We start from the raw sequence: 72,089 nt of genomic DNA on the forward strand, positions 1-72,089 counted from the left end.
CCTGTATTTAAATGAGGTAATGTGAATACATGCGGTGCAAAATTGGCCCATTTCTATGCAAATGAGCCTCATTGCAAAAAAACATTTGTATTCAGACAACAGCCGCACAGTTATACTCAAATTCTGTGAATCGTCTCATCTTTGTAGTTTAAAGGTGTGAAAACACCAACAGCTCTTACAGGAAATTAAATCACATCCATATTTACAGGAAATTTTACATGTTCAATAAAATACAAATATCCAAAAACGACAAAAACGCTTAAATAGTTATTTTGTTTTTCTTTGCAGAAGTCTTAAAAAGGACGTTTATCCAAGTTACAACATCCTGTTCCGTTCTGTTTGTACTCACAACACTCAACTAAGGGCGCCCTCCCACTGTTCCTCCGTCCCGCGCCCCGTGCTTTAGGGTCCTTGTCCCCCCCTCCAGGCCCGTTTGTACTCACACTACCTGGGCCTCGGAGAATGCTTCTTGCTGCCTAAACGTCATCACGCCGTAACACGTCACACGCATTGATGACGTCATGGCGATGCGTGGCTTTGTTTCCAGATCTTTCCGTAGACCTCGGAGTTTTTGTGCGTCTTGTCGACTGTTTTTGAATCTTTTCATCGACCAAATCTGCAGTAAACACTCCACCTCCGCATCACACCAACGTGAACCTTTCGCCGCCATTGTTTGAAATGTCCGCGCATGGTCCCTCCTTCTTTTTTCTACGTCCCAACAGGCGCACAGGAAATGACCTCAGAACCGCCGTAGGCCTCGTGCTCGTACACGTGCGCACGCTCGTGCTCGTACACGTGCAAACGTGCTTTACTAAAGCCCACCTCTCCCAAACGGGCCGTGGACGGCAAGCGTGCCGCTCCTAGACGCGGTACGGTTGCACTCACACTGGTCAAAGGAACCAGACTTTAGCCGTGACACGTGCTGGAGCACGGAACGGAGGCACAGTGGTAAATGGATTCATAAAGCGCCTTTCTAGTCTTCTGACTACTCAAGGTGCTTTCACAGTGTTTGTCACGTTCACACTGATGCAGTGGACGTCTACACACCATCTAATCTGACCATTCACACACATTCACACACCCATGTGCAGCACAGGGAGCAATTCAGGGTTCAGTGTCTCGCCCAAGGACACTTCGACATGTGGACTGGGGGAGGTGGGGATCGAACCGCCAATCTCTCGAATGGAGGACGACCCACTCTATCACTGACCCACAGTCGCCCGAGGTGTGTTTTTGATTGGTTGGGATGAAAACCTGCAGCCACTGGATCAGCTTGACACCCCTGCGCTCTAAAAACAGGGATGAGACGTGATGTTTACGTGGCATTCATTATTTTTAATAACTGACAGAGAACAAAGACACACGCTCTGCTCATGCACCCTGATGGACACATGCTGTGCGTCATGCCCGACACGAGCGAGCCCAGATTGGTCCTGATCTCCGTCCCGTGCTGCATGTTTTCCAAACATCTGATGATTGGAACTGTTGATGACTTCGACATATCGGAGGCTTTTTAATCCCTGGTAAGAAGATGAGCATGCTGGGTACCGAGCAGCACAGCGGGGCGCCGGGCAGGGCTAAAAATGGCAAACTAAGGAGCTTTGTGATCTGAATGGAAAAAAAGAGAATGAGGCTTTAAATCTGTGTTCAACACTTCACAGTTTATTCTGTGTTAAGTATCTGGAATCTGGTATTAAGTCATATAAAGATGATAAAGTCCGGCCTTCGGTTGGTGGGAGCAGCCTGGACTTTACAAACCCCATGGTAGCAGCGTGTAGCGTTGGGCGCTGCTGGTTGCCAGGGTTGCCTGTTGTTGGGTGCAGCTACTGTAGGCTGGCACTGGGTGAAATGGAGTTAGCCGATCCTGCAGCTGCTTGGGAGCCTCAGTGAAGGGGGCGTTCTTTGTCCCAGCAGCTGAGTGAGCGGAGACGGGCAACAACCAGAGTCACTATAGGCCGAGCATTCACTCCATGGACTGAGAGAAAGGAGAGGAACGCCATTCAAACGCACGCCCACATGGCTACGCTGCTCCTGGATGCTAACATCACTTTCATCTGCACTTAGCTGCAGCGGCTAACGCTAACGGCTAATGCTAACTGTCAGTCAAACTCCTCTAATCTTTGTTTTGATGCTGTGGTTTTCTGGAGGGGACGGGTTCAAACAGGCTCAAACAGACTCCGGTCTCTTGGAGCTACTGGGCCGGGTCTGACCACCCTGGCAACCCCACTGCTGGACTTCTTTTTTGTTGTTGAGACGACGATCTGGAGACACTAGATGGAGCTGTTCTGCTCATTCTACACATTCAACCTTTGAGACTATCGCTGCTGGACGCAGTCGAGCATTTAGCACGGCCACACCTTTCCCCCAGGGTTTGGAACCAAAACCAGAGCAGACAGAGACACAAACACAAACGCCACTTCAAATGGTTAATAACGTCTTCTCGGCTGATACGGTTGTAACGGTTTACCATATCAGCCAAGAAGGTTTCTTCTGCTGCTCCAAAAACCAGTTTAACTTTTCATATAATTAAAAACAAACGCAAAGCACGTGTTGGATTCATTGTTAGTGCATCTCATCATAACACTGTGTTTGTATTCTCTGTGTCTTTTGATGTTCACACATAACTACCAGTTCGGTTCCGGGTCGCTGCTCGTGTGGTCGACCGGACGGAGCACAGAGCAACTTTTAGCGTTATTTAGCATTTATTACGTTTTTTCTACTATTTTATTTATACGTACTGTCACTTTTTAGTTTACCCTCTGCATGCCACACACGCCGAGTGTGTTTTTCCAACTTTTTAACTACGTTACAAAGACGTAGCGGACTTTTCCTTCCTGCCCGTCCCCTCGTGACGCTCTCTTTGTTTACCTTCCTGTTAACCCCGTGACTGCCGGACAACGCGGAAGTTATTCTCCTGTTTTTCTTTCCTTTTCACCCGGGACTTATTCTCCGCTCGGCATGGATATACCCGTGTTTCTCATGGCCATTCTTCACGTGTGGTTTCTCCTGGAGTTTGTGACGGCGAGCAGAAACAACGACCAGAAGAACACGTACTCCAGAGAGACCCTACTACAGCTCGGACTCCATCCTCTACACGCCTTCGCCGTAGACTCGCTACCGAAGGAATTACTGCGGAGTAACTCAACCAGCCATGACAAGTCCACACACAAGAACAATAAGGTAACCAGAAGGGGGAAGAGAAAGAGCGGAATAAGAGCCAGGCTCAAACGGGAGACTTGTAAACAACGGCCGCTTCCATCTATCGTCCTAGCTAATGTTAGATCCCTCCGGAACAAAACGGACGAGCTACAAGCTAACGTTAACCACATGCATGAGTACAGGACTGCCTCGGTTCTTGCTTTCACTGAGACGTGGTTAAATAAGAACGACGATGACCATGCCCTGCACGTTGATGGCTTCGGCCCCCCTCTAAGACTTGATCGAGACAGTGAGCTCACCGGTAAACAACATGGCGGCGGCGTGTGTCTGTATGTAAACACACGCTGGTGCTCAACGATCGTCGTGAGGGAGAAACTGTGCACCCCGGACATTGAGCTTCTGGCTGTCTCCCTTCGCCCTTTCTACCTACCCAGAGAGTTTCCTCAGCTCTTTGTCATCCTGGTTTACATCCACCCCAGAGCCAACGCAGTCACAGCCACTGAACACATCACAGACTCCTTAAACAAACTGGACCACATTTCACCGGACTCTCCCAAATTCATCTTGGGTGATTTCAACCACTGCTCCCTGGACAAATCATTAAAAGGTTATCAACAGTATATCACATGCCACACACGCCAGGAGAAGACACTGGACAAGTGCTATGGTTCAGTACCCGACGCATACAGATCTGTCGCCCTCCCCCCTCTGGGCTCTGCTGATCACCATGCCATCCTGCTTGCTCCGGCTTACATCTCTGTCATGAGAAGGGTGAAAAAAGTTGTCAAGAACATCAAGCAGTGGACCAACGAAAGCATCATCACACTCCAAGGATGCTTTGAATCCACTGACTGGGACAACCTCCTGGCCCCCTCTGATGACATTAATGAACATGTGGACACTGTGTCATCGTACATTTCCTTCTGTGTGGACAACATCATCCCCTCCAAAACGGTCACTATCTACCCCAACAACAAACCCTGGATCACCAAAGAGCTCAAGGAGATCCTCAACAAGAAGAAAAGGGTCTTCTTCACTGGCTCTGAAACGGAGAAAAAGGAGGTCAACAGAGAGGTCAAGCATGCCATAAAAACTGCCAAGCTGGAGTACAAGAACAAAGTGGAGGAGTGCTTCGCGCAGGGTAACCTCCGCTCAGCCTGGCAGGGACTTAAGAACATGGCTGCTGTGAACACTGCTGCCAGCAACACAAAAACCATCCAGGTTTCAGGCAGCAGCTCTTCATCTCTCCCCAATGACCTTAACTCTTTCTACACAAGGTTCGAGCAGGACAACACCACCCAGCTGGAAGAAGTGATGTCCAAGCTCAAGCCCAGTGACTCAGCAGCCTTCACCTTCAGTGAAGAGGACGTGGTGAAAGCCCTCAGGAAGACAAGGGAGAACAGCTCACCTGGCCCAGACAACATCAGCGGCCGCGTCCTGATGCACTGTGCTGAGCAGCTAGGGGGCGTGTTTCAGACCCTGTTCCAAAGATCCATGGACAGCAGCATAGTCCCCCAGCAATGGAAACACTCAACAGTTATCCCCATCCCCAAGAAAAGCGCTGTTAAATGTCTGAATGACCTCCGGCCGGTGGCCCTCACCTCTCTTGTGATGAAGGCCATGGAGAGGATCATAAAACAACGCATCATCAGGGAAACCCACTCCCAGATGGACCCGCTCCAATTCGCCTATCGAGCTGGCAGGGGCGTCGATGATGCAAAAACATTCATTATAGACACTGTTCACAAACACCTGGAGCGCCCCAACACCGCAGCCAGACTCCTGTTTGCAGACTTCTCCTCTGCATTTAACACCATGCAGCCCCACATCCTGGCTGACAAACTCTCAGCCCTCTTTCACCTGGACCAACTGCTAATCCTGTGGATACTGGACTTCCTGACCAACCGTTCACAGAGAGTCCTGGTCAACAGCACCTTCTCCGACCTCCAACACACCTCAACCGGCTCCCCTCAGGGCTGTGTGCTCTCACCTCTGCTCTTCATCCTCTACACCGATGACTGCAGAACCACACAGCCTAACTGTCACCTGGTGAAGTACGCTGACGACACCGTCCTCCTGTCTCTGCTGTCAGGCCCATCTCTGCACCACGGACCAGCTCTTCAGGAGTTTGTGGAGTGGTGTGACAGCTCCTGCCTGGAACTGAATGTCAACAAAACCAAAGACATGGTGGTGACCTTCTCCAACAAGCAGAGGGAACTGGCTGCATCAGCAAACACTGTGATCCACGGGAAGCCTGTCGAAGCAGTTGAGGAGTACAGGTACCTGGGCACCATCTTCGACAGCCTGCTGAAATTCTCCTCCAACACAGAGGAGATTCTCAGGAAATGTCAGCAGCGGAAATACCTCCTTAGGAAGCTCAATTCCTTTGGAGTCAGCAAGAACATCCTCCTGACCTTTTACTACTCCTTCATCGAGAGCATCATCACGTTCTCCATCACATGCTGGTTCTACTCCACAAGCCTCCAGAACAGAAACCGCCTGCAGAGCGTCGCCACTGTCTGTTCTAAGATCATTGGACTTCCTGTTAGAACTCTGTCGACCATCCACGAGCAGCAGACACTCAGGTTAGCTGGTCAGATCATGCAGGACCCCTCTCACGCTCTCTTCTCAGCGTTTGAGTGGCTCCCCTCAGGACGCCGTCTTCGCTGTCCCTGCTGCAGGACACAGAGGAGAAGAGCAACCTTCATCCCCAGGGCTGTCCAGCTCCTCAACTCCTGACCCCTCTGACCATCCTCCTCCCCACTCCTGACACCCTCCCCTGGACACTTCACCCCCCCCCCCCCCCCCCACTCCAGACACCCTCCCTGGACACCGCACCCCCCTCTCCCCCCCGGACACCCCTCCCTTCACCCCTCCTCCTCCCCTCTCCAGACATCCTCCCTGGACACCATCACCATCACCCCCCCTCCCCACCCCTGACACCTTCCCTGGACACCTTCACCCCCTGGACACCCCCCCCCCCCCCCCGGACACTCACCGGACATGTGAACTGGCTATCTACCTCCACTCCTGTCCTCAAAGCTGTGAACTACTGGTTGATTCATAATTCCACTTATTCTGTTCACTCTGTTTATAATGATACTGGACTGTTGCACTACGCCACTTATTTATTCTGTTATTATGTTCACACTTATTCTGTTACTCTGTTCTTACTGGTCCACTTGATTGATTCTGTTAGTTATGTTAATTTATGGTATTAATGCACTGCTCCACTTTATTGTGTTATCAGGTCTTATATTGTATCCATGACAGCACTATGGTCACTTTATTTTTCAGTACTCATCTGTTACACAGAGCTAGCATATACTTAGACTGCTGTTTTCCTGCCATGCACCACCATCACTTTATTATTCACTTTATTATTTAGCTTATAGTTATATATTATATTTATACTCTATTACTGCACTATAGTTCTGTTACGTCTGCTCATTACACACATGTATCATGTCTGACCTCATCTGGATCTGATCACTGTCCACTTATATCTTTTCTGCACTACAGTTCTGTTTATACCTGTTTCAACAGTCTACTGCGTGTTTACATTGTTTACATCATATACACCTGTTCACATGTCTGCTTACATCTGATACACACATGTCTTTCTACATCTCACGCCGACGATGTTCTCTGTATCTAACCTGTACTAACACACTAACATCCTGACACTTATCCTACCTGTACTAACACACTAACATCCTGACACTTACTCTTCTTTTACACTTTATTCTTGTGTTAGGTTAAAATGTTTTTTGTATTATTGCACTGTCGTGATTTGCTGCTCTGTGTGCCTTGAATTGCCCCCCGGGGACAAATAAAGTTTTTTGAATTGAATTGAATTGAACTACGAGGGCTTGGACGTTCCTCTGATGCTCTGTTCATTTTCATTCCCGGGCTTCAAAACACAACCTGATTAAACTCCCTCCCAAGGTCCAACAGCAGCTGTTCTGAAGCTTTTCCTCGGCATCACGATGCTCCTCAGCCTGTGAAGTTCGCCCGCTCGATGTCCAAATTTCCATTTTATTTTTTAAGGCATGGTCCGTGCGTGACACGGGGCAGGGGGGCTCAGCAGGGGGTCATTAAAACGGCCCGGAGCATCATTGGTACCCAGCTACAGCATCAGTGATATCAGCGAGGCGCCGGCTCAGAGCCTGAAGAATACTAAAAGACAATATCCAGCCGGCACACGCAGCCTGTTCACCCTGCTGCTGTGTGCCGCACCAGCAGACTACAGAGCAGCTTCTCTCCTCAGGCCGCGGCTGTCGACTCGTTTACTTCACCATGGAAAAGGCTTTTTGTTTTTCTCGTGTGGCGGCTCAGATCGGATCATTTCATCGGACTAGAACCCTGAGTCGTACAATGATAGTAGACTGCTGCTAGCATACGTTAGCATAATCATATTTAGTATATTTAAAAATACTTTATAGGTCGGGAATGAGTCCTGACCCCAAGTGAAGGAGTTCAAGGACCTCGGGATCTTGTTCACGAGTGAGGGGACGATGGAGCGTGAGTTTGGCCGGAGAATCGGAGCAGCGGGGGCGGAGCTGCAGTCGCTCTACTGCACCGTTGTGATGAAAAGAGAGCTGAGGAAGGCAAAGCTCTGGATCTACCCTCAGTCCTGGTTCCTACCCTCACCTGTGGTCATGAAAGCTGGGTCAGGACCCAAAGAACCAGGTCCAGGTCAGGACCCAAAGAACCAGGTCCAGGTCCAAGCGTGTGAAATGTGTTTCCTCAGGAGGGGGTCTGGAGTCTCCCTTAGAGAGAGGGGGAGAAGTTCAGCATCCGTGAGGAACTCGGAGTAGAGCCGCTGCTCCTTTGCGTTGAAAGGAGCCAGTTGAGGTGGTTCAGGATCATCTGGTAAGGATGAACCCTGGGCGCCTCCCTAGGGAGGTGTTCCAGGCACGTCCAGCTGGGAGGAGGCCTCGGGGAAGACCCAGGACCAGGTGGAGAGATTGGATCTCCACACTGGCCTGGGAACGCCTCAGGATCCCCCAGTTAGAGCTGGTTAATGAGGCCCGGGAAAGGGAAGTTTGGGGTCCCCTGCTGGAGCTGCTGCGCCTGAGACCTGATCCAGGATCAGAGGCTGAAGATGAGCAAAATACTTTTTTTGGCTCGGATCCCCTGGCTACATAGTTAGGTAAGGTAATGTTAATCATAGGCTGTATGTCAGTTACGTAGGGTTAGTCGACACGACCTCGACTCCTAAATGTGTGCGTCAACAGGAAACCAGGTGCAGCGACTCCAAACGCTGTAGTACCCATGCCAGGCCTGGAGGTGGCGCTGTAACTGCCACAGAAACACACCAACAACGGAGAAGAAGGGACGGGGAGACGCTGTGGAGAATCCAAACACCGGAGAGTTCCTCTCCAAATCCTCCTCCATCCTAGAGACAAACGTGTCCCTGGTTCTGGTCTTAGTGGAGACTTTGGTGCTGTTCTGGACTCTGATGCACCCATCACTCTGCAGTTAGTGTCCTCACTGAGCAGAGGGGGCTGCTGGGAGCCCCTTGACTCTGCAGTTAGTGTCCTCACTGAGCAGAGGGGGCTGCTGGGAGCCCCTTCACTCTGCAGTTAGTGTCCTCACTGAGCAGAGGGTGCTGCTGGGAGCCCCTTCACTCTGCAGTTAGTGTCCTCACTGAGCAGAGGGGGCTGCTGGGAGCCCCTTCACTCTGCAGTTAGTGTCCTCACTGAGCAGAGGGTGCTGCTGGGAGCCCCTTCACTCTGCAGTTAGTGTCCTCACTGAGCAGAGGGTGCTGCTGGGAGCCCCTTCACTCTGCAGTTAGTGTCCTCACTGAGCAGAGGGGGCTGCTGGGAGCCCCTTGACTCTGCAGTTAGTGTCCTCACTGAGCAGAGGGGGCTGCTGGGAGCCACTTCACTCTGCAGTTAGTGTCCTCACTGAGCAGAGGGTGCTGCTGGGAGCCCCTTCACTCTGCAGTTAGTGTCCTCACTGAGCAGAGGGTGCTGCTGGGAGCCCCTTCCCCGTCCCAAAGCACTCCCAGGCGCCACTTTCTCACTACATTTAGAGACTTTTCACAGCTTCTTAGAACTGGATTTAGAAACAGAGCCTAGAGCAGTTTAGCTCCTTATTCAGAGCATCAGGGAAAAGGGAGAAATCTGTGCTGGGCCTCATTCAGTCCCATGCATGTGGCTCAGAGTCCAGTTCAGTCAACAGTCTCTGGGTCCGTCTCTGTCCTCTCACGCAGCAGCACTGTTGTTGTTATGTGACGCCGCGGGGTCAGAGGTCGGAGGTGGGGCCGTAACGCCGTCCTTTAACAGAGTCTGAGCTTTCACCGTCCAGACCACAACGCCATGGGGGGCGGTCCCTCCAGACCACGACGCCTCGCTCCTCTTTAGAAAGTAGAAAGTAGAGACGAGGAGCCTGTTAGTGTAAAATACATCCAATAAACACGACGCAGTGGGTTGTTTTTCCTCCTTTTATCCCTGATTTTGGAGTCAGCAGCTGCCACTTCTCTGCACATCTGATAGAGGCTGCGTAAACCTCTCCCTCCCGGACTATAATGCCAATTGTGTTCCTTAATTTATTGCTTCAAACTCGTCAAATCCTTTGTGTGCTTCATTTCTGAGTGCTTCCAGCATCATTTCCACAGCAGTAAGTGACATAATGAATCCCTTTAAAGTGGACGTGATGCTCATCCATCACTGAAGGAGAAGTTACACTAAAGTTTTGTAGCATAAAAGTAGAGTTTTATGAATTTCGAATGAGCCTGAACACACACGCAGGGACTTTGTTTATCCCCGGTGCTGCAGCCTGTGGCCTGGATAAAGGTCCCGCTCAACGTGCAGAGCTGCAAATATGTGTGTGTGTCTATATATGTGAGAGCTGGTGGAACACCCTGGTGAGTTCACACGGCTGCAAGTGACACACACACACACACACACACACACACACACACACACACACACACACACAGAGCTCCCAGGGGCGGCGGGCTGGTTGGTTTTGTCAGAAGCGATCTTCCTCTGCTGCTGGTGTGTATTCACAGTGACACACTCTTCATCTCTCAGATCACACACGCCCTCCCAGGAGGCACCCGCAGTTTATTCAGGTTTATTTTTATTGGACTCATTTTACCTGTTGGGACTCGTCACTCCAGCACGGCACGACGCTCTCACACTGACACTACTGTCAGGAGGAGTCGGAGCAGCCGGAGGAGCGTGTCTCTCATCTGAAAATGGAAACACCGCGCTGCATTCACCGAGGAGAAAATACGTCTTCCAACAAGGTGAAGGTGAAGGACACGCAGACACACGCAGACGCTGGCACACGCTGTTTAACCAAACAGATGCTGAAAACTCATCTGTTTACTAAAGACGCAGATATCAGTGTTCAATTTTACAGCAAAAATAAATCCATTCATCCGACGGAGGCTGAGACTTTTCACTCAGGGCACTCACTCTGTCCTTCTGCACCGGGCCAAAACAGGTTTTTGCGGGTAAAGCCTAGTGTGTTTGACCAGTGTGAGTGCAACCGCTCTGCGCATAGCTGCGGCCAGCTGGTCGTCCACGGCCCGTTTGGGAGAGTTTGGCTTTAGTAAAGCACGTTTGCACGTGTATGAGCATGAGCGTGCGCACGTGTACGAGCACGAGGCCTACGGCGGCTCTGAGGTCATTTCCTGTGCGCCTGTTGGGACGTAGAAAAAAGAAGGAGGGACCATGCGCGGACATTTCAAACAATGGCGGTGAAAGGTTGACGTTGGTGTGATGCGGAGGTGGAGTGTTTACTGCAGATTTGGTCGATGAAAAGATTCAAAAACAGTCGACAAGACGCACAAAAACTCCGAGGTCTACGGAAAGATCTGGAAACAAAGCCACGCATCGCCATGACGTCATCAATGTGTGTGACGTGTTACGGCGTGATGACGTATAGGCAGCAAGAAGCATTCTCCGAGGCCCAGGTAGTGTGAGTACAAACGGGCCTGGAGGGGGGGACAAGGACCCTAAAGCACGGGGCACGGGACGGAGGCACAGTGGGAGGGCGCCCTCAGAGCCACAAACGTGGACCTCAAGCACCTCTGCAATGGCGGTCTTAGGGGTCGGCCTGGGTGAAAGCTCATTGGGCAGCACAGATCTGATACGTTGTTGGTGAAGGTCACCAACACACGGTCGGGACAAACGCTTCTCAATCAATGATGACGGCTAACCTGCTGATACAGGACCAGTTTGAAATACCAACGACTACAGGACTGGTCGGACTCCGGCTGTAAGAACCGATCTCTCAAGTCAAGAGTCAAGAGGTCTTTATTGCCCCCTGAGGGCAATTTGCAGGACACATGTTCCCTGCATGTGTCTCCTCTGTCTCCCTCTGTCTGTTGTTCCCTGCATGTGTCTCCCCTCTTGGTGTGTGTCTGTCTGGAGCTGGTAGGCGTGGTCCCACCCAGCTGTATCCACGTCCACTGATGACCTGCTATGCTGCTTAAAAAGCCGGACGTGGGACACATTTGGCGCCAGATCGTTTCCTCATTTATGCGGTAACTTCTCGTCGGTCGGCTCCTGTACTTCGTCAGTTTGATCCTTTGCGTATTTGTTTGTTCGTTAACGATTGTTTCTTTGTTCCCTTTCGTAATAGTTTTCCCGTGAACCCGTTCCTGTCCATCCTTGACCGTCTCGTCACGTCTTGTTTTTGGATTCCCTTGTTTTCTGTGTTATTAAATATTCGTTTAAACCGTTCGTTGTGTCCTTGTCTGCATTTGGGTCCGATTCATCGTGTTATTCCCCGCACCGTCCGTGACATTCTCGATGACTGTCACGCCGTGGTGAGGTCTGTCCTGTCTTTGTGAATTTCCTGTTTTATTTTGAAAGGTAACTCTCCTCTGGTTCCAGGTCACTTGCTCTTCCTCTTGTGTCACCGGTCTGACGTCCTCCCCTGATCCTTGATTGTTCCCACCTGTGGTTCCCTTCATGTGTATAAAGTCTGTGTCTTCCCCTTTGTCCCGTTGCCAAATTATTTCGTCCCTTGCGTCGAATGTATCCGGCGTTGTTCCACAGTCTTGTTCGTGCTTTCGAGTTCTTTGTTTCCACGTTCAGGTGTTTGTATTCCTTGTTTGATCAAATCATGTTCACGAGTGAGGGGACGATGGAGCGTGAGTTTGGCCGGAGAATCGCAGCTGCAGTCGCTCTACCGCACCGTTGTGACCAAAAGAGAGCCGAGGAAGGCAAAGCTCTGGATCTACCGCTCAGTCCTGGTTCCTACCCTCACCTGTGGTCACTAAAGCTGGGTCAGGACCCAAAGAACCAGGTCCAGGTCCAAGCGTGTGAACTGTGTTTCCTCAGGAGGGGGTCTGGAGTCTCCCTTAGAGAGAGGGGGAGAAGTTCAGCATCCGTGAGGAACTCGGAGTAGAGCCGCTGCTCCTTTGCGTTGAAAGGAGCCAGTTGAGGTGGTTCAGGATCATCTGGTAAGGATGAACCCTGGGCGCCTCCCTAGGGAGGTGTTCCAGGCACGTCCAGCTGGGAGGAGGCCTCGGGGAAGACCCAGGACCAGGTGGAGAGATTAGATCTCCACACTGGCCTGGGAACGCCTCAGGATCCCCCAGTTAGAGCTGGTTAATGTGGCCCAGGAAAGGGAAGTTTGGGGTCCCCTGCTGGAGCTGCTGCCCCCGAGACCTGATCCAGGATCAGAGGCTGGAGATGAGAAGAGATGAAGTTTAACCTTTTGAATTCTCTTGTCTCCTTTGTTTGTTCCTCCTGTCGTCAAGTTAATAAATTCAGTGTTGATCCGCGAACCTCCGCAGCTGAGTCCCCCTTCCTGCCTGGGCCTCACAATGACTGTGTTCGGTTAAAGTGGGATAGTTTGGTAACTGCATGTTAGTGCTGTTGCAGGTTGAACACCATTTCACCCGTTCTTCTCTTCATAGAGCTTCACTCTCATTAAAGTTCGCCGTGGTCGTTAAAATAGAAACACTAAATCGTCCGCGGAGCATAAATGTGCTCAGGAGATTCATCCGCGAGACTTTAGGAAGGTTTGCGTTGCCACTGTCTGCACAAGATGTTGAATCAATACTGTATATAATTATTATTATGATTATGATTAAAGATGGGGCTTGTTGTTGCTCACGGGGAAGTGTTGGGTCTTGACCTCTATGTGCAAACTCTCTTTAGATTACTTTAGTTATAATTTAACTATCAATAAAACTGAATTGTGTGTCATGGATCGAAGTGTGTGTGTGTGTGTGTGTGTGTGTGTGTGTGTGTGTGGGGGGGGGGGGGGTCGAGTGCAGCGCTGCGGACGAGGACGGGCTGGAAATCCCAGATGGGAGCGCTCAGGCAGCAGCGGATTATAACTCTGAACATCAAATTGTCTTATGTAACACAATGTAGTGCAGACGACAGCCACCAGCAGCTGTTACGCAACACACACACACACACACACACACACACACACACACACACACACACACACACACACACACACACACACACACACACACACACACACACACACACACACACACACACACACACACACCCGCGCACACGCACACGCACACACACACACACACACACACACACACACACACACACACACACACACACACACACACACACACACACACACACACAGACACACACTGACACAGACACACACACACACACACAGAGACACACACACACACACACACACAGACACACAGACACACACACACACACACACACACACACATGCATTATGAGGACTCACTCCATAGGATTCCATATTGCTGCTTGTTATGTGTAAAATGTTTTTGTTTTCTAATTATTGAACTAAATTAACTCAAAAACTTCGAGGACACAAAACACGTTTATGCTCCTAGAGGACACTTTAGCACACATTTATGCTCCTAGAGGACACTTTAGCACACGTTTATGCTCCTAGAGGACACTTTAAGACACGTTTATGCTCCTAGAGGACACTTTAACACACGTTTATGCTCCTAGAGGACACTTTAACACACGTTTATGCTCCTAGAGGACACTTTAACACACGTTTATGCTCCTAGAGGACACTTTAACACACGTTTTGGCTCCTAGAGGACACTTTAACACACGTTTAGGCTCCTAGAGGACACTTTAACACACGTTTATGCTCCTAGAGGACACTTTAGCACACATTTATGCTCCTAGAGGACACTTTAGCACACGTTTATGCTCCTAGAGGACACTTTAGCACACATTTATGCTCCTAGAGGACACTTTAACACACGTTTATGCTCCTAGAGGACACTTTAACACACGTTTATGCTCCTAGAGGACACTTTAACACACGTTTATGCTCCTAGAGGACACTTTAACACACGTTTTGGCTCCTAGAGGACACTTTAACACACGTTTATGCTCCTAGAGGACACTTTAGCACACATTTATGCTCCTAGAGGACACTTTAACACACGTTTATGCTCCTAGAGGACACTTTAGCACACGTTTATGCTCCTAGAGGACACTTTAGTACACGTTTATGCTCCTAGAGGACACTTTAGCACACATTTATGCTCCTAGAGGACACTTTAGCACACATTTATGCTCCTAGAGGACACTTTAGCACACGTTTATGCTCCTAGAGGACACTTTAGCACACGTTTATGCTCCTAGAGGACACTTTAACACACGTTTATGCTCCTAGAGGACACTTTAACACACGTTTATGCTCCTAGAGGACCCTTTAACACACGTTTATGCTCCTAGAGGACACTTTAGCACACGTTTATGCTCCTAGAGAACACTTTAGCACACGTTTAGCCTCCTAGAGGACATTTTAGCACACGTTTTGGCTCCTAGAGGACACATTAACTCCCGTGCACGCCAGTGTAGTCGAGCACTTTTCAAAACAAAGTTACAAAGTGCTTAACAAGACAAACACTGATAAAAACCATTTTGTATTCAAACACGGAGCAGAATCAAGAGAAAAGGTCAAAATAAAAACAACATTAAATCATTAAAAGGATCCAAAGAATGAAAGATAAGAGAAAGCCTTTGTTTATAAAACGGGTTTTAACAGTTAAAGGTGAACTCAGGCCACAGACGCTGAGAAAACACAGTTGGAACGAAGTGTTTTTAAGAAGGATTTAAAGGAGGATAAGGAGCTCACCAGTCTGATCTCCCCGGGGAGGGGGGGGGGGGGGGGGGGGGGTCTCATCTCTGTAGTCAGGGAGCTTTTTATCTGCTGTCACAACAAGGCCGCCATCTTCTCCACCATTACAGCGGGGGGGGCACTGGGGTGGGGGGGTCCTTACCCAGAGAAAGAAAAGAAAATGATGCAATTTTCTGTTAAAAAGTACAATTTCTCCCTCAGAGACGCAACAAAGGGCGCCCTCCCACTGTGCCTCCGTCCCGTGCCCCGTGCTTTAGGGTCCTTGTCCCCCCCTCCAGGCCCGTTTGTACTCACACTACCTGGGCCTCGGAGAATGCTTCTTGCTGCCTATACGTCATCACGCCGTAACACGTCACACGCATTGATGACGTCATGGCGATGCGTGGCTTTGTTTCCAGATCTTTCCGTCGACCTCGGAGTTTTTGTGCGTCTTGTCGACTGTTTTTGAATCTTTTCATCGACCAAATCTGCAGTAAACACTCCACCTCCGCATCACACCAACGTGAACCTTTCACCGCCATTGTTTTAAATGTCCGCGCATGGTCCCTCCTTCTTTTTTCTACGTCCCAACAGGCGCACAGGAAATGACCTCAGAACCGCCGTAGGCCTCGTGCTCGTACACATGCGCACGCTCGTGCTCGTACACGTGCAAACGTGCTTTACTAAAGCCCACCTCTCCCAAATGGGCCGTGGACGGCAAGCGTGCCGCTCCTAGACGCGGCCTCTAGGAGCCAAAACGTGTGCTAATGTGTCCTCTAGGAGCATAAATGTGTGTTAAAGTGTCCTCTAGGAGCATAAACGTGTGTTAAAGTGTCCTCTAGGAGCATAAACGTGTGCTAAAGTGTCCTCTAGGAGCATAAACGTGTGCTAAAGTGTCCTCTAGGAGCATAAACGTGTGCTAAAGTGTCCTCTAGGAGCATAAACGTGTGTTAAAGTGTCCTCTAGGAGCATAAACGTGTGCTAAAGTGTCCTCTAGGAGCATAAACGTGTGTTAAAGTGTCCTCTAGGAGCATAAACGTGTGTTAAAGTGTCCTCTAGGAGCATAAACGTGTGTTAAAGTGTCCTCTAGGAGCCTAAACATGTGTTAAAGTGTCCTCTAGGTGCCTAAACGTGTGCTAAAGTGTCTGTTTTGATTGGATTCATGCCTAATGACCAACTTCGGGTGAGGATGTAGATTTATGTTCAGCGTATCATGCATATCCTCCCTCTCACTAAACACTTCCTGTTCCCACTTGATTCACGTGTCTGGGATGAATCTGTGCAGCCCCACTGCAGTTAAACGTGTCACCATCAGACATTTGAGCTGTAAATGCTGTGACCGTGTATTCACCGTCTGAGTAATGGCCTGTAGTCACACAGCACCCCCCCCCCCCCTCCTCCTATGAACAGAGCCCCAAACCAATCAGCTGCACAAAAGCAGACATTTGTCCTGCACTGTTCCAATAATTGGACATCGCTCCTTCTACAGGAGCCAGAGGGGTTTGTTAGCGTTTGGCTTTGGCTGCAGATCCTCTAATAATGGGAGCGGAGCGCTGTCTGGATCTTATGGCAGTGAGCGGTTTAATACCACCATCACAGGTTATAATTGGTTCTATTTATATATTTTATATATATATATTTATATATAAATATATATATATAAATACTTACTCTCATATATACTTTTACTCTCAGATCAGTCTGGTAATGTTTGAGCAGCGAACGAACCAATCAGAGTTGGTTTATAAGGTGGATTTAAGTTAGTACGTTTATGCTCCTAGAGGACACATTAACACACGTTTATGCTCCTAGAGGACACTTTAGCACACGTTTATGCTCCTAGAGGACACTTTAGCACACGTTTATGCTCCTAGAGGAAACTTTAACACACGTTTAGGCTCCTAGAGGACACTTTAACACACGTTTATGCTCCTAGAGGACACTTTAACACACATTTATGCTCCTAGAGGACACTTTAGCACACCTTTATGCTCCTAGAGGACACTTTAACACACGTTTATGCTCCTAGAGGACACTTTAACACACATTTATGCTCCTAGAGGACACTTTAGCACACGCTTTAGCTCCTGGAGGACACTTTAGCACACGTTTAGTCTCCTAGAGGACACTTTAGCACACGTTTATGCTCCTAGAGGACACTTTAGCACACGTTTAGGCTCCTAGAGGACACTTTAGCGCACATTTATGCTCCTAGAGGACACTTTAACACATTTATGCTCCTAGAGGGCACTTTAGCACACGTTTATGCTCCTAGAGGGCACTTTAGCACACGTTTTGGCACCTAGAGGAAACTTTAACACACGTTTTGGCTCCTAGAGGACACTTTAGCACACGTTTTGGCTCCTAGAGGACACTTTAGCGCACGTTTATGCTCCTAGAGAACACTTTAACACGTTTATGCTCCTAGAGGACACTTTAATACACGTTTATGCTCCTAGAGGACACTTTAACACACGTTTATGCTCCCAGAGGACACTTTAACACACGTTTATGCTCCTAGAGGACACTTTAACACACATTTATGCTCCTAGAGGACACTTTAGCACACGTTTATGCTCCTAGAGGACACTTTAACACACATTTATGCTCCTAGAGGACACTTTAACACACATTTATGCTCCTAGAGGACACTTTAGCACACGTTTATGCTCCTAGAGGACACTTTAACACACATTTATGCTCCTAGAGGACACTTTAGCACACGTTTATGCTCCTAGAGGACACTTTAGCACACGTTCTGGGTCCTAGAGGACACTTTAACACATGTTTTGGTTCCTAGAGGACACTTTAACACACGTTTATGCTCCTAGAGGACACTTTAGCACACGTTTATGCTCCTAGAGGACACTTTAACACACGTTTATGCTCCTAGAGGACACTTTAACACAACTTTATGCTCCTAGAGGACACTTTAACACACGTTTATGCTCCTAGAGGACACTTTATCACATGTTTATGCTCCTAGAGGAAACTTTAACACACGTTTTGGCTCCTTGAGGGCACCTTAGGGCGCATTTTTCAACAATTGGGGCCCGTGCACGCCACTGGGGTATTCAGTCCCTATCTATCTGCAACACAAGCGAGGTGGATGTGGAGGACCGGCTCAGTCAGAGAGAGATACTTTGTTCATATCATTTCAGTAACGAAGGCCACTGAGAAGAGGGGAAATCATGAAAGCGAGTACGTTGAAAGGCCATAAATAGCATCAAAATGGGGTTAAATACAAAAATCAGGGGGATTAAACCATAAAGCTTAAAGCTGGACGACAGTTGGCCCCTCGGAGCTGTAAAAGGTTTGTATATGTGACGACGACGGCGTTTCTTCAGTCAGACGTGATGTGACGCTCCTGCAGCTTCACTTCATTACCGTCAGATGAGCGAGACGTGAGGTGTTCAGGCGCCGGTCTCATTAAGCAGCGTAGCGTTGCTATGACGCTGTGTGTGGAAGCAGCTTAAAGCTAAATGACCCCGTCTTTATCTGCAGGAGGTGGTTCATGTCTCCCCGACGCCGGTCGCCACCCGTGAGCAGCGGATCACGGCGTTACTCCAGTATCCGCCTAATTCGTCTCCGTCCCCCGACCGAGTTTCTGCTTTTAATCAACGGCAGCGTCGTTTTAAACAGCTCCTCCTGACTGAACACGTTAGGGGTGTTGATGGACGCCATAGCGTGGGTGAAGGTGTTAGTGTTGCCGTAGAGATACAAATGTGTGTGTGGGCAATTTCACACAATAGACAGAGCCGGGGCATGAATGTGACCTTTGACCTTTAATAACTGGAGACACAACAAACTGCTCCACACTAGGAAACAGGCAACGGACGACAAACACACACAAGGTTCTGAGAACAGGAAGAAGCTGATGGTGAGATAACGAGTCAGCACAGAGCGCTGGAGACTCCACGCACGCACGCACACACGCACACACACACACACACACACACCTGGGCTTTATCAGTACCAATCAGTGCCACGCATGCACGCACGTGGGCACGCAAGCACAAACACACACGCAAGCACGCACATGCACACACACTAAAACACACACGCACACACACAAACACACGCACACCTGGGCACGCACACAAACGCACACAGGCTTCATCAACACACACGCATGCACGCACCCAGTCTCGCACACACACGCGCGCACACACTCGATTTATTGGGAATAAAATGAACGTACTTTTTTACACTACATGCCTCCTGGTAAATGTTCCTGTTCAGGGTCGTCCCAAGGTCTTTTTCTGCAAATACACTCATCAATAAGACATTTCTACATATTAAGGTAGAAATCCAGGAGAGATGCTAACAGCCGGACGTGGCTAACAGTGGTTAGCTCGGGGCAGTACGGTGAAGGCATTCAAAGGTCTTTTTTAACCACTAATGCTGCTGAAAATAACAGCAAACCTCTGCAGCAGCATGAGAAGAGTCCCTACACACAACAAAGCGTCATCAGCGTAGAGAGTGAGCCTGCTGGTGGTTTTGAGTGTTTTTGTGGTGGTTTTGAGTTTTTTTGTGGTGGTTTTGAGTCTTTTTGTGGTGGTTTTGAGTCTTTTTGTGGTGGTTTTGCATCTTTTTGTGGTGGTTTTGTGTCGTTTTGTGGTGGTTTTGTATCTTTTTGTGGTGGTTTTGAGTCTTTTTGTGGTGGTTTTGAGTCTTTGTGGTGGTTTTGAGTCTTTTTGTGGTGGTTTTGTATCTTTTTGTGGTGGTTTTGAGTCTTTTTGTGGTGGTTTTGTGTCTTTTTGTGGTGGTTTTGTATCTTTTTGTGGTGGTTTTGAGTCTTTTTGTGGTGGTTTTGAGTCTTTTTGTGGTGGTTTTGAGTCTTTTTGTGGTGATTTTGTATCTTTTTGTGGTGGTTTTGAGTCTTTTTGTGGTGGTTTTGTATCTTTTTGTGGTGGTTTTGAGTCTTTTTGTGGTGGTTTTGTATCTTTTTGTGGTGGTTTTGAGTCTTTTTGTGGTGGTTTTGTATCTTTTTGTGGTGGTTTTGTGTCGTTTTGTGGTGGTTTTGAGTCTTTTTGTGGTGGTTTTGAGTCTTTCTGTGGTGGTTTTGCATCTTTTTGTGGTGGTTTTGCATCTTTTTGTGGTGGTTTTGAGTCTTTTGTGGTGGTTTTGAGTCTTTTTGTGGTGGTTTTGCATCTTTTTGTGGTGGTTTTGCATCTTTTTGTGGTGGTTTTGAGTCTTTTTGTTGTGGTTTTGTATCTTTTTGTGGTGATTTTGTATCTTTTTGTGGTGGTTTTGAGTCTTTTTGTGGTGGTTTTGTATCTTTTTGTGGTGGTTTTGAGTCTTTTTGTGGTGGTTTTGCATCTTTTTGTGGTGGTTTTGAGTCTTTTTGTGGTGGTTTTGCATCTTTTTGTGGTGGTTTTGAGTCTTTTTGTGGTGGTTTTGTATCTTTTTGTGGTGGTTTTGTGTCGTTTTGTGGTGGTTTTGAGTCTTTTTGTGGTGGTTTTGAGTCTTTCTGTGGTGGTTTTGCATCTTTTTGTGGTGGTTTTGCATCTTTTTGTGGTGGTTTTGAGTCTTTTGTGGTGGTTTTGAGTCTTTTTGTGGTGGTTTTGCATCTTTTTGTGGTGGTTTTGCATCTTTTTGTGGTGGTTTTGAGTCTTTTTGTTGTGGTTTTGTATCTTTTTGTGGTGATTTTGTATCTTTTTGTGGTGGTTTTGAGTCTTTTTGTGGTGGTTTTGTATCTTTTTGTGGTGGTTTTGTATCTTTTTGTGGTGGTTTTGAGTCTTTTTGTGGTGGTTTTGTGTCTTTTTGTGGTGGTTTTGTATCTTTTTGTGGTGGTTTTGAGTCTTTTTGTGGTGGTTTTGTGTCTTTTTGTGGTGGTTGTGAGTCTTTTTGTGGTGGTTTTGTATCTTTTTGTGGTGGTTTTGAGTCTTTTTGTGGTGGTTTTGTGTCATTTGTGGTGGTTTTGTATCTTTTTGTGGTGGTTTTGAGTCTTTTTGTGGTGGTTTTGTGTCTTTTTGTGGTGGTTGTGAGTCTTTTTGTGGTGGTTTTGAGTCTTTTTGTGATGGTTTTGATTCTTTTTGTGGTGGTTTTGAGTCTTTTTGTGGTGGTTTTGAGTCTTTTTGTGGTGGTTTTGTGTCATTTGTGGTGGTTTTGTATCTTTTTGTGGTGGTTTTGTATCTTTTTGTGGTGGTTTTGTATCTTTTTGTGGTGGTTTTGAGTCTTTTTGTGGTGGTTTTGAGTCTTTTTGTGGTGGTTTTGTGTCGTTTTGTGGTGGTTTTGAGTCTTTTTGTGGTGGTTTTGAGTCTTTTTGTGGCGATTTTGTATCTTTTTGTGGTGGTTTTGCATCTTTTTGTGGTGGTTTTGAGTCTTTTTGTGGTGGTTTTGTATCTTTTTGTGGTGGTTTTGAGTCTTTTTGTGGTGGTTTTGTATCTTTTTGTGGTGGTTTTGAGTCTTTTTGTGGTGGTTTTGTATCTTTTTGTGGTGGTTTTGAGTCTTTTTGTGGTGGTTTTGTATCTTTTTGTGGTGGTTTTTGGTGGTTTTCCATCTGTTCTTGGTGGTTTTCCATCTGTTTGTGGTGGTTTTGTATCTTTTTGTGGCGGTTTTGAGTCTTTTTGTGGAGTTTATTAAAAGAGTGACAGGAAATGCTTGAATGTGACTTTAGTTAAAGCTGCAGAAACCCTGCGTACATTCAAGCACTTTCTCTGGTCACATTTGGATCCATTAACTGATTTAATATTGTTTATGTTTATATAATATCACATGAAATCATCCATGAAGTAGTTTTTTTTCTAGTTTTCATCAGAAATGGCTGTTTTCAGCCTCTGAAACCTGCAAATCTGTGATTTTCTCTGTTTGATTTCACATTAAACTGAATATTTTTAACATTTAAAGACATTTTTCACCATGTTTGGATATTTTATACAAGTATTGACTTTGTTAATCCACTGTAATGGACTTAACCATAGTTAGAGAACCCAGAGTTTATCCAAAGCGTGTCCGACTCTCCAGGATTTCTCCGTTAATCGTTCAGACACACACATTTTGTCTCGTTGGCTTATTTGCAGAAAAAGACCCTGGAATGATTTTACGCCGGAGTTGCACTTTAAGCAAATATGCACAAGAGCTTACTAAGCTAACTTACTGTTAAAAAGTAATAACGATGAAAAGATTATTAATAAATGACGTCAAAGAGCTGCTGACTTCATGAAAACACAGCAGAACATATTAACACGATGCATCACCGCACTGCATGAAGCCCACACAGGGTTTAGTTTCCTCTCAGAGCTTTGTGCAACAACATTCATTCATTCATCTTCAGCCTCTTGTCCCTGTCGGGGTCGTGGGCCCGAACCCAGCTGACATCGGGCGTGAGGCGGGGTCCACCCTGGACAGGACGCCAGTCTATCACAGGACACATAGAGACGAACAGAGACAGACAACCATTCACACCTACGGGTGATTTAGAGTCATCAATGAACCCAACACCTGCACGTCTTTGGACTGTGGGAGGAAACCGGAGAACCCGGAGAAAACCCACGCAGACACGGGGACAACATGCAAACTCCACACAGAAGGGACCCAGCTGGGATTCAAACCAGGAGCCCTCTCGCTGTGAGGCGACAGTGCTAACCAACACACGAGGAAATAAGGAAACATTTACGCATGAGGCCAAATGAATCGGCCTCTTTACTTCGAGTGAAGCCCTAAAAAAGGTTTGTGCAGTGACAGAGTCAGTCTGAGTGTTTCCTCCGCGGCTCCTGGGGACAGAGACGAAGGTCGGAGTCTCCGCGGACCGTCTGAGCGAATCCCAACAGGATGAAAGAACGCGAAGTGCCGCTCTGAATGAGAGTGGAGTCCGTGTGTCAGGCTGCAGCTCAGGTGTGACGGCGTCAGCCTCAGTGGGGCTGGACCGCTCCGTTGGTCAGAGTCAGTTTACTCCACCTCCTTTGACTGAGGAGCTTACGGTTCTGTTGGACCTGCACTCGGACGTCAAACACTTCCTGGATGGCTTTCTTGAAGCAGTGGAAATTGTAGTCGATGAGTCCTGTGAGGGACAGAGAGAAGTCCGTCACAGGTCAGATAATAATACAGTTACAGCGTACAGACGTGGACACGTGTCAGACTTTGGTTCTAACACCACTCAGGCTGAGACGGACACAACAGTGCTGCAGTTTTCAACCTGCGTGCACGTCTTTAAGAGCGCACTCCCACTGTCCCTCCGTCCCGTGCCCCAGGTGGTTTCACGGCTAAAGTCTGGTTCCTTTGACCAGTGTGAGTGCAACCGTACCACGTCTAGGAGCGGCACGCTTGCCGTCCACGGCCCGTTTGGGAGAGGTGGGCTTTAGTAAAGCACGTTTGCACGTGTACGAGCACGAGCGTGCGCACGTGTACGAGCTCGAGGCCTACGCCGGTTCTGAGGTCATTTCCTCTGCGCCTGTTTAGTCATTTTGCATCTTTTTGTGGTGGTTTTGCATCTATTTTTACTCATTTTGCATCTTTTTGTGGTGGTTTTGCATCTATTTTTACTCATTTTGCATCTTTTTATGGTGGTTTTGCATCTATTTTTAGTCATTTTGCATCTTTTTGTGGTGGTTTTGCATCTATTTTTAGTCATTTTGCATCTTTTTGTGGTGGTTTTGCATCTATTTTCAGTCAGTTTGTATCTTTTTGTGGTGGTTTTGTATTTTTTTATGGTGGTTTTGCATCTATTTTTTGTCATTTTGCATTTTTTGTGGTACTGAGGTTTATTCTGGATACAGATATGGAGTTCACCTCAGCTGTACGGTGCTAGAAAAGAAAGAAAAAGCACCTGTAAATGCTTGTAAAGTGCTTTGTTGTGTGTGTAGGGACTCTTCTCATGCTGCTGCAGAGGTTTGCTGTTATTTTCAGCAGCGTTAGTGGTTAAAAAAGACCTTTGAATGCCTTCACCATGCTGCCCCGAGCTAATCACTGTTTTGGGGAAGAACAAAAACAGACAAACTTGGACCGCATTAGCGCGATTTTACAGTTGTTATGGCAACCAGCAAGAGAGGAAAACGAGCTGTTGTGACGCTCGGGAAGGATCCTGCTTTACTTTCCTCCTTTTCCAAATCAAACCAACGGATCAAACCTGGATAAACACCGAAGCAAACGACCTGCAGCTCCATACTGAGAAACCATGAGACACAGAAGTCTGCTTTATTTTTGACAAAGCTCCACGAGTCTCCACTTTACATGGCAATAACTAAGATTAATCACAAAGCGTGCAGCTCATAAGCTTGTTCTTTAAAGCGTTTGTCAGCACTAATGATGACAGAGACAGAGACAGAAGCTAAAGGTAAAAGGAGGTTGTCAGGTTAAAACAACCTAAAACACCCGAAACTTAACAAAAGAGAGAAAGACAAGAGTTATTTTACTTGCAAGGAGAACGGACAGAGATGCGCTCAGTTACAAATCTCCTACCGCTCTGAAGCACACACTGCCGAGCGCATTCATTTTATTGGCTTTTGGTGTGGTTACAATGTTAACAATGAATTACCATTCTTAAGGTGAGGGTCACACAACTGCAACTCAAGACATATCCTGTCCTTAATCAGTTGAGCAGGGTCGGTGTTTTCACAGACCCCCCTTTTGGTGACTCATTAACAGTCACGCTTATCTGATTTCCTTGACCTGCATCCACTCAGCACGAATTGGCTACACACACACCAAGTAATGTTAGTTTAAATGTAAAGATAATTGGAGTAAATATGGGATTACTTTATGTACAATTATTCTAACAGAGGTACAATTAGAAAGGTCGGAGGCTTAGAAGCTGCGACGCACTCACAAACATTTCTCTTCAGACACGAGGCTGAGAAAGAGAGACGGTCTCCATGGTGACTTTTAATGTCAGAGGGGAGAAAACGCTCCCGTTGTCAGTCATCGAGCACAAAGTCGACTTTACAACCAAAGGGAAAATAAGGACAAAACGCAGCATGAAGGAACCGCATGAGCACTACTCAGTGTGCAAACAGAAAAGGATTGAATTGAATAACAGATGATGATGAGACGCAGCAATAACCAGCTTCTTTTCATATTTGAATGATTGCATTCATTCATGAACATCCAGCAGACGTTTACATAAACCATGTGAGCAAATAAGGACGCAAATCAAACTGAGACACAACTGAAACGTATTGTCACGTGTGATGACGGAGAATACACGGAGGAGGGGACCCAAATGCAGGAGACGCTATTAACAAATGTAATAAACCTTATTTACAAAAGGTGCTTTAAACACAAAGGTAACAACACGAAGAGAACTGATACAAAGTGACACGATGAACGGACACAAGAGGAACAGGTACGCAGGGAGATATCAGGGTATGTTGAGGGTATGATCCGGCACCGAGTGAGGCTCAGTACCGGGTTCATATACAGAGAGGCAGGTGATCAATGCTTACAAGGATCACCTGCCAGGAAAACGAGCTCACACCAGAAAGATTATTTACTGTAAATGTTCTGACCTTTTCTCTCAAAACTCTCCTTGCGGACGAAACAGACGATGGCGAGGAATTTGGTGACCTCCTTCAGGTACATGACCGTAGTGTTGTTAAGGTGGATGATGGCCATCGAGTCCTGGTCGTAGGGTAAACCGGCTTCGCTGTCTGTCAGACTGACGAGAGGAGACAGAAACACACGCAAACAATGAATCATCGGAAACAGGGACGGAGCTAAGGAGATGTTCCAGGAAACATTCATGGGCAAATAGACAAAGAATGGATTACAGACGCTGATAGCAGCATGAATGGCACGTTACTGTCAGACCTGGGCAGGATTGACGACTCAGATACGGAGGTACGCAGGTCAAGCTGGTGTTTATTCACTACGGTATTTTCTTCACTATAAGTTTCACCTAAAAACCTTCAAATGTCTCCAAAGCCGACAGTGCTCCTTATAACCCGGTGCTCCTTATATATGGACCAATATTGAGCCACAACAGGTCTCAACTACGGTGAGCAGCCGCCGACTCTATTTTCCCCGTAGAAGAAGTAACGTGCGGTACCGCTACCAGATCGAGGCCTCGGTCTCGGCGACAGCTAGCAGTCCCCAGATCGAGGCCTTGGTCTCGGCGACAGCTAGCAGTCCCCAGATGAAGCCTCGGTCTCGGCGACAGCTAGCAGTCCCCAGATCAAGCCCCAAGATGAAGCCTCGGACTCGGCGACAGCTAGCAGTCCCCAGATCAAGCCTCGGTCTCGCCGACAGCTAGCAGTCCCCAGATCGAGGCCTTGGTCTCGGCGACAGCTAGCAGTCCCGAGATCGAGGCCTCGGTCTCCCCAGATCGAGGCCCCGGTCTAGGCAACAGCTAGCAGTCCCCAGATCGAGGCCTCGATCTCGGGGACAGCTAGCTGTCGCCAGATCAAGCCTCGGTGACAGCTAGCAGTCCCCTGATCAAGCCTCGGACTCGGCTTCCTTAGATCGAGGACTGCTAGCTGTTGCCGAGACGGAGGCTTTGATGGAGGTTCTTCTCAAGGGAAGAAGAGTTGACTTCTCTTGTCCCACATCCGCCTCTTTAAGCTGCAGAAGGTGATTAGTGGAATCAGAACCACGCCTTCCAGCTCCAGACACACAAACACTGAGAGGGAAGACACATGCAGGGAAGAACAGACAGAGGGAGACAAACACAAGCGCCATTGGAGAAGGGCAGGACTGACAGGACAGGGATCCTGACAGAAAACGATTCTTAAAGGGTGCACTCCCACTGTGCCTCCGTACCGTGCCCCAGCACGTTTCACGGCTAAAGTCTGATTCCTTTGACCAGTGTGAGTGCAACCGTACCACGTCTAGGAGCGGCACGCTTGCCGTCCACGGCCCGTTTGGGAGAGGTGGGCTTTAGTAGAGCAAGTTTGCACTTCCAGGTTGCCGATTTTCCTGTGATGGACTATCGGCCCGTTACGACTTATTTCCCGATCCTAACCAAGTGTTTTCATACCTGACGCTAACCGTCACCTTTAAGTGGCTAAAATCACGTTACGTTGTTTTTTGTGCGTTTTGGCACTTCCACTTCAGCGTACTCCGTCCTTCGGTCCGTCATCTTGTTTATTTCATAGGAATTTCTACCTACGGATTTTGGTGCATAACTCCGAGGAGGAGCAGAGACATCCCTGACGGAGAGGAACCACCCTCAGGATACCTGGAATTTAAGATCCCAGCGTCTCAGTGCGGTCGGTGTTTCCAAACTCTCAACTGTAAAAGTAAATGGCACACTCTGATGCTGAGAACACTCTTCATAAACACACTTAATTACCACCATCAGCTCTGCCAAAAACGTCTCTGCGACTGTGTGCTGCTGCTACAGTTGTGCTGACCTTTGTGAATTTGACTGTTTTTGCATATTTGCTCATTCAAATACATGCAAATAGCACAGGAGCACTGAGACGCCGCTTGCTTGGCAGTGCAGCGGGGCATTTCACCCTCTGCGAGTGCTGTGAGAATCACAATGCCTGTTTCTTTGTTTGTCAGTGTGCTCGGCAGCACGCAGACCTCTGGTCTTAGTATTCAGCCGCGTGCATTTTGAGATGCTAAGAAGGAAAGTGGAAGGAGAAGAGACAGAGATGGGAACAGGAGCAGGACACAGAGTGATTTTGATTTCCTCTTGTAATGAATTTCACTAAAACGCCAAAAGAAACACAAGAAAACATTATTTTCTTCGTTCCACCTGATGAATACAAATGTCCTGGTTCATATTTTTGGGTTTCTTTCTCTTTTTGAGTCACAGGAGACTTCTTATTCTGCAGGATGCAAACGCAGACCCACTGCAACACCCAAAAGACGAATGAGGGCGCATTCCCACTGTTCCTCCGCACCGTGTCCCAGCACGCTCCACGGCTAAAGTCTGGTTCCTTTGACCAGTGTGAGTGCAACCGTACCACGTCTAGGAGCGGCACGCTTGCCGTCCACGGCCCGTTTGGGAGAGGTGGGCTTTAGTAGAGCAAGTTTGCACTTCCAGGTTGCCGATTTTCCTGTGATGGACTATCGGCCCGTTACGACTTATTTCCCGATCCTAACCAAGTGTTTTCATACCTGACGCTAACCGTCACCTTTAAGTGGCTAAAATCACGTTACGTTGTTTTTTGTGCGTTTTGGCACTTCCACTTCAGCGTACTCCGTCCTTCGGTCCGTCATCTTGTTTATTTCATAGGAATTTCTACCTACGGATTTTGGTGCATAACTCCGAGGAGGAGCAGAGACATCCCTGACGGAGAGGAACCACCCTCAGGATACCTGGAATTTAAGATCCCAGCGTCTCAGTGCGGTCGGTGTTTCCAAACTCTCAACTGTAAAAGTAAATGGCACACTCTGATGCTGAGAACACTCTTCATAAACACACTTAATTACCACCATCAGCTCTGCCAAAAACGTCTCTGCGACTGTGTGCTGCTGCTACAGTTGTGCTGACCTTTGTGAATTTGACTGTTTTTGCATATTTGCTCATTCAAATACATGCAAATAGCACAGGAGCACTGAGACGCCGCTTGCTTGGCAGTGCAGCGGGGCATTTCACCCTCTGCGAGTGCTGTGAGAATCACAATGCCTGTTTCTTTGTTTGTCAGTGTGCTCGGCAGCACGCAGACCTCTGGTCTTAGTATTCAGCCGCGTGCATTTTGAGATGCTAAGAAGGAAAGTGGAAGGAGAAGAGACAGAGATGGGAACAGGAGCAGGACACAGAGTGATTTTGATTTCCTCTTGTAATGAATTTCACTAAAACGCCAAAAGAAACACAAGAAAACATTATTTTCTTCGTTCCACCTGATGAATACAAATGTCCTGGTTCATATTTTTGGGTTTCTTTCTCTTTTTGAGTCACAGGAGACTTCTTATTCTGCAGGATGCAAACGCAGACCCACTGCAACACCCAAAAGACGAATGAGGGCGCATTCCCACTGTTCCTCCGCACCGTGTCCCAGCACGCTCCACGGCTAAAGTCTGGTTCCTTTGACCAGTGTGAGTGCAACCGTACCACGTCTAGGAGCGGCACGCTTGCCGTCCACGGCCCGTTTGGGAGAGGTGGGCTTTAGTAAAGCACGTTTGCACGTGTACGAGCACGAGCGTGCGCACGTGTACGAGCACGAGGCCTACGGTGGTTCTGAGGTCATTTCCTGTGCGCCTGTTGGGACGTAGAAAAAAGAAGGAGGGACCATGCGCATCGACGCTTCCCGTCGCTGAGTTTATCTAATTGTATTTGTTCTTTTTCTCCGTAGTTTCCCGTGTTCCTGTTTCCTCGACCGTCTCATTCTTTGTATTGCCTGTTTTTCCTTGTAGTGTTTTGCGTTTTGTTATTAGTTATCATTAAAAGTTTGTTTGTACTTTTACTCCGTGTCCGTGTCTGCATTGGGTCCACCCGTTTTTGTGTGTTATCTCTGAACCGTTCATGACAATTTGTTTCTGTCCGTAGTTTCCCCGTTCCTGTTTCCTTTGACCGTCTAGTCTTAGTATTTCTGTTTCCCTGTAGCTGTTTCAGGTTTGTTTGTCGTTTATATTAAACCTTTTACGCCGTGTCCGTGTCTGCATTTGGGTCCAGCTTCCCAGTGTTATATCCCCGCACCGTTCATGACAGAATGCCTTACAACTACTCATCTCATCTCATCTCATCTTTAGCCTCTGGTCCTGGATCAGGTCTCGGGGGCAGCAGCTCCAGCAGGGGACCCCAAACTTCCCTTTCCCGGGCCACATTAACCAGCTCTAACTGGGGGATCCTGAGGCGTTCCCAGGCCAGTGTGGAGATCTAATCTCTCCACCTGGTCCTGGGTCTTCCCCGAGGCCTCCTCCCAGCTGGACGTGCCTGGAACACCTCCCTAGGGAGGCGCCCAGGGTTCATCCTTACCAGATGATCCTGAACCACCTCAACTGGCTCCTTTCAATGCAAAGGAGCAGCGGCTCTACTCCGAGTTCCTCACGGATGCTGAACTTCTCCCCCTCTCTCTAAGGGAGACTCCAGACCCCCTCCTGAGGAAACACAGTTCACACGCTTGGACCTGGACCTGGTTCTTTGGGTCCTGACCTGGACCTGGTTCTTTGGGTCCTGACCTGGACCTGGTTCTTTGGGTCCTGACCTGGACCTGGTTCTTTGGGTCCTGACCTGGACCTGGTTCTTTGGGTCCTGACCTGGACCTGGTTCTTTGGGTCCTGACCCAGCTTTCAGGACCACAGGTGAGGGTAGGAACCAGGACTGAGGGTAGATCCAGAGCTTTGCCTTCCTCAGTTCTCTGTTCATCACAACGGTGCGGTAGAGCGACTGCAGCTCCGCCCCCGCTGCTCTATCGTCCCCTCACTCGTGAACCAGATCCCGAGGGACCTTAACTCCTTCACTTGGGGTAAGGACTCATTCCCTACCTGGAGTTACAATCCACCGGTTTCCTGCTGAGAGCCAACTTCTCTGTGTGGTTATTGTACTTATTGGAAGTCGCTTTGGACAAAAGCATCAGCTAAATTAAATGTAACGTAACGAGGGCTAAAAATTGTCTGAAGAGCTCCAACAGGCACCACTATTGGGAGTTTAATGAAATGTGAACTAATTCATGTCGTCAAAGAGAAAAAGAATAATTTAATTTCCCTGACAAAAGAATTGGCAAAGGGATATTTGAGCCGCATCGGAGCTTCCTAAGTGTGCAGCGTGCCAGGTCTCTCCCCAGAGCGGCGTCCATTAATGAAATGACTCCTTTAACCAAAGCCTCTAATGAAGGATCACACCCCAGCTGCTCTGTCATGATAACGATGGCAGCCACCGCCACCTCTACATCTATCTGTGGGTTCAGATGAGCACCTCCACACACATCATTGGGGCTACTTAGTGAGCTAAATGGTTTGTTTTATACAACGACATAAAATCAATATGATCTGCAAACATCTGGCGTCCACAGCAGAATCAGCCGGGTCCTGTTTGTGCCCTCGGGTCTACATTCGCCAACGCAGCTGTGACGGGTTAAAGATTCACACACCTCGGGCAAAGTGTGGCCTAGTTCAGTTTAAACCCCGGGCAGTGATGAGACACACACACACACACACACACACACACACACACGCACGCTTCACCCTATTACCTCGACAACAAACACGGGTCAAACGTGGATCACCTGGCTCAGGGGAGGAATCGTGACCATTAATAATTCAGCTTGTGTGGTTCTGTGTGTGTCCCGACCAATGTCACCGAAAATGTCCAGGCTTCTTTATTAGATTCTGTCTAAAAATGTGTGAAAAATCCATTTTTCTGTGTTATTCTCAAACATGTGCATTTGAGAAATGTCCAGTTCAGTGGCGTGGACACTTAAGCACACGTTTAGGCTCCAAGATGACACTTAAGTACATGTCTTGGCTCCTAGAGGACACTTTAACACACGTTTATGCTCCTAGAGGACACTTTAACACACGTTTATGCTCCTAGAGGACACTTTAAGGCTCCTAGAGGACACTTTAAGGCTCCTAGAGGACACTTTAACACACGTTTAGGCTCCTAGAGGACACTTTAAGGCTCCTAGAGGACACTTTAAGGCTCCTAGAGGACACTTTAGCACACGTTTATGCTCCTAGATGACACTTAAGTACATGTCTTGGCTCCTAGAGGACACTTTAACACACGTTTTGGCTCCTAGAGGACACTTTAAGGCTCCTAGAGGACACTTAAGCACACGTTTTGGCTCCTAGAGGACACTTTAACACACGTTTTGGCTCCTAGAGGCCACTTTAGCACACGTTTATGCTCCTAGAGGACACTTTAACACACGTTTATGCTCCTAGAGGACACTTTAACACACGTTTATGCTCCTAGAGGACACTTTAGCACACGTTTTGGCTCCTAGAGGGAGTTCATTTCAATGTACTTGATATTTCACACATCATGGTCAATTTATTACCCATATCTGCTGCATTTTTTTCTGTGATTGCATGAATTGCACTAATGACCCTCTGTGTTTGCAGTAAAGGGTCAGAACCATAGACTGTTTAAACACAGATGTAGCGTCTCCGTCTGGGTCCGTTCTCTCACCTTGATCCAGTCGTCCTCGCCTACAGGAGTCTCCATCTTGTCAGACTTTGACTCCGCCTCATTTCCTCTTACCAAAAAAGGGCATGTATGTGACGTTGGGGGGAGGGGCGTACGTCCATCTGGCTGACGTTTACCTCCGAGGAGAAGTGAGGGCCAGAGGCTAGCTGTCACTCAAGAGGCCACGCCCCTAATGATTCATAAACTTTAACCTCCAATCAAATAAAAACTAGCCCCTCCCCCTCAGTGTTGTCATGGAGATCTGATCTAAACACACAGACTAGAATGTTCTTTTGTCCTTAAACAGGTTTAATGATGCTGTGTAAACGGCCTGTTTAACATGGGGCTCAATGAGAAACTGCTCTGTTATGAAACCTGCCCCTAGTGGACACTCAGAGAACTGACGCTGACGGAGCTTCCTGATTGGATCAAACAGGAAGGAAGCTGTGGGCGGGGCTTGGTTAGAAATCGACGGCTCCTTTCCTCGACATGTTTCCTTCATTTTCTCCTGGTCTATTATTTTTTCACTCGTCAGGTTCGTTTGCTCCTTTGCTTCCACGCTTCTCTCGTATAACTGCTGTCGCTGTTACACCTCAGGCCAACGTGTTTCCTTAACGCACCTGTCGATGTGGAACGCTTCTGATTGATTCATGAAAATTTTGTCCTTATCCAAGTGCGTATGTTCAGACAGGAATGTCTACGCGTTAGTGAACGAGGCCCGTTGCCGTGGTCCAGGTGAAGCATGCACAGTCATTCTCAGGCACAGAGTGAACAGACACACTGGATATAACAGTAGTGCAGAGCTGATAGTGAAGTAAAGCCCACTGCACGCTCTCTATACCCCTGATCCCCCAGCAGATCCTCTCCGGTACGCTCCGTACTCTCACTTCAATTATCGCTCCAGCAGGGAGCTTAATTAGGAGCTAATCTAAACTTGCATCAAGGCGTGAAACCAGAAACATCCTTCAGTGTGTCGTACGTGTTTGATAGGGGTCGTCACATGTGCAGTGGTGCGATGGAAGCACAAAAACACAAACTAGGTAAACTAGGTAGACTGTACCTTCATGCTCGTACACGTGCAAACGTGCTTTACAAAAGCCCACCTCTCCCAACCGCGCCGCTCCTAGAAGCTAGAACTAGACTTTAGCCGTCCACGGTACGGATGGACAGTGTGGGTGCGCCCTAAGTTTGAGTGCTGTTCATGAATACAATCTGATTTAAAATACAAAGAATCTCAAGACGTAAAGCTACGCCGTGTCTGTGTGAGTGTGAGAACGAGGTGATTGGTGGTGGAATTGTCTGCGATGCACGAGGCACCAGGGAAAACCTGTCCTGGGGAATCAAACCGGTCTGAACTTGATCTCTCCTGCATGTGACCGACTCTGTGTGATTAAGCGGGAGGCAGCTGACTTCCCAACTCCCCTCATCTCCAGACTCTAACAAGAACCGAGGTGGTAACAAGAAAAGCACCAGGTACCGCGAACTATCCGCAATGTCTGCTAATGGAAAACCAGAGCAGAGCGCGTCCGGCTGAGTGGAGCCGCGCTGTACCGCGCTGTACCGCGCTGTACCGCGCTGTACCGCGCTGTACCTCGCTATGGAATCACACTGCGAGATGCCGTCTCCACAGATGTATCAGGGACATTCACGTGCAGTACATGTACATTTTTTACCCATAACTCACTCTGTCTAAGGCAGATGTGTGTAAAATCTGCAGGTCTTGTCAGTGGTTTCTGTCTCGACGAGTCTCTGCAGCTGAAAGCGGCGTTGAGTGATCGGCCTTGATCACGCCGCAGACTTCCAGCTCTCGTTCTTGCCTCATTGTTCATTCATCATGTCACTTGTCTCCTCTCCCCACAGGGTGACATTAATTAGATTGTCTGAGAGACAGCTCTGTCTCCGGCTCGATCAAATACATAAAAGATCCGTCTGTAGAAGTTTCACATACCCAAAAACAGAACACACATGAAAGTGTGTGTGTGTGTGTGTGTGTGTGTGTGTGTGTGTGTGTGTGTGTGTGTGTGTGTGTGTGTGTGTGTGTGTGTGTGTGTGTGTGTGTGTGTGTGTGTGTGTGTGTGTGTGTGTGTGCAAACGCCCATGTTAAACAGCATCATTATGTTTAGCTCATATCTCCATGACAACACTGGAAATTATACTCTCATCTTTCATCTCTCATCTTCATCCGCATTCGCTTATCCAGGATCAGGTCGCGGGGGCAGCAGCTCCAGCAGGGGACCCCAAACTTCCCTTTCCCGGGCCACATTAACCAGCTCTAACTGGGGGATCCTGAGGTGTTCCCAGGCCAGTGTGGAGATCTAATCTCTCCACCTGGTCCTGGGTCTTCCCCGAGGCCTCCTCCCAGCTGGACGTGCCTGGAACACCTCCCTAGGGAGGCGCCCAGGGTTCATCCTTACCAGATGATCCTGAACCACCTCAACTGGCTCCTTTCAACACAAAGGAGCAGCGGCTCTACTCCGAGTTCCTCACGGATGCTGAACTTCTCCCCCTCTCTCTAAGGGAGACTCCAGACCCCCTCCTGAGAAATTATACTTTTTAATGTATTCGTAGAAATATGGACTTTACCACGACTATAAGGTGCTGGAAAATGGACTTTGTGTGTCAAAAAATGCTTGAAATTGACCGTGGAAGAAGATGAACCAACCCTGGGGAGCTCCGTCAGCGTCAGTTCTCTGAGTGTCCACTAGGGGCAGGTTTCATAACAGAGCAGTTTCTCATTGAGCCCCATGTTAAACAGGCCGTTTACACAGCATCATTAAACCTGTTTAAGGACAAAAGAACATTCTAGTCTGTGTGTTTAGCTCAGATCTCCATGGCAACACTGAGGGGGAGGGGCTAGTTTTTATTTTATTGGAGGTTAAAGTTTATGAATCATTAGGGGCGTGGCCTCTTGAGTGACAGCTAGCCTCTGGCCCTCACTTCTCCTCGGAGGTAAACGTCAGCCAGATGGACGTACGCCCCTCCCCCCAACGTCACATACATGCCCTTTTTTGGTCAGAGGAAATGAGGTGGAGTCAAAGTCTGACAAGATGGAGACTCCCGTAGGCGAGGACGATTGGATCGAGGTTAGAGAACGGACCCCGACGGAGACGCTACGTCCATTTTTTATACAGTCTTTGAGGTCAACATAGTATCTTTAGCTAATAGCGTTAGCCTACCTCCGCTCGGTCTTATTATTTTTTATACAGTGTGTGGTTATGACATTACAGAACCTGTTATGGTTCGTACAGAGTGTGTATTGACTTACCCATAGATGCAGGAGATGTCAATGACCACATCGATCATGTCACAACACAGTTCATACGTCTGCATATCCACCGGGCTGCTGTCTGTGGCGATGTAAATCTTACTGACCACATCGAACAGGAAGGCCTTCTCAATGCCCGAGTTCTGGAAACAAAGGCAGAGACAGAGGAAAGCGTCACTGACGGCAAAGCATTCATATCAACACAACTAAGCTCTAGTGGCCGTTAAGAGCTTTGAGTGACTAAGATTACACGCAGCTGGTCGGGGGAGGCACCAACGTTTCAAGAGAGCCTCAAAATCTTTTAAGAACAGAGACTAAGAGCGCCCTCCCACTGTGCCTCCGTCCCGTGCCCCGTGCTTTAGGGTCCTTGTCCCCCCCTCCAGGCCCGTTTGTACTCACACTACCTGGGCCTCGGAGAATGCTTCTTGCTGCCTATACGTCATCACGCCGTAACACGTCACACGCATTGATGACGTCATGGCGATGCGTGGCTTTGTTTCCAGATCTTTCCGTAGACCTCGGAGTTTTTGTGCGTCTTGTCGACTGTTTTTGAATCTTTTCATCAACCAAATCTGCAGTAAACACTCCACCTCCGCATCACACCAACGTGAACCTTTCACCCCCATTGTTTGAAATGCCCGCGCATGGTCCCTCCTTCTTTTTTCTACGTCCCAACAGGCGCACAGGAAATGACCTCAGAACCGCCGTAGGCCTCGTGCTCGTACACGTGCGCACGCTCGTGCTCGTACACGTGCAAACGTGCTTTACTAAAGCCCACCTCTCCCAAACGGGCCGTGGACGGCAAGCGTGCCGCTCCTAGACGCGGTACGCTTGCACTCACACTGGTCAAAGGAACCAGACTTTCTTAGGTACGGATGAACAGTGTGAGTGCGCCCTAACTGTCAAGATCCGGTACCTCCTCGCTTCCTTTTGTGTGTGTTTGTCCAGGAGCAGGTCGGCGTGGTTCCACCTCAGCTGCAACAAGTTACGCTGATCACCTGCAGGAGTATAAGAAGCCGGAGGTGACAGGCGAGCAGCGCCGGACCGTTGTTCTCACTTGGTAAACGCTTCGTTGGTTGGCTCCTGTTTCTCCCCGTACTTATCGCTCCATGTTATTTGTTGTTATTGTTCTTTGTTTCCCTCCGTAATTTCCTCGTTCCTGTTTCTCTCGACCGTCTCGTCTTCAGTGTCCTTGTTCCCCTGTAATTATTCCCGTTTCTGTTGTTTATATTAAATATTTGTTTGTACTTTTACTCCGTGTTCGTGTCCGTGTCCGTGTCTGCATCTGGTTCCAGTCTCTCAGTATTACATCCTCGCACCGTTCATGACACTAACTGAGACATTCAACAGAAGAATATTGCGAAGCCGGTGGGATGAGGAACTCATTTCCTGTCTGCCCTGGTGGTGTCATGTTCTGTCTTGTCTGGATGTATGTCTACGCATGGGATAGCGGGGAACGTAATTTCGATTCCTTTGTATGTATAACACATGTGAAGTATTGACAATAAAACTGACTTGACTTGACTTGACTTTTGTATCTAATCGCAAAATATTTTTCTGCAGAAGAAAAATAAACTTGAGGCGTAAAGAGCAAGCAGCTGTGGCCGTCTGTGAGTAAGTTTGACTCCAGCGTCAAAGAGAAATAAATCTATAAATATCTTTGTTACTGATTAAGAGAGAAACCGAGCACACCACTGATTTGATCCACACTCACGCCTACAGATGTAGAAATATCTCAGACATGATGTGATTTACACCTCTGCTTCCCCACCTCCTGCAGACCTAAGAGCATTAGAGCACGTTCACTTTGAGCTTTTGTCTCAGTAGGAGATGCAAAGAACCCAGGAGACGAGAACGAGTGTTTGAAGTCAGTGGTAAACTTCACCAGGTCCAGTTTCTGCAGTGAAAGGCGTCAGAACCAACGGTCATCACTCACCAAATGCAGCTAAAATTGACAAATGTGGTTCAAAATTAAAGGTAGGTTCGAATTAAAAAAGGGATTTTGCATCACTAAGACAGGTAGGACAGTCAAGCATGGTTGGTAGGGCTGAATATGCCGTCTCTACTTACCGTTCTACGTCTTTAGGAATAACAACCTCCACCTACACCAGGGGCGGGCACTTCTGGTCCTGGAGAGCCACTGTCCTGCATGTTTTAGGTTCCTCCCTACCCTAACACGCCTGAGTCTAACACGCCTGAGTCTGACACACCTGAGTCTGACACACCTGAGTCTAACACGCCCGAGTCTGACACACCCGAGTCTGACACACCCGAGTCTAACACACCCGAGTGTAACACACCTGAGTCTGACACACCTGAGTCTAACACACCTGAGCCTGACACACCTGAGTCTAACACACACCTGAGTCTGACACACCTGAGTCTAACACACCTGAGTCTGACACACCTGAGTCTAACACACCTGAGTCTAACACACACCTGAGTCTGACACACCCGAGTCTGACACACCCGAGTCTGACACACACCTGAGTCTGACACGCCTGAGTCTAACACACACCTGAGTCTAACACTCACCTGAGTCTGACACACCTGAGTCTGACACACACCTGAGTCTAACACACACCTGAGTCTGACACACCTGAGTCTGACACACCCGAGTCTAACACACCCGAGTCTGACACACCTGAGTCTGACACACCTGAGTCTGACACACACCTGAGTCTAACACACACTTGAGTCTGACACACCTGAGTCTAACACACCTGAGTCTGACACACCTGAGTCTGACACACACCTGAGTCTAACACACACCTGAGTCTGACACACCTGAGTCTGACACACCCGAGTCTAACACACCCGAGTCTGACACACCTGAGTCTGACACACACCTGAGTCTGACACACCTGAGTCCGACACACCCGAGTCTAACACACCCGAGTCTGACACACCCGAGTCTAACACACCTGAGTCTAACACACCTGAGTCTAACACACACCTGAGTCTGACACACCTGAGTCTGACACACCCGAGTCTAACACACCTGAGTCTGACACACCCGAGTCTGACACACCTGAGTCTAACACACCTGAGTCTGACACACCTGAGTCTAACACACATGAGTCTGACACACCTGAGTCTGACACACACCTGAGTCTAACACACACCTGAGTCTAACACACCTGAGTCTGACACACCCGAGTCTAACACACCTGAGTCTAACACACCTGAGTCTAACACACCCGAGTCTGACGCACCGGAGTCTAACACACACCTGAGTCTGACACACTTTGAGTCTGACACACCCGGGTCTGACACACCCGAGTCTGACACACCCGAGTCTGACACACCCGAGTCTAACAGACCTGAGTCTGACACACCTGAGTCTGACACACCTGAGTCTAACACACCTGAGTCTGACACACCTGAGTCTAACAATAATCAAACTGTGACGAGCTTCAGCTGCTTAATAACAAGCAGATCATTAGAATCAGGTGTGTTAGACTCAGGTGTGTCAGACTCAGGTGTGTCAGACTCAGGTGTGTTAGACTCAGGTGTGTCAGACTCAGGTGTGTTAGACTCAGGTGTGTTAGACTCAGGTGTGTGTTGGACTCAGGTGTGTTAGAGCAGAGAGAAACCTAAAACATGCAGGACAGTGGTCGTCCAGGACCGGTTTACCCCCCCCTGACCAAAACCAAGTCTGTGGAGTTGCAGAAGGCACCTGCTACTCTGCAGCGAAAGCTAAATCACTACCTAATGAGAGGACGTTCAGTGTATTTGTGTCTGATGGAAACATGTTGGGTGTAGGACCGGGGAAAGACTGAACCCAAAGTGTGTAAAGAAGCCAGTTAAGGGTCCTAGTTTAGGGGATTATCTGCAGCACGGCTACGTGGCGTAACCCCCTCCTCACGTGCACTTGTGTCCGTGGACGACCGGCCTTTTTGAATGAATCTGTGTCACAGACTGAACGCTGTGAAGACGCTGTGGGAAATTACAACAAACAAGCATTTCTCACTATTGTTTTCCATGTTATAGAAAAAAATGACTCATCAAATAAAGGATTTAATCTGCAGATGAATCATCAATCTAAGTATAAAGGTGCTGTCTTCGTCCGTCATAAGGCCGAGCTTCTTGCCAAGCACTTAAAATATTGCTAATATTAAAAAGTCTATTTTTGCAAGACATTAAAAAGACATTGTACAGTTACAATAACTATCTGTGGCGTCACACATAATCTATAATGGTATCAAGTGACACTATCAACTTGGAGATGGCTTTAAGGCCAGTGAATGACTAGATGCTGTTATAGCTCATTAGCATTTAAGCTAATGTAACGGCAGCTGGACAGACAGTGAACAACATGGACAAAGACTGAAACAAGCACAAATAAGAATATTACCTAGAGACTGGAATAAGATCTCATCTGAAAGTTGAATGTACTGTATTTGCAGATGTTTTATTTAGTATGACATGCATAATATAAACGTTGCTCCGGCAAAACAGCTGAAAGTTGGAGAATCAGTGAAAGTTGTGGGATTCTTGGTTTGTTTGGTGGCCACAGGCACGAAGCATCAGTGATGAAGGATGAAATTCAATAACATGTGTATATGAAAATCAACTGTGGCACCCGATCTGCATTCTGCAGTGAGGGCATTTTAGGGCGCACTCCCACTGTTCCTCCCTACCGTGCCCCAGCACGTGTCACGGGTAAAGTCTGGTTCCTTTGACCAGTGTGAGTGCAACCGTACCACGTCTAGGAGCGGCACGTTTGCCGTCCACGGCCCGTTTGGGAGAGGTGGGCTTTAGTAAAGCACGTTTGCACGTGTACGAGCACGAGCGTGCGCACATGTACGAGCACGAGCGTGCGCACGTGTACGAGCACGAGGCCTACGCGGTTCTGAGGTCATTTCCTGTGCGCCTGTTGGGACGTAGAAAAAAGAAGGAGGGACCATGCGCGGACATTTCAAACAATGGCGGTGAAAGGTTCACGTTGGTGTGATGCGGAGGTGGAGTGTTTACTGCAGATTTGGTCGATGAAAAGATTCAAAAACAGTCGACAAGACGCACAAAAACTCCGAGGTCTACGGAAAGATCTGGAAACAAAGCCACGCATCGCCATGACGTCATCAATGCGTGTGACGTGTTACGGCGTGATGACGTATAGGCAGCAAGAAGCATTCTCCGAGGCCCAGGTAGTGTGAGTACAAACGGGCCTGGAGGGGGGGACAAGGACCCTAAAGCACGGGGCGGGGTGCGGACGCACAGTGGGAGGGCGCCCTTAAAGAACAGGAGGAAGAGTAAAGTGTCTGATTCAGCTTCATTATACACTAATGTAAGGTGCACGGTGTCCGTGTCCTGTTGTGTGGTGTCAGCCTGGTTTTGCAGGATCACTCACAGAAATGAAGATGTTGAGCAGGTTCTCCAGCGTGGGAAGCTGTGGAATGAGCTTCTGCACCACTTTACTGAACGCCTCGAATATGGAGTGGTCGTATATGCTGGTTAAGTAGAAGCTGGAGACACCAGGGAGAAAGATCAAGACTCACAATTTCATCTCTCTGAGCTTTGTAAAGATACGGACAGAACACAACAGGCACGATTTAAAGGACAGTGTTATAACTTCCAGTGCAAACGCGTGTTCGGCTGGTGTGAAGTACGCTGGAGACATCGAAGGAGAAGCCTAATGTGCAGATTTAGTTATAGTCGTTTTCAGGGCTGAGTATCTTTGAAAATGTCTCAGGCTCAAACAGGAAGTCAGGACGCCGTGTGCAATATAAATAGAAACAGAATGTGATGATGTGCCAGTTAGGAAAGTTTGCTCTCACCCAGGGAAGTCCTGGGGCCGGGTTTATCAAGAGTCTTAGAGTTCACACTTAAGTCCTGAGAATTTGTGAAATTTAGTCCTACTCACAAACTTAAGAACCTCTAGGAGCATAAACGTGTGCTAAAGTGTCCTCTAGGAGCCAAAACGTGTGCTAAAGTGTCCTCTAGGAGCCAAAACGTGTGTTAAAGTGTCCTCTAGGACCATAAACGTGTGTTAAAGTGCCCTCTAGGAGCATAAACGTGTGCTAAAGTGTCCTCTAGGAGCATAAACGTGTGCTAAAGTGTCCTCTAGGAACATAAACGTGTGTTAAAGTGCCCTCTAGGAGCATAAACGTGTGCTAAAGTGTCCTCTAGGAGCATAAACGTGTGTTAAAGTGCACCCTAGGACCATAAACGTGTGTTAAAGTGTCCTCTAGGAACCAAAACCTGTGCTAAAGTGTCCTCTAGGAGCCAAAACGTGTGCTAAAGTGCCCTCTAGGAGCATAAACACGTGTTAAAGTGTCCTAGGAGCATAAACGTGTGAAAAAGTGTCCTCTAGGAGCCAAAACGTGTGTTAAAGTGTCCTCTAGGAACATAAACGTGTGCTAAAGTGTCCTCTAGGAGCCAAAACGTGTGTTAAAGTGTCCTCTAGGAGCATTAACCTGTGTTAAAGTGTCCTCTAGGAGCATAAACGTGTGTTAAAGTGTCCTCTAGGAGCATAAACGTGTGTTAAAGTGTCCTCTAGGAGCATAAACATGTGCTAAAGTGTCCTCTAGGAGCATAAATGTGTGCTAAAGTGTCCTCACATAAACCTGTGCTAAAGTGTCCTCTAGGAGCATAAACGTGTGCTAAAGTGTCCTCTAGGAGCCAAAACGTGTGTTAAAGTGTCCTCTAGGAGCATAAACGTGTGTTAAAGTGTCCTCTAGGAGCCTAAACGTGTGTTAAAGTGTCCTCTAGGAGCATAAACGTGTGCTAAAGTGTCCTCTAGGAGCATAAACGTGTGTTAAAGTGTCCTCTAGGAGCATAAACGTGTCTTAAAGTGTCCTCTAGGAGCCAAAACATGTGTTAACGTGTCCTCTAGGAGCATAAACGTGTGTTAGTGTCCTCTAGGAGCATAAACGTGTGTTAGTGTCCTCTAGGAGCATAAACGTGTGCTAAAGTGTCATCTAGGAGCATAAACGTGTGTTAAAGTGTCCTCTAGGAGCATAAACCTGTGCTAAAGTGTCCTCTAGGAGCAGAAACGTGTGCTAAAGTGTCCTCTAGGAGCATAAACTTGTGCTAAAGTGTCCTCTAGGAGCCAAAACGTGTGCTAAAGTGTCCTCTAGGAGCATAAACATGTGTTAAAGTGTCCTCTAGGAGCATTAACCTGTGTTAAAGTGTCCTCTAGGAGCATAAACGTGTGTTAAAGTGTCCTCTAGGAGCATTAACGTGTGCTAAAGTGTCCTCTAGGAGCATAAACGTGTGTTAAAGTGTCCTCTAGGAGCATAAACGTGTGCTAAAGTGTCCTCTAGGAGCATAAACATGTGCTAAAGTGTCCTCTAGGAGCATAAACGTGTGCTAAAGTGTCATCTAGGAGCATAAACGTGTGTTAAAGTGTCCTCTAGGAGCATAAACCTGTGCTAAAGTGTCCTCTAGGAGCAGAAACGTGTGCTAAAGTGTCCTCTAGGAGCATAAACTTGTGCTAAAGTGTCCTCTAGGAGCCAAAACGTGTGCTAAAGTGTCCTCTAGGAGCATAAACATGTGTTAAAGTGTCCTCTAGGAGCATTAACCTGTGTTAAAGTGTCCTCTAGGAGCATAAACGTGTGTTAAAGTGTCCTCTAGGAGCATTAACGTGTGCTAAAGTGTCCTCTAGGAGCATAAACGTGTGTTAAAGTGTCCTCTAGGAACATAAACGTGTGTTAAAGTGTCCTCTAGGAGCTTAAACGTGTGCTAAAGTGTCCTCTAGGAGCATAAACGTGTGCTAAAGTGTCCTCTAGGAGCATAAACATGTGCTAAAGTGTCCTCTAGGAGCATAAACGTGTGCTAAAGTGTCCTCTAGGAGCATAAACGTGTGCTAAAGTGAACTGTGAACATTAATGACTCAACATACAAATTGGAAATCAAACAATGAACCCAAAACCAGTCCAACAGCCCACCTCAGGTGTATCCTTTCTTGGCCGGCATCTGCGAGGTCGTCGTTGGCTCGTTTGTGGATGTCCCTCTGCTTCTCGATCTTATGGTCGTCGGACAGGCCGTCCACTTTGTGAATGAACACCTCGAAGTTGATTTCGGGGTTGACTTTGTACGCCCGGGTCACTGTGAGATGCAGTCGGCTCAGAGCTTCCACGTAGTCGTCCTAGCATGACGAAGAGAAGCGTTAGCTGGAAATGTTTTCTCATGGTCTTGTATCATTCATGCATGCTTGTCGGTGACGGGGTCGCGGGGAGGGGGGGGGGGGGGTGCTGGAGCCGATCCCAGCTGACATCGGGCGTGAGGCGGGGTCCACCCTGGACAGGACGCCAGTCTATCACAGGACACATAGAGACGAACAGAGACAGACAACCATTCACACCTACGGGTGATTTAGAGTCATCAATGAACCGAACACCTGCACGTCTTTGGACTGTGGGAGGAAACCGGAGAACCCGGAGAAAACCCACGCAGACACGGGGACAACATGCAAACTCCACACAGAAGGGCCCCAGCAGGGATTCAAACCAGGAACCCTCTTGTTGTGAGGTGACAGTGCTAACCACTATATCACCGTGTGGCCGCAGTTCAGTTGCTAATTTTTAGACTTTGCAACGTCACCCTTGGGCCGGATTGGACCCTTTGGCGGGCCGGTTCTGGCCTCCGTGGACCGTATGTTTGACACCCCTGCACTAGAGGATCCAGAATAATGCAGCACGTAGATCATATTTGTCCTGTATTTGCTTCTCCCTGTAAAACCCTGAATTGAATTTATAAAATCTTCCTTTAAAAAAATGCACAGGTTTGAATTTGGGACGCACTGATTTGATCCCTGGTCACTGCACCAGGACGTTAATGTGCCTGTGGCAAAAGAAATACGTTATTGTGCACAATAAAGTTATTTGTGTCGACACTTGTAAAGGACTTGTGTATTTGCGGGCTGACCTGTGAGTCGATGACAAAGATCAGCGCTCCGGTGCCTCTGAAGATCATCTCGTAGTCAAAGGTGGGGTCGAAGAAGTCGATCTGGCCGGGGAAGTCCCAGATCTGGAAGCTGACGAAGGAGCTGCTGGACACGTCCTCCCTGCAGATCTTATTGGTGCTCTCCAGGAACAGGGTCTCGTTGGGGGACATTTTATGGAAAACCACCTTCTGGATGGAGGATTTGCCGCTCCTCCTGAGGCCCATCAGCAATATACGAGGTTTGACCTCTCCGTTCAGAGAGTCACTGAAGCCCAAGACTACACAGCAGCAGAGGAACAGAAACACTGAATCAGGTCGACATCAGGCAACCGTCTACAGCAGGGGGGCCTGATTCTGGTCCTGGAAGACCTCCGTCCTGCATGTTTGAGGAGTCCCTCTGCTCCAACACACCTGGTTTCAATGATGTGCTCGTTATCAAGCAGCTGAAGCTCGTCACATGTTTGGAAATCGTTAGACTCAGGTGTGTTAGAGCAGGGAGAACCTAAAACATGCCGAACAGTGGCCCTCCAAGAACGGACCGATGCAAATACCTCAGCTAGGGAAGGGCGCGGATGGTTCCAAGATCGAGGGGTCGCATCAATTCCTCAAGGACCCGATCAAGTCCTCATTTCTCTAAATCTAGTCTTAGAACGCAAAGCACAAAAAAACTTGAGTGCTGTTGTTTACAGATCGAGTGGTTTTAAACGAGGACTACTGGAGGAATTGATCAGTCACGCCCATCCCCAACATCAACACGCAAATCTACCCACAAATCTAGTGGGAGTGCGCCCTAAAAACCCGATTATAACCGGGTTCAGGTCAGACTCTGGTTTCTTAAACACCATGTAAACACTGTACCCCGGGTCAAATCAGAGTTCTCACACCCCGGTTACCAGACCTCCACGTAAACAGCGTTCTCGGATTATTATCAAGTTTTCCAGTCTGAACATGCTCCAGGGAGTGGATTTAGACCCAGAAACAGAATAAACCAGGAAGCAACGGCGCCAAAAACAACAACAATAGAGCGCTCCCTTTAAACCCAGGGAGGACGTCACCATGGCAACCAGCGTCACCACCAAGAAGAGGCGTTTGTGTCCTGGTTGTGTCCAAAAGTCGGCCATTTTGCCCACGCTGGTGATTGAGACAAAGGTGAAGGTGGAAATAAAGGCGTGTTCAGAGCAGCTGGATGTTGGTGGAGCTCCACCTACTGTACCTGTGTGTGTGTGTGTGTGTGTGTGTGTGTGTGTGTGTGTGTGTGTGTGTGTGTGTGTGTGTGTGTGTGTACCGGAGGAAGAGTTACTCCCTCATTTCACCGTTCAACCCCCGCACACGGACGCCAGGGAGCTTCAGTCAGCTGGTTGTTCCCTGAACCGGGGGAAGAACGCTTCAGAGTAGCCGGCTAAATGTTTGTCCCCATGCTCATGCGATAAATTATGCATAAAAAGTCATTTTCAACATTAACGCGCGTCCAGATCGACTCGGTTTCTGCCGTTAATGTGCAAGCGCATGTCGGGAATGACGTCCAGTTGTAGTTCCCCTAGTCGACCGCCGGCGTGCTCCTGACCGTGGGGAACAGCTCGAAGAAACCCTTGAACAGGGTGGTGCTCTAGCAGAACAGTGCAGTAGCTATAAAGTGATAAATGATGACGGTAGCAAACGTGCGTTGTGTGTCGCGCTGAAGGAGCTCCCCAGACGTCACCACTGGAGGAAATGGTTCCCCTCAGTAGCAACGTACAAGCAGTGACCGTCGTTAGGGCGTCTAGGAGCGGCACGCTTGTAAAGCACGTTTGCACGTGTACGAGCACGAGCATGCGCACGTGTACGAGCACGAGGCCTACGGCGGTTCTGAGGTCATTTCCTGTGCGCCTGTTGGGACGTAGAAAAAAGAAGGAGGGACCATGCGCGGACATTTCAAACAATGGCGGTGAAAGGTTCACGTTGGTGTGATGCGGAGGTGGAGTGTTTACTGCAGATTTGGTCGATGAAAAGATTCAAAAACAGTCGACAAGACGCACAAAAACTCCGAGGTCTACGGAAAGATCTGGAAACAAAGCCACGCATCGCCATGACGTCATCAATGCGTGTGACATGTTACGGCGTGATGACGTATAGGCAGCAAGAAGCATTCTCCGAGGCCCAGGTAGTGTGAGTACAAACGGGCCTGGAGGGGGGGACAAGGACCCTAAAGCACGGGGCACGGGACGGAGGCACAGTGGGAGGGCGCCCTTAGACTGCATGGAAACACACTGTGTGATCCGAGCGCAGCGATGTGGCGAAACATTCCCGGTGTGACTGAACCAAAGAGGAGAACGGTGGAAAAGAAGACGAAGAAGAAGAAGACGTAAAAAAGCAAAAGTGAGAAAGTTCGGTGAGGAGTGGACGACTGACAGGGAACGGCTTCAGTACAACGACTCGACGGGCGTCAATGTTTGCTCCGTCTGCCGGACACACGCTGATGCTGCGGCACAGAGCTCCGTTAGAAGCAGCCGCCTGACTCTTATATTATTATATTATTATAATTATAATATATTAAATATGAAGGGAGTCTGCTGAAGACAGGGATGAGGAGCAGACTGGATCCCATCTGTGGTTCTGATGAGTCATCAATGAGTTTCCTTTGTCAGAGTTTTGCATTTGAAATGTTTTGAAATTCATTAAATGATATTTAAATGTATTTCTGAATAATAATAATAACACTTTTGCCTCTTGTCTCAGCAGGTGTTGCTCTGTGACACTGTTCTCTCTATGAAAGGGACTCAAACAGATGTTTATGACACAAAAAGAGGCCGTTAAAGAAAGATCTTGGCCCGTAGATTCTTTTATCCACTGGTCTCTTTGGCAGGTGAGACAAAAACACTGGTAGAGGTCCTGAGGTGGACCCAGACCCTGCTGGAGATGCTATACCTCATCAGATCAGATGGACGGACACGGATGGATGGAATACGCCACGTCTCGCCGCTCATTCTGCGATGACAGCTGCCTGATTAGTTTGTTTCTGCAGCTTTGACTCAAGTGTCCTATTGTCCTGGTCCGAGGCAGCGCCGGTCCTCTGCTCCCTCTCTGATCACAGGAAACAACAACGCACACAAAAGCCACAGGGAATTAAAAGTCCTGATAATAATCGCTCCACTGAGGCTTTGGCAGCATGTCAGCAGTGGAGCGGTGGAGCAGTGGAGCGGTGGCAGAGCAGAGTTTGGTGTTGTGAACAGACACTCGTTGGTGAACGCTGCCCCCTGCTGGAGAAGAGGCTGCACCACCACAGTCACATGCACCCGACATGATAAAAGCCCCTGAAACTACAGCCTTCAGCCTCTGATCCGGGGTCGGGTCGCAGGGGCAGCAGCTCCAGCCTCTGATCCTGGATCAGGTCTCAGGGGCAGCAGCTCCAGTAGGGACCCCAAACTTCCCTTTCCCGGGCCACATTAACCAGCTCTAACTGGGGGATCCTGAGGCGTTCCCAGGCCAGTGTGGAGATCTAATCTCTCCACCTGGTCCTGGGTCTTCCCCGAGGCCTCCTCCCAGCTGGACGTGCCTGGAACACCTCCCTAGGGAGGCGCCCAGGGTTCATCCAGACCAGATGATCCTGAACCACCTCAACTGGCTCCTTTCAACGCAAAGGAGCAGCGGCTCTACTCCGAGTTCCTCACGGATGCTGAACTTCTCCCCCTCTCTCTAAGGGAGACTCCAGACCCCCTCCTGAGGAAACACACTTCACACGCTTGGACCCGCGAGTTGAGATGTGTGAGTCTCGGTCCTCGTCAGCAGAGTCACACAGAGTGACTCACAGTCACGGCGTAAAGTGCATAAAGGGAAGAAAGGAACATTTAATCAAGGTCACTTCATAAACACTGAAGCACTGAGATCAACCCACTGCTCAGTGCTCGAGTTTGTCTATTGAATGGATGAATAAGAGATCTTCATCCTCCGCCATCCACTCATCTCGCTCCTCATCTTCATCACAATCCACTTCCATCTCATGCTGTGTTAATATTTCAACAGTCACTAGAAAGTTCAGTAACAATGAGGATCAAACATGAACGAACGTGTCCTCCGACCTGAACCGAACCTTTGTCATACACTTAGAGACGTACACACTGTTCACCTCTCCGTGCACACACACACACCGACACACACCGACACACACACACACACACACACACACACACACACACACACACACACACACACACACACACACACACACACACACACACACACACACACACACACACACACACACACACACACACACACACACACACACACACACACACACACACACACCTTCTCAGTGTCAGGACAGCCGTCTGTGAATAACGCCGGGAAAAACGGGGGACGCAGCAGCAAACATGGGCCGATACGAGACACCTACAAATGTATGGGAGTCCCTGTGTGTGTGTGTGTGTGTGTGTGTGTGTGTGTGTGTGTGTGTGTGTGTGTGTGTGTGTGTGTGTGTGTGTGTGTGTGTGTGTGTGAGAGCTGGATAGCTAATTGCTGCTGCTCTGCATTGCTCTCGTACGGCTCTGAAATCAAAGCCTCATGTGAGCAAATAGATTTATCTTACATGAGTAATGAACAACACACACACACACACACACAAACGCACGCACACGCACACACACACACACAAGGTTGATACCTTAAAGGTATTGAGCACTGATACCCAGCTGTAAACAGCCCTGTTTGATTGCCATCCCTTTAACCAATAGACACTGTGACATGGATGAAGAGGCCGTATACGTTTGTGACACGATGACCTTGACCGAGGAATTTTAAGTCTTTTCTTACAAAAAGTATTTTTGCTGTAAGGGTGACACTCCCACTGTGCCTCCGTACCGTGCCCCAGCACGTTTCACGGCTAAAGTCTGGTTCCTTTGACCAGTGTGAGTGCAACCGTACCACGTTGTGATGCATGAGGAATATTAATCTTTATGTTGCATGAGTGATTTGACATCGCAGGTCAAAAAGATAAGGAAGCAGAATAGATTTTAGTTTTGTTAAATATCCTTTAAAAAAATCCTAAAAATATATATTATTCAAAAAGTAGCCTGTGATACATGAGGAATATTAATCTTTATGTTTGACATGATTCAAGGAAATGGTTTAAATGCAGAATAGTCTTTTATTCTGAAAATCCAACTGACATAATATAATATAAAGATATTATACAGAATTAAAAACTATGATGCATTAAAGCATTTCATAGAATCATGAATTTATTTAAACTATGCAAAAAATCACAAGAAATCATTAAAAAACATGTATTAATCAAAAACGAGCCTTGTGACACATGAAGAATATTAATCTTTAATAAATAAAATCATAAAAAACACATATTAATAAAAAAGAAGCCTTCTGATACATGAGGAATATTAGTTTTTATGTTGCACACGTGGTTTAACATAATTCAATCAGATGGTTTAATGCATCATAGTCTTTTATTCTGAAAATCAAACTGACTTCATGTATTATAAAGATATTATACAGAATAAAAAACTATGATGCATTTAATTTCATTGAATTATGTCAAATATAAAGATTAATATTCCTCATAATAGATTTAAATTATGCAAAAAATCATTTAAAAAAAACATATATTATTTTAAAAAAAGCCTTATAACACATGAGGAGTATGAGTCTTTATGTTGTATTAGTGTTTAAATCTCCAGGTCCAAAGATAAAGAAGCAGAATAGATTTAAATTATGCAAAAAGTCATAAAAACATAAAAAATCTATGATTCAGAAAGACTCCCTGTGACGCACGAGTCATATCAGTCTTTCTGTGCTTTGACTTGATTCAGTAAAACTCTTTAATAGTCTTTTATTCTGAAAATCAGCCTGACTCGAACCTGCTCCTGTTCTGGAGCTTCTCGCGCCTCTGAACCCAAACTCGTGCCCGGGATCGCGCCTCAGATCCCGGGTCACCTTCGCGCAGAGGAGCGTGTGGTTCCTCCGTGAGCGGTGACGCGGCGGCTAAAGTTAGGAGCAGTAACCCGACCCTCCCCCCTCTCTCTGCCCGTCCCCAGCGGCACAAACACCCGCCTACCTCCGTCCTCACAGCCCAGCTCCGCGGCGGAGAACGCCTCCAGGTCGTCGTCGTCGTCTTCGGGGTACCACCCCGGAGCCGCGTCCCCCTCCTCCCCCTCCGCAGGGAGCCGCTCACCGCTCATCCCGGCCTCTGCTCCGGTCTCTGCTCCGGCCTCTGCTCCGGTCTCCTCGGGTCTGTGGTGCGGATCTCCGCCGCCTGTGGGGACCAGCTCGCCCACACTGTCAGCTGATATGTGGGAGCCATGCCGGTGAACTCTCACCCCCGCGGACTCTCACGCACCGGGAACCCGCTCTGAAATAAGTTTAAATCACAATAAAGAGGCTGAACAGAGCAGGTTTACTACCAGAGGATAACATGACACACGCACAGACACTGCGTGCATGTATTTAACGTTTTATTTGATTTTAAAGCAGCAAAAGTGACAGAAAATACATGAGAAATACAACAGAATGAACTGCACAGGAGATATATTGTAAAAACAACAATGAAGACATTAAAATCATTGCACAGATATATATTAAAATAGTTTCTATTGTTTGTTTGTGCACATCTAACATGTCTCTACATACATGCACAATGAAAACAGTGAATATTAAATATGATATGATTAATAATGTGTTGCACAAAATAAGAAACAATGAAACCAGACAGAACAACACACACAAAGGTATCTGAGGAGGGGCGTGCACTGACTTTCTGAAGGGCACATACAGCACATCCTCACCACATTTATGCTCCTAGAGGGCACTTTAGCACATGTTTAAGCTCCTAGAGGACACTTTAGCACACGTTAATGCTCCTAGAGGACACTTTAGCACACGTTTATGCTCCTAGAGGACACTTTAACACACGTTTATGCTCCTAGAGGACACTTTAGCACACGTTTATGCTCCTAGAGGACACTTTAACACACGTTTATGCTCCTAGAGGACACTTTAACACACGTTTATGCTCCTAGAGGACACTTTAGCACACGTTCATGCTCCTAGAGGACACTTTAACACACGTTTATGCTCCTAGAGGACACTTTAGCACACGTTTATGCTCCTAGAGGGCACTTTAGCACAGGTTTTGGCTCCTAGAGGACACTTTAACACACGTTTTGGCTCCTAGAGGACACTTTAGCACACGTTTATGCTCCTAGAGGACACTTTAACACACGTTTAGGCTCCTAGAGGACACTTTAGAACACATTTATGCTCCTAGAGGACACTTTAGCACACGTTTATGCTCCTACACTTTAGCACACGTTTGGGCTCCTAGAGGGCACTTTAACACATGTTTTGGCTCCTAGAGGACACTTTAACACACGTTTATGCTCCTAGAGGACACTTTAGCACACGTTTATGCTCCTAGAGGGCACTTTAACACACGTTTATGCTCCTAGAGGACACTTTAACACATGTTTTGGCTCCTAGAGGACACTTTAGCACACGTTTTTTGACAATTGGGCCACGAGGGGGGTCAACCGATCATGGTTCAATGACACACTATAGCCATAGATACAGAGCGCCCCACCTACAGGTCACCACAGGGGAAACAATTAACCCTCATCTTTGTATGTTGTGAGGACATTGATCTCCATCTGCAGAGCGTCTGAAGTGTTTCACCATTTCATCAAAGTACCACGTTGACTTTGATGTTTTATAATTCACTCAGTCACAAGCTGTCATATATCACAAAGTTTCCACGTAAGCACGTTCATTTAAATGCTGTAAAGCAGAAAATCCTTCCACACGCTCCTTCATTCATCGCTTCAGCTGCGTTCGATTATTGTGAATTTCAGTTTAACTGGATTTGTCGTCATGTGCAACAAAAGCTTCGATTCCCAGCGACGCAGAGATTTCATCTGAGTGGACTGATCCTAATCCGTACGTGTGTGTGTGTGTGTGTGTGTGTGTGTGTGTGTGTGACGGAGATCAAACCACACTATTCCCCAGCTGAGGTTCAATCAGCTGACATCCTGTTGTAATTTCAGATGATTGAACCTTTTTTACAGTGTGTTCGTGCAGATGAAGGGTTAAAGGTGTTATTGTAGATGTATGTTCTGCTGCTCTCTCTCTCTCTCTCTCCCTCTCTCTCCCTCTCTCTCTCTCTCTCTCTCTCTCTCTCTCTCTCCCTCTCTCTCTAAGCTGTAATGCATTACAAACAGCTGGCATCCTTTCAGCACATCTTCACACTCTGAGTAGCCGGTCTGCTGCTGCTGTTGTTGCTGCAGCAGCATCATCCTCTTACGAACCACAAACACAGCGAGTAACTTTTTTCAAAGGCTTGTTTGGATTTTGCGTGGATGCTCCTTTTCAACGGGGAGTCACAGAAGTCTCCGGGCTCCATGGAGGATGAGGTAAAGTCAATGCAACTGGACAATGCACTTGTTTTCTGAGAGACTCTGTAGTTAAACATTTGACCAACAGCCTCATGAGGAAATATCACAGTGATAAAAATGTAACAGCTGCAAACGCTGTTCTTTTAAAACTACCCAGTCCTCATTACCTGTTAACTCTAAAAAGTGATGCACTGTGATTCGTGTGTAGGCGTGAGGGTCGAGGTGGTGGGTTTTTAACAACCAACAGTGTAGTTAGTGAAGCCAGAGTTTATTAAAGAGTGTTTTAAAGACTTACCTACTGGCCCCTGTACCAGCTCCTCTCATAGTAAAGTCCATTACAGTGGAAGGAGCCCATTGCTGCTTTGTTGTGTGTGTAGTGACTCTTCTCATGCTGCTGCAGAGGTTTGCTGTTATTTTCAGCAGCATTAGTGGTTAAAAAAGACCTTTGAATGCCTTCACCGTGCTGCCCCGAGCTAATGACAAAAAGATGCAAAAAAACTAAAAAAAATTTGCAAAACTAGCACAAAAAGATGCAAAATGACTAAAAAAAGATGCAAAAGTTACCAAAGTCAATCCCAAAGGAAGGAGCCCATTGCTGCTTTGTTTTGTGTGTAGGGACTCTTCTCATGCTGCTGCAGAGGTTTGCTGTTATTTTCAGCAGCATTAAAGTAAAATGTTGCATCAGTTAATAAACACAAATGTGACTTTTGTTTCTGCAGCTTAACTAAACTCACAATCAAGCATTTCCCGTCACTCTTTAAATAAACTCCATCAAAAGATACAAATCCACCACAAAAAGACTCAAAACCACCACAAAAAGATGCAAAACCACCACAAAAAGATGCAAAACCACCACAAAAAGACTCAAAACCACCACAAAAAGACTCAAAACCACTACAAAAAGACTCAAAACCACCACAAAAAGACTCAAAACCACCACAAAAAGACTCAAAACCACCACAAAAAGACTCAAAACCACCACAAAAAGACTCAAAACCACCACAAAAAGACTCAAAACCACCACAAATAGATGCAAAACCACCACAAAAAGACTCAAAACCACCAGCAGGTTCACTCTCTACGCTGATGACGCTTTGTTGTGTGTGTAGGGACTCTTCTCATGCTGCTGCAGAGGTTTGCTGTTACTTTCAGCAGCATTAGTGGTTAAAAAAGACCTTTGAATGCCTTCACCGTGCTGCCGCGAGCTAATAACTGTTAGCCCCTCTACAGGATTTCTTCGTTAATAGTTGTTAAAATTGTTTCAATGGTTTATTTGATGATTAAAGTGCAGAAAAAGGAAAAGACCCTTGGTGACTTTAAATTTGGAGACGTTGTCTGCGTCTGAAGCATCAGTGTTTTAGTCATTTTGCATCCTTTTTGTGCTGGTTTTGCATCTATTTTTAGTCATTTAGCATCCTTTTGTGGTGGTTTTGCATCTATTTTTAGTCATTTTGCATCTTTTTGTGCTGGTTTTGCATCTATTTTTAGTCATTTTGAATCTTTTTGTGCTGGTTTTCATCTATTTTTAGTCATTTAGCATCTTTTTGTGGTGGTTTTGCATCTATTTTTAGTCATTTTGCATCTTTTTGTGGTGGTTTTGCATCTATTTTTAGTCATTTTGCATCTTTTTGTGGTGGTTTTGCATCTATTTTTAGTCATTTTGCATCTTTTTGTGGTGGTTTTGCATCTATTTTTGGTCATTTTGCATCTTTTTGTGGTGGTTTTGCATCTATTTTTGGTCATTTTGCGCCTTTTTGTGGTGGTTTTGCATCTATTTTTAGTCATTTTGCATCTTTTTGTGCTGGTTTTGCATCTGTTTTTGGTCATTTTGCATCTTTTTGTGGTGGTTTTGCATCTATTTTTTAGTCATTTAGCATCTTTTTGTGGTGGTTTTGCATCTATTTTTAGTCATTTTGAATCTTTTTGTGCTGGTTTTCATCTATTTTTAGTCATTTAGCATCTTTTTGTGCTGGTTTTGCATCTATTTCTAATCATGTTGCATGTGTAGCGGGTCTAAGTGGAGCTAGTTTTAACTATTTTACACTTCTGTAGATTTGTGCAGTAGTTTCCAATCTAGTGGTCGGGCCCCTCCAAAGAGTCCCCAGATAAAATCCTTTTTTCATACAGATGGAAGAATATCATCAGCATAGAAGTTCATACAGTGTAATTACAGACCCGGCCTTTATCAGAATGTGTAATTTATGATGATATACATAATTAATGAAGAAACAGAGTCAGAGAGAGTGATGAGTCCAGTGCTCACGTGCTTTAGGTTCAAGTCTGTATATAATCACCAACAAAGATTAGAGATCGACTCTTAGCGTAGCGAGTAATCTGACTATCGGCTCAAACGCACGACATGAAATCCTTTGTCATTTGGGTCAGATGCTTAGCGGTAAAGGAGCAGGACAGTCCGCGTGGTAATTCAGGTCAACACATTAGCAGCAGAGGTTTATAGTAATGTCTGATAAAGCCACTGTACTCGACCTGCTCAGAGGCACAATGCGGACACAACAGAAGCCCCTTTAGACTTACCAACGCGTAATAACACGGAGGAGCTGTATGTGAGAAGACAAGTGTCCACATCAGCTGGACCGGACCTTAAACAGACTTTACCCTGCCATCAACAGTCTCTTCTGATTTCACTTAAATCCACCAAAGAAACCAACGCTGATTGTTTCGGTCGCCGCTCAAACGTTAACAGACTGATCTGAGAGTGAAACACAACGGAAAAGTGTCCTCTAGGAGCCAAAAGGTGTGTTAAAGTGTCCTCTAGGAGCAAAAAGGTGTGCTAAAGTGTCCTCTAGGAGCCAAAAGGTGTGTTAAAGTGTCCTCTAGGAGCAAAAAGGTGTGCTAAAGTGTCCTCTAGGAGCCAAAAGGTGTGTTAAAGTGTCCTCTAGGAGCTAAAACATGTGCTAAAGTGTCCTCTAGGAGCATAGACGTGTGCTAAAGTGTCCTCTAGGAGCATAAACGTGTGTTAAAGTGTCCTCTAGGAGCCAAAAGATGTGCTAAAGTGCCCTCTAGGAGCCAAAACATGTGCTAAAGTGTCCTCTAGGTGCCTAAACATGTGTGAAAGTGTCCTCTAGGAGCCAATAGATGTGTTAAAGTATTCTCTAGGAGCCAAAACGTGTGCTAAAGTGTCCTCTAGGAGCCTAAACGTGTGCTAAAGTGTCCTGTAGGAGCCTAAACATGTGCTAAAGTGTCCTCTAGGAGCCAAAACATGTGCTAAAGTGTCCTCTAGGAGCCTAAACATGTGCTAAAGTGTCCTCTAGGAGCCAAAACATGTGCTAAAGTGTCCTGTAGGAGCCTAAACATGTGCTAAAGTGTCCTCTAGGAGCCAAAACATGTGCTAAAGTGTCCTGTAGGAGCCTAAACATGTGCTAAAGTGTCCTCTAGGAGCCAAAACATGTGCTAAAGTGTCCTCTAGGAGCCAAAACGTGTTTTAAAGTGCCCTCTACACTCAACAGTCTCTTCTGTTTCACTTAAATCCACCTCTAAACCAACCCTAATTGGTTTTTAACCACTAATCCTGCTGAAAATAACAGCAAACCTCTGCAGCAGCATGAGAAGAGTCCCTACACACACAACAAAGCATCAACAGCGTAGTTAGTGAAGCCAGAGTTTATTAAAGAGTGTTTTAAAGACTTACCTACTGGCCCCTGTACCAGCTCCTCTCATAGTAAAGTCCATTACAGTGGAAGGAGCCCATTGGTGCTTTGTTGTGTGTGTAGGGACTCTTCTCATGCTGCTGCAGAGGTTTGCTGTTATTTTCAGCAGCATTAGTGGTTAAAAAAGACCTTTGAATGCCTTCACCGTACTGCCCCGAGCTAACCACAAAAAGATGCAAAATGACTACAAATAGATGCAAAACCACCACAAAAAGATGCAAAATGACTAAAAATAGATGCAAAACCAGCACAAAAAGATGCAAAATGACTAAAAATAGATGCAAAACCAGCACGAAAAGATGCAAAATGACTAAAAATAGATGCAAAACCACCACAAAAAGGTGCAAAATGACTAAAAAAAATGCAAAACCACCACAAAAAGATGCAAAATGACTAAAAATAGATGCAAAACCACCTCAAATAGATGCAAAATGAGTAAAAATAGATGCAAAACCACCACAAAAAGATCCAAAAGTTACCAAAGTCAATCCCAAAGGAAGGAGCCCATTGCTGCTTTGTTGTGTGTGTAGGGACTCTTCTCATGCTGCTGCAGAGGTTTGCTGTTATTTTCAGCAGCATTAAAGTTAAATATTGCAAATATATAATATATTAATATGCAAAACCACCTCAAATAGATGCAAAATGAGTAAAAATAGATGCAAAACCACCTCAAAAAGATGCAAAATGACTGAAAAAAGATGCAAAACCACCTCAAAAAGATGCAAAATGACTGAAAAAAGATGCAAAACCAGCACAAAAAGATGCATTTATATCTGTTTTTGTCCAGACATGCACACATAAGCACGCAGGCATAGCAGTGATGAGCGAACAGGCGCTGGTCCACGTGCCCTCATCATCGTGCCAGGGCCCGGCTCAGAAGACCGCCCTGCACCGGGCCGCGATGGTGGGGAACAGCGACGCTGTGGCGGCTCTGATTCAGGGCGGCTGTGCTGTGGACCTGCAGGACAGAGTGAGTGCTGGACCCGCTGGACAGACACGCCAGGACTCTGAATTACATCATACATACTCTATTTGATAACACGATAGAAGCTTTAATGTGAAAACCATGTTCAATGTGTGTTTGAGGACGGCAACACCGCGCTGCATGAGGTGTCGTGGCACGGATTCTCTCACTGCGTCAAACTGCTGGTGAAGACCGGAGCTGACGTGCACGTCAGGAACAAGGTAGGAGTGAAGACAACACAACTAAATACGACACAACAAGACATTTACACAACACGAGATCTTATTTTGTGTCTCTGGAACGTTCCTCCACATCCTGTAGCCTTCTCTGATTCACCCTGAACTCTACGTCACTGTTTTATGTGCAGGCGGGAAACACAGCGCTCCACCTGGCCTGTCAGAATGCACACGCTCAGACGGCTCGCCTTCTGCTGCTCGGAGGAGCCACGCCGGACACCAAGAACAATGTGAGTCCTCCAGCATCCCACAATGCACTGGGTTCTCCTCCGACACATGGTTGTAAAATGAGTACACTCTTTACTGCGTCAGTGTGTGTCCTCATCGCGAGTTCAGTCCATAGCAACTGGACTTGGTTATTTGTCTAGGAAGACGTTTCACCTCTCATCCAAGAGGCTTCCCTAACCCTAACCCTGCCCCCTGATCCTGACCCTGACCCTAACACTACCCCCTAACCCTGACCCCTGACCCTAACCCTGCCCCCTGACCCTGACCCTAACACTACCCCCTAACCCTGCCCCCTGACCCTGACCCTAACACTACCCCCTAACCCTGCCCCCTGATCCTGACCCTGACCCTCCCCCCTAACCCTGCCCCCTGATCCTGACCCTGACCCTAACACTACCCCCTAACCCTGACCCCTGACCCTAACCCTGCCCCCTGATCCTGACCCTGCCCCTGATCCTGAGCCTGACCCTAACACTACCCCCTAACCCTGCCCCCTGATCCTGATCCTGCCCCCTGACCCTGCCCCCTAACCCTGACCCCTGACCCTGACCCTGCCCCCTGATCCTGCCCCCTGACCCTGCCCCCTAACCCTGACCCCTGACCCTGACCTCTAACCCTGACTCTGAACTCTAACCCTAAGAAAATGCTGGATTTAATCCGCGAAGGCAGAGGCTTTAATGCGACCCGGGAACATGGGGATGACCCCGTAGTAAATATCCACGACTTAGCTGCGGAGAAAGCCAAGTCAACGACTTTGCTGGACGGGTAATCTCTGTGAGACGTTGTTCGATTCTCAGGCATCTGTGCATCGAAACTGTCTCTCAAAGGCAGAATGTAAGAGGAGGTGGTTTTAGTTTCAGCTGCTAACTCTTTAAAGTCTGAACTCTGATCTGATTCCAGAGGGGAGACACCTGTTTGCACGTGGCCGCGCGCTACAACAACCTGACCCTGGTGAAGATCCTGCTGAGTTCTCTGTGCTCGGTGAAGGAGACGAACCAGGTACAACACATCACTGTTATCTGCATATGTGGACACGTCTTCCTGCTCCTTTTCAGGCAGAGTTCATCGTATAAATGTTGGTACAATTTGTTTTTCTGTATTTGTGAACTCACTTAATTCAGTATAGTTTTGTATTTTGTATTCTTTTTTCGACATGTCAGAAATAAATGTATAAAATGAATAAATCAAAATTCAATGTGCCCGTGTCTGGTCAGTCGAGGCCCTTCACCTTCACTGCCCGCGTGCAACAGCGCACCCGACCCCAGTGGTTCCTCCTGCGAGTGGTGGCCCCTCAGGATGGAGAGGAGGGAGGGGCCACATCACTTTTTCGGGCTCCGTGGCAAACCCGGCCACCAGGCACCCCAGACGGGGGCCCTGGGCTTCCTCCGGGCAGGGTCTCTCTTCCTCGTCCTCGTTTGTCCGTAGAGTCTTTGTGAACCGTTCTTAGTTTGGTTAATGTGGCCCCGGAAAGGGATGTTTGGGGTCCCCCTGCTAAAGCTGCTGCCCCGAGACCTGATCCAGGATCAGGGGCTGAAGATGAGATGAGATGAGAAAATTCAATGTGTGTGTGTGTGTGTTTGCCTGTAGGCCGGGGACACGGCGCTCCACTTGGCTGCCGCGCTGAACCATAAGAAGACAGTTCAGCTCTTACTGGAAGCCGGGACCGAGGGGAAAATCAGAAACAACGTAAGTCCCATCGAAGAAGCGTTCTCCGAGGCCCAGGTAGTGAGAGTACAAACGGGCCTGGAGGGGGGGACAAGGACCCTAAAGCACGGGGCACGGGACGGAGGCACAGTGGGAGGGCGCCCTTACACCCCACACCTCTACCTTTCAGTGCAGGGTTTCTGTTCCTGCTTTCACACTTTGAAAAGTTGCTCCAGAGCCACAAAAGAAACCATGCAACCATTATCAATCACAGAGCTCCTCATGATGAGTAAACTGAACGACGTGCACCTTTATACCCCTTCAACAGTGAACCACAGGTTGAATGTGAGATTATTGTTCTGCTATGTGTCGTATGAAAGGTGTTCTAGTGTTTACAACATGCTGTTCACTCCCAGGCAGGAAAAACAGCCCTGGACAAAGCCAGAGACAACAACCATAGAGATGTGGCTCATCTGCTGGCCAGAGCTCCTCAGGTTGGTGTTTGCACTACATACACATTCACATGCTTGTGTTAGATGCTTTAAACCAGAACATGAGGGTGTGCAGTGTTTAGAATGGGAATTGTAGAAATCCTTAATCTGTGTTCATCGCTTGGTTTCCACGCACAGCTTTAACAAAGGCGGCGCCGAGGGGTTTGATTCCTCCCCCGTGAGAACAAAGGCTTACAATGAAATCATCCCAGGGTCTTTTCCTGCACTTACACTCATCAAATGATCCCTGGAGACAAGTTTTCTTCTTGTGTAACAACTATTAACGGAGAAATCCAGGAGAGATGCTAACAGCCGGACGTGGCTAACAGTGATTAGCTCGGGGCAGCACGGTGAAGGCATTCAAAGGTCTTTTTTAACCACTAATGCTGCTGAAAATAACAGCAAACCTCTGCAGCAGCACGGGAAGAGTCCCTACACACACAACAAAGCACCAACAACGTAGTTAGTCAGGGTCAGGGTGGTTTTGCATCTATTTTTAGTCATTTTGCATCTTTTTGTGGTGGTTTTGCATCTATTTTTAGTCATTTTGCATCTTTTTGTGGTGGTTTTGCATCTATTTTTAGTCATTTTGCATCTTTTTGTGGTGGTTTTGCAACTATTTTTAATCATTTTGTATCTTTTTGTGCTGGTTTTGCATCTATTTTTAGTCATTTTGCATCTTTTTCTGGTGGTTTTGCATCTATTTTTAGTCATTTTGCATATTTTTGTGGTGGTTTTGCATCTATTTTTAGTCATTTTGCATCTTTTTGTGGTGGTTTTGCATCTATTTTTAGTCATTTTGCATCTTTTTGTGCTGGTTTTGCATCTAGTTTTAGTCATGTTGCTTCTTTTTGTGGTGTTTGGCATCTATTTTTAGTCATTTTGCATCTTTTTGTGCTGGTTTTGCATCTATTTTTAGTCATTTTGCATTTTTTTTGTGCTGATTTTGCATCTATTTTTAGTCATTTTGCATCTTTTTGTGGTGGTTTTGCATCTATTTTTAGTCATTTTGCATCTTTTTGTGCTGGTTTTGCATCTATTTTTAGTCATTTTGCATTTTTTTGTGCTGGTTTTGCATCTATTTTTAGTCATTTTGCATCTTTTTGTGATTAGCTCGGGGCAGCACGGTGAAGGCATTCAAAGGTCTTTTTTAACCACTAATGCTGGTGAAAATAACAGAAAACCTCTGCACATGAGAAGAGTCCCTACACACACAACACAGCAGCAACAGTGTAGTTAGTCAGGGTCAGGGTCAGGGGGTGGTGTTAGGGTCCACATTAGCTTATTTACTGGGGAATTCGGCGCTGATTGGGAACATAGGACCTAAGGAACATAGCTAAGCTTCCTCCCACAGCTCATTGTTAGCAAAAAAGATACACCATCGCCATGTTGTGGTGACAGAAATCAACTTGGAAACTACTACACGTCGGAGTTGCAGTTGAAGAAGTCTGCCTGTGAAACCCAAGCGTACTAACTTTCACGATCACAGTTTTTAAATAGCATAGCAAACATCTTATTTGTTGTAATCATGCAGATTTTGTAATTGTCCGCAGGTGCATCGCTTCATGCGGGGAAGAACAATAAGGAAACGAAGAGAAAGACTGACAGCGGAGCGCAGGACCCAATCTGTCACGAGAGTGGACATACTTCCAAACAAAGTAAGAAATAACCAGAAGCCAACGTCCAATCAGTGTCGTGTAAGGAGCTACTGGCAGTTGAGGGGGGAGCGGGGGGCTGATGACACGAGAGATCTAAGCTAACAACAACAGTGGTTAACTTAGATAGCATCGGTTTTATCAGAACTGGAGACTAAGGGCGCCCTCCCACTGTGCCTCCGTCCCGTGCCCCGTGCTTTAGGGTCCTTGTCCCCCCCTCCAGGCCCGTTTGTACTCACACTACCTGGGCCTCGGAGAATGCTTCTTGCTGCCTATACGTCATCACGCCGTAACACGTCACACGCATTGATGACGTCATGGCGATGCGTGGCTTTGTTTCCAGATCTTTCCGTAGACCTCGGAGTTTTTGTGCGTCTTGTCGACTGTTTTTGAATCTTTTCATCGACCAAATCTGCAGTAAACACTCCACCTCCGCATCACACCAACGTGAACCTTTCACCGCCATTGTTTGAAATGTCCGCGCATGGTCCCTCCTTCTTTTTTCTACGTCCCAACAGGCGCACAGGAAATGACCTCAGAACCGCCGTAGGCCTCGTGCTCGTACACGTGCACACGCTCGTGCTCGTACACGTGCAAACGTGCTTTACTAAAGCCCACCTCTCCCAAACGGGCCGTGGACGGCAAGCGCGCCGCTCCTAGACGCGGTACGGTTGCACACACACTGGTCAAAGGAACCAGGCTTTAGCCGTGAAACGTGCTGGGGCACGGTACGGAGGCACAGTGGGAGTGCGCCCTTATTCTGCATTTAGAGAAGAGAATGACACTGAAGGTTTTTTATAGATTAAAAATGAATACTAACTTTTGCTTTTGTTATTTCATTCAATGCAGTTTTCATTAAAGTTGTTCGGATACTATTACGAGTATTAGAAATTCCTTCCATGGCACCCAAAGTGTTGGTGTTAGCATCTACTTTAAAGTCGTATATTTACGTTCTTTACGTTATGACTGACTGTCAAACTACATATAAGAAAATGTTATATGGTGTACATGCTTTTTAATGCACAGGGATCCGATCGGTACTCGGTATAAGTGGATTTGTAAGTTTGGGTATCGGATCTGCAACTGCGAATTAAAGAAAATGGCATCGTACATTTTGCATCTGGTTGAAATTTCACAATAGACCTCGTTCCTCCTGTGTGTCGTGAGCAGGACAGCAGCTCTGTGGTGGAGGAAACCCCCAGCAGTGAACTAATGGAGAGCAGAACGGACTTCAAAGTGGGTCCTCACCAGCAGCAGCAGCATCGCTACAAGAGCCCGGCCGCCGTCGGCAGCCCCGTCAGCCACCGAAGGACGAGGAGAATGAAGGAGCAGGTAACAACCGAGGGCGTCAGGACTGTTCTGCTCAGCCACAGTGAACCATGGAGGTGATGGTGGGGCTCACAGATGAACAGTTTTTACAATAAATGTTTGATTAATGCTTCAACATCAATGATTCACTGATGGATCAACTGCTTGGCTTTATGTCTGCAACAGGACACATGAATGACAGTCCTGGATCAGGATTCTGGTGGGAGCTGATAAAATTACCAAACTATAAGGGCGCACTCCCACTGTGCCTCCGTCCCGTGCCCCAGCAAGTTCCACGGGTAAAGTCTGGTTCCTTTGACCAGTGTGAGTGCAACCGTACCACGTCTAGGAGCGGCACGCTTGCCGCCCACGACCCGTTTGGGAGAGGTGGGCTTTAGTAAAGCACGTTTGCACATGTACGAGCACGAGCGTGCGCACGAGCACGAGGCCTACGGTGGTTCTGAGGTCATTTCCTGTGCGCCTGTTGGGACGTAGAAAAAAGAAGGAGGGACCATGCGCTGACATTTAAAACAATGGCGGTGAAAGGTTCACGTTGGTGTGATGCGGAGGCACAAAAACTCTGAGGTCTACGGAAAGATCTGGAAACAAAGCCACGCATCGCCATGACGTCATCAATGCGTGTGACGTGTTACGGCGTGATGACGTATAGGCAGCAAGAAGCATTCTCCGAGGCCCAGGTAGTGTGAGTACAAACGGGCCTGGAGGGGGGGACAAGGACCCTAAAGCATGGGGCACGGGACGGAGGAACAGTGGGAGGGCGCCCTAAGGTCTCTGATATTAAATTGTGCCGCTCCACACAATTATGAGGCAGTCACTTAAGCGCCTTAGGGGATGTTTACTGATTTTGCATATTGTACTCCTGTTGTCGTCTGCTGCTTGTTGTTATGTTGTCGTTGATTTTGCGTTTTTTCTCTACGCCAGAAAAGCCTACACCTAATAAAGTTGTCTGAACTGTAGATGTCTGGACGTTATTATGTCTCTGTGTCCCAGGTGGTCTAGAGGTCAGGACTCCTGGTTCTCACTCAGGTGTGAAATGTGAATCTAAACTGAAAACTTCAGGTCCTTTAAGATACAAAGTAAAGGGCGCACCTGTTCTCACTGCACATTGAAATTGAAATCGCAAATCCCCAAGTTGAAATTGAAATTCGGAAGTTGAAATCGCAACGAGCGGCATTTGTGAACGCAAGTTTTGAACCCTTTAGTGTTTGAGTGGTGTACCTCAAGCGGGGCTTGAACCTGCGGTGGCAGTGTAGTTCCCCACTGGACCATCTTGAAATTGAAATTCGTAAATTCGCAAGTTGAAATTCGTGAGTTTGTCAGTTGACATTGACATTCGTAAATTCGTCAGTTGACATTGAAATTCGTAAATTCACAAGTTGTAGTTGACATTGAAATTCGTAACTTCGCAACGAACAGCATTTGTGAAAGCGAGTTTTGAACCCTTTAGTGTTTGAGTGGTGGTGTGATGTACCTCAGGCGGGGTTTGAACCCACGGTGGCCGGCTCTCCTGGTTGGCAGGCGGTGTCCTTCCCCACTGGACCATCTTCAGTACTGATGAAAACTAACAATGACAGAGACAAAGAGGATCAGACTGAAGCAGGAACCTGCAGAAACTTCACCTCCATCAGTCCTGAGACACAAAACTCTGACTTCGGACTTTACAGTCGTTTAGTTGTTGAGTTTCTTCGGCTGCTGGTGTCAGGATTTGCAGGTGGAACTGGGTCCACAAGTCCAGTTGTCCCTGATGGTCTAGAGGACAGGAGTCATGGTTTAAACTCAGAAGGTCTGGGTTCAAGTCCAGGAATAGGAAGTTCTTTTATCTCTTTTTTTTTTTTAATTCAAATGGACAAAGAAAAGATTTGAATTCACAGCTGCTCTGTTCCCAAACGTGCTTCTGTATCACAGATCTACCAGAACTTTTAGAGAAGTTCATTAAGTTTGGTGTCCAGAGAAGAACTCAGTTGGTCAGGACTCCCCAGGTCCGCTCTCAGGAGGCCGGGACTCCCGGTTGACTCGCAGTAGGTCGGGACTCCCGGTTCGCTCTCAGGAGGCCGGGACTCCCGGTTCACTCTCAGGTCAGGACCCCTGGTTGACTCTCAGGAGGTCGGGACTCCCGGTTCACTCTCAGGAGGTCGGGACTCCCGGTTCGCTCTCAGGAGGCCGGGACTCCCGGTTAACTCGCAGTAGGCCGGGACTCCCGGTTAACTCGCAGTAGGTCGGGACTCCCAGTTAACTCGCAGTAGGTCGGGACTCCCTGTTCGCTCGCAGTAGGTCGGGACTCCCGTTTTACTCACAGTAGGTCGGGACTCCAGATTCGCTCGCAGTAGGTCGGGACTCCAGATTCGCTCGCAGTCGGTCGGGACTCCCGGTTGACTCGGAGGAGGTCGGGACTCCCGGTTGACTCGCAGTCGGTCGGGACTCCAGATTCGCTCGCAGTCGGTCGGGACTCCAGATTCACTCGCAGTCGGTCGGGACTCCAGATTCACTCGCAGTCGGTCGGGACTCCAGATTCGCTCGCAGTCGGTCGGGACTCCAGATTCACTCGCAGTAGGTCGGGACTCCAGATTCACTCGCAGTAGGTCGGGACTCCAGATTCGCTCGCAGTAGGTCGGGACTCCAGATTCACTCGCAGTAGGTCGGGACTCCAGATTCACTCGCAGTAGGTCGGGACTCCAGATTCACTCGCAGTAGGTCGGGACTCCAGATTCACTCGCAGTAGGTCGGGACTCCAGATTCACTCGCAGTAGGTCGGGACTCCAGATTCACTCGCAGTAGGTCAGGACTCCAGATTCACTCGCAGTAGGTCAGGACTCCGGATTCACTCGCAGTAGGTCGGGACTCCGGATTCACTCGCAGTAGGTCGGGACTCCCTGTTCGCTCTCAGGAGGTCGGGACTCCCGGTTCACTCTCAGGACTATCAGTCCTCTATGCTCTTGTGGCCTGGGGTGAACAGGATTCACGTCAAAGGTGGCCTGCGGACAAAACATTGGACGTGCGTGCACATAAAAGTATTGGGATTTGCCATCCTACACCGGTTTTCCTTCACATGCTCTCTAGCGGCACACAGGGAACCCGCTGCAGCGCTGCAAGAGTTGCGATAGATAGCCTGTGGCCCCACACCCTTCACGCGGGGTCTCATGGTCCCACAGGGGGCCGTTAAGCTCCCCCGACACACGGTGGTTGCATGGAAAAGAATGGAATGGGACCAGTTCAAGAACCTGTTCCCTGTTAGTAGAGAAGGCCTAAGATAGGAGTAGCCCTACAGCGCTTATGACCATCTCATCTTCAACCTCTTATCCGGGGTCGGGTCGCGGGGGCAGTAGCTTTAGCAAGGGGCCTCAAACTTGGAGGATCCTGAGGCGTTCCCAGGTGTGGAGATCTAATCTCTCCACCTGGTCCTGGGTCTTCCCCGAGGCCTCCTCCCAGCTGGACGTGCCTGGAACACCTCCCTAGGGAGGCGCCCAGGGTTCATCCTTACCAGATGATCCTGAACCACCTCAACTGGCTCCTTTTAACGCCATCTTTACTAACAGTGTGTCACTTTTACTCCTTTGCAGGCTTTGAATGTAAACGTTGGGAAAAAAGGAGAGAAAGACGACGCCAAGAAGAATCTGTTCTGGGAGGGAAGTGAAGAATCTGGTCCCAATGGAAAAATCTTTCAGCTTTACACACTGTACCGGGACAAGGATGGCACCATTGGACAGGTCACTGATGACTTAACTACAGACACTTTTTGTGAAACAGTGGTTTTGCTCAGAGCTCGATTCATAAATCACAAGTTTCCAGAGTACGGAGAGGGTGAAACAGTTGGTTTGGAGCAGTGTTCGAGAAACTCTTGATGCTTAACGGGGAATTTGGGTCTTTTTTAACCTATTTTCAGACATATTTCTGGTTAAGTGACGAAAGGCAACAGCTCTTTTTGAAACTGGTCCAGTACCGAGTGTGAGCGCTGCAGCCTGCCTGCTGTGAACCGAGCTGCAATCTTTCTTTTTAGGTATCAGGGTTAGGGTCTGACTGAATTCTTGTTCTGAAATCTCACGGGATGTTGTCAGCAGACACCAGAGTAGAACTTTGGTCTGCAGTTTGACGTCGACACTACTGCGAGATAAAGAGGAGAAGACATCCTACCAAAGCACACGTCCATCCAGAAAGGTGCTGTTCCAAGAGTGTTGAAATTGAAACTCGGAAGATGAACTCGCAGCAACCTTCCCTTCCCCACTGGACAGTCTTGAAATTGAAACTTGGAAATTCGCAAGTTGACTTCCCAACGGACAGCATTTATGAACGCAAGTTTTGAACCCTTTAGTGTTTGAGTGGTTTTGTGTTGTCTTGGGAGGGGTTTGAACTCTCATGGTTGGCAGGAAGCGTCCTTCCCCACTGGACAGTCTTGAAATTTGGAAATTCGCAAATTGGAAATCCCCTAGTTGAAATTGAAATTCAGACATTCGCAAGTTGAAATTCGTATGTTGAAATTGAAATTCTAAAGATGAAATTCGTAAATTCGCAACCAACACAAGTTTTGAACCCTTTAGTGTTTGAGCGGTTGTGTCATGTACCTCAGGCGGGGTTTGAACCCGCAGTGGCCGGCTCTTCTGGTTGTCAGGTAGCGTCTTTCCCCACTGGACCCTCTTCAGTACTGACGAAGGACAACGACAACGTCACAGACGACAAGACTGAAGCAGGAATCTGCAGAAACTTCACCTCCATCAGTCCTGAGACACAAAACTCTGACTTTGCATCAGAGCGGGGGAAGGCTAATGCTATTAGCTAAAGATACTATGTTGACCTCATAGACTGTTTAAAAACAGACGTAGCGTCTCCGTCGAGGTCCATTCTCTAACTTGATCCAATCGTCTTCGCCTACGGGAGTCTCCATCTGTCATTTCCTCTGACCAAAAAAGGGCATGTATGTGACGTTGGGGGGAGGGGCGTACGTCCATCTGGCTGACGTTTACCTCCGAGGAGAAGTGAGGTCCAGAGGCTAGCTGTCACTCAAGAGGCCACGCCCCTAATTATCCATAAACTTTAACCTCCAATAAAATAAAAACTAGACCCTCCCCCTCAGTGTTGTCATGGAGATCTGAGCTAAACACACAGACTAGAATGTTCTTTTGTCCTTAAACAGGTTTAATGATGCTGTGTAAACGGCCTGTTTAACATGGGGCTCAATGAGAAACTGCTCTGTTATGAAACCTGCCCCTAGTGGACACTCAGAGAACTGACGCTGACGGAACTTCCTGATTGGTTCAAACAGGAAGTGGCTGTGGGCGGGGCTAGGTTGACCTGCATCAACAAAAAAAGCTTGGTTACAGCAGCCAGGCAGCAGCACACACACTCAGTTCTGGACCAATTTCAAAAATGTTGTTTGTCACTTACACAGACAGGAAACAGAAATAGAGACAGGAACCACGATCAGAGTACTTGATGTGTGCAGCTCATGACCTGTGACCATCCCCCGTAGGCCCCAGCTGATGGATGCCACTGTAAGCCGCTGTTCAAGAAGCTGGAGGGGCGAGTCAAAGCCACGCAGGAGGAGATGAGGCTGCACATCCTGAACGTGCAGGAGCAGGTCAACAGCAGACTGGGCCAGATGGACCACAGGACCAGACACCAGGTCTGCTTCCACTCTTTCTCTGCCTACAGACCGTCACTGTGATTTACCTTAAACTTTCATGTCCAGCCTCAAGTCCAAGCTAAAGTTGAATTGTTTCTCATTCTTTGTAAGGAAATGTGAACTGCAATGGTGATATTGTGCATATATTCAAATGTTTTTCAAAAAGAGGATCAAAGTTGGTAGCTGAAATACCTTTTCGCAATTTCCTTGCGGAGTCGTCTCAAAGAATCAATAAAGAGACGTCTCAGGGCGCCCTCCCACTGTGCCTCCGTCCCGTGCCCCAGCACGTTTCACGGCTAAAGTCTGGTTCCTTTGACCAGTGTGAGTGCAACCGTACCACGTCTAGGAGCGGCACGCTTGCCGTCCACGGCCCGTTTGGGAGAGGTGGGCTTTAGTAAAGCACGTTTGCACGTGTACGAGCACGAGCGTGCGCACGTGTACGAGCACGAGGCCTACGGCGGTTCTGAGGTCATTTCCTGTGCGCCTGTTGGGACATAGAAAAAAGAAGGAGGGACCATGCGCGGACATTTCAAACAATGGCGGTGAAAGGTTCACGTTGGTGTGATGCGGAGGTGGAGTGTTTACTGCAGATTTGGTCGATGAAAAGATTCAAAAACAGTCGACAAGACGCACAAAAACTCCGAGGTCTACGGAAAGATCTGGAAACAAAGCCACGCATCGCCATGACGTCATCAATGCGTGTGACGTGTTACGGCGTGATGACGTATAGGCAGCAAGAAGCATTCTCCGAGGCCCAGGTAGTGTGAGTACAAACGGGCCTGGAGGGGGGGACAAGGACCCTAAAGCACGGGGCACGGGACGGAGGCACAGTGGGAGGGCGCCCTGAGTCTAAGTCTCCTGGAGAGCATCACTTCAGCAATATGGCTGCAGGAAATCAACTAAAATTGAACTTTTTTGACCAGTCTGACGAGTCGAACACCGACCATATTAACACAGATTATGTTTTATTTCTTAGCAAAACCAATTGTTGTCATTTAAAATTAATTGGTGACATTTTTAATGCCAGAAAGTTCCTAAATTGTAACATAATTGCTGGATTCAGGTTTTTTTAACAGTGATATTTGTGTCTCCACTGTGTCTCGGGCAGATTAAGGTGCTGGACATGCTGCATCAGGAAAGAGCAGCAGCGGAGAGGAAGATCATGGTTTACAAGATGGAGCAGAGAGCCGCCCGGGGAAGAGAGGAAGCCCTGATGACACAGGTTTAGTCAGAATTTCAGCCGACTCATCGATTTATTTCCATGCAGGATAAATCTTATTTCATGCTTACAGGTCATGTGTGACCCCAGGGGCGTGCACAGACTTTTTGAAGGGCAGGGGCGAAAAGGGCACATATAGCGCGTCCTCGCCACTGAAGAGGGCACTTTAACACACGTTTATGCTCCTAGAGGACACTTTAGCACAGGTTATGGCTCCTAGAGGGCACTTTAGCACATGTTTTGGCTCCTAGAGGACACTTTAACACACATTTTGGCTCCTAGAGGACACTTTAGCACAGGTTATGGCTCCTAGAGGGCACTTTAGCACATGTTTTGGCTCCTAGAGGACACTTTAACACACATTTTGGCTCCTAGAGGACACTTTAACACACATTTTGGCTCCTAGAGGACACTCTAGCACAGGTTATGGCTCCTAGAGGACACTTTAACACACATTTTGGCTCCTAGAGGGCACTTTAGCACAGGTTATGGCTCCTAGAGGACACTTTAGCACAGGTTATGGCTCCTAGAGGACACTTTAACACACATTTTGGCTCCTAGAGGACACTTTAGCACATGTTTTGGCTCCTAGAGGACACTTTAACACGTGTTTTGGCTCCTAGAGGGCACTTTAGCACATGTTTTGGCTCCTAGAGGACACTTTAGCACGTGTTTTGGCTCCTAGAGGACACTTTAGCACAGGTTTTGGCTCCTAGAGGGCACTTTAACACACGTTTTGGCTCCTAGAGGACACTTTAGCACACATTTTGGCTCTTAGAGGACACTTTAGCATGCGCTTGGGCTCCTAGAGGACACTTTAGCACAGGTTTTGGCTCCTAGAGGGCACTTTAGCACATGTTTTGGCTCCTAGAGGACACTTTAACACACATTTTGGCTCCTAGAGGACACTTTAGCACAGGTTATGGCTCCTAGAGGGCACTTTAGCACATGTTTTGGCTCCTAGAGGACACTTTAACACACATTTTGGCTCCTAGAGGACACTTTAACACACATTTTGGCTCCTAGAGGACACTCTAGCACAGGTTATGGCTCCTAGAGGACACTTTAACACACATTTTGGCTCCTAGAGGGCACTTTAGCACAGGTTATGGCTCCTAGAGGACACTTTAGCACAGGTTATGGCTCCTAGAGGACACTTTAACACACATTTTGGCTCCTAGAGGACACTTTAGCACATGTTTTGGCTCCTAGAGGACACTTTAACACGTGTTTTGGCTCCTAGAGGGCACTTTAGCACATGTTTTGGCTCCTAGAGGACACTTTAGCACGTGTTTTGGCTCCTAGAGGACACTTTAGCACAGGTTTTGGCTCCTAGAGGGCACTTTAACACACGTTTTGGCTCCTAGAGGACACTTTAGCACACATTTTGGCTCTTAGAGGACACTTTAGCATGCGCTTGGGCTCCTAGAGGACACTTTAGCACAGGTTTTGGCTCCTAGAGGGCACTTTAACACACGTTTTGGCTCCTAGAGGACACTTTAGCACACATTTTGGCTCTTAGAGGACACTTTAGCATGCGCTTGGGCTCCTAGAGGACACTTTAGCATGCGTTTTATCTCCTAGAGGGAACTTTGGCACGCGTTTTGGCTCCTAGAGGGCACTTTAGCACGCGTTTTGGCTTCTAGAGGGCACTTTACCACACGTTTTGGCTTCTAGAGGACACTTTAGCACATGTTTTGGCTCCTTTAGGACACTTTAGCAAGTGTTTTTGCTCCTAGAGGACACTTTAGCACAGGTTTTGTCTCCTAGAGGACACTTTAACACACGTTTTTCAACAATTGAGCTGGAGAGGGGAAGGGGTGCTGATCTTAGTCAACGTTTTGAGCAGACAGATCTATGACAGACCGAGTGTGTACCCTTATTAGGTAATGCTTCCATCATACAGCCGCGTGTTCCTTATCTCACACAGGCAGCAGAGAGTCACGAGCTGAAGAGTTGGTGTATGTCCCAGTTCAAGGACACGGACGTCCATGTCCCAGCCAAAGCCCAGTACCACAAACTCCTCCCCTCACAGTCTGTGGAGCAGTCTGCAGCAGATGTAGACCTGGAGTCCCTCCCCCTGCTGTCTGTGGTGTCTGGAGACAGCAGCACTTCACTGGCTACCTACGTCAACATCCCGCCGTCTACGTCTACCTACAGCCTGGGAGGCCCGGAGCAGGAGCAGCTGGGCAACAGGACGTACTTTGAAATGAAAGTGGACAGGTCACCAGGTACGTGCAGTCGTTGGAGAGCACATTTTAATGACATATCCTCCCAGTTTGACCCTCCACTGTGATGTAGATCTGAGACATCTG

At 47.6% G+C, this 72,089-nt stretch overlaps 1 protein-coding gene across 1 annotated transcript; it reads right to left on the reverse strand.

Annotated features, from left to right (window-relative positions):
* Positions 1-21,640: 21,640 nt before the first annotated feature.
* rragd (ras-related GTP binding D) lies at positions 21,641-50,554 on the reverse strand. The gene is made up of 7 exons (XM_083923800.1): positions 50,398-50,554; positions 44,334-44,629; positions 43,355-43,554; positions 40,816-40,930; positions 35,463-35,605; positions 25,686-25,834; positions 21,641-23,242 (listed from the first exon to the last, which is right to left on the reverse strand). Exons 1-7 carry the CDS (start codon positions 50,519-50,521, stop codon positions 23,094-23,096), a joined length of 1,176 nt encoding a protein of 391 aa, XP_083779926.1. The 5' UTR covers positions 50,522-50,554; the 3' UTR covers positions 21,641-23,093.
* Between the last annotated feature and the right edge of the window lie 21,535 nt (positions 50,555-72,089).

The sequence above is a fragment of the Echiichthys vipera genome, assembly GCF_963691815.1.
Source record: "Echiichthys vipera genome assembly, chromosome: 12".
In the NCBI taxonomy this organism is placed as follows: Eukaryota; Metazoa; Chordata; class Actinopteri; order Perciformes; family Trachinidae; genus Echiichthys; species Echiichthys vipera.

Coding starts and splice junctions, on each gene's coding strand:
- rragd (XM_083923800.1), bottom strand. CDS start 50,521: ATGAGCGGTGAGCGGCTCCCTGCGGAGGGGGAGGAGGGGGACGCGGCT. Junction 43,555..44,333: donor TCTTTGTCATCGACTCACAG/GTCAGCCCGCAA, acceptor TCGTCATGCTAG/GACGACTACGTGGAAGCTCT. Junction 25,835..35,462: donor GACATCTCCTGCATCTATGG/GTAAGTCAATAC, acceptor TCCTCTCGTCAG/TCTGACAGACAGCGAAGCCG.